This window comes from Aythya ferina (genome assembly GCF_964211825.1).
Source record: "Aythya ferina genome assembly, chromosome: 2".
Classification (NCBI taxonomy): domain Eukaryota; kingdom Metazoa; phylum Chordata; class Aves; order Anseriformes; family Anatidae; genus Aythya; species Aythya ferina.
The window spans coordinates 94,149,535-94,221,623 of NC_140297.1; positions in this window are offsets into that span (position 1 = coordinate 94,149,535).

Below are 72,089 nucleotides of genomic sequence, written 5' to 3' on the forward strand. Positions count from 1 at the left end.
TTTCTTTTTTCTTCTCTATTCTTTTATTCTCTTATTTATTCTCTTGTTCTTTTTTTTTTTTTTCTTTCTTTCCTTTCTTTTTATTATAGAAGAGTTAGCATGTGATAGGGTGCCCTCTGCTTTCCATGCCTGTATTTTCCAAAGTACGATTACATTTTAAATTATGAGCTGGATATATTTGCAACTTAAATATACGTAACTGGAAGAAAGGCTTCACATAAAGGATTACAAATTTACTCCTAGTGCCTCAATTAAAATCCTTTTCATCATCAGAAAGTGGTTACCATCAGACAAAAAGGAAACAAAGAAAGAGATGGAATGGAGAGGAAAGCTTTTATGATAGAGACGGAACTGAAATATTCAATACATTTATATGTGTTATTAAAGACTAGACAGGAAGATCAAAGAAAAATCATTACATAAATAGCCCATCATGAAATGTTCTTATTTATAGGGTGGGAATTAAGGGGGGGAGGGGTGTGAGGAAGTTTTCTGTTTGTTTTTTCATTCCTTTTTAAGATTTAATGCACAGTGGAAAAAATTATAGATTGCTGGTTTCACTGCTGAAACATCAGGCATATACAGTTAATTTTAAATTAAAACATCATCACAGTCTTTGAACAAATATCAATATCATTACCTCTGTGTTCTCTTCTTAAAACTGTAATGACACTTGTTTACTTATGTTAAACCTCCACTTGTGGAAAATTACTGAATTTGTTGTGACACATAAACTGAATAGCAAGAGCAGTTTTTGTTAAAGAGACAAAGCAGACTCTTGGGACAACAGGGACAAAACTCCTTCTTATTTCTCAACATTCAAGTAAATATCTACTAGTCACTGTTCCATAGATGGCACTCATGCCTCTAAGCAAGAAACACAGATCCACGTGCAGGTGAGGAATATTAAAAATGAATACTTTGATCTGAAGAAAATTTCCTAAAAGACATCATCAATCATTTAAAAAATACTTTTTTTTTTTTTTTTTTTTTTTTTTTAATATTATATGTAGACAGATAGATTTAGGGCCTAAGAATGCAAAACAGCAACAAAAGGATATATATAATAGAGAAAGTTATGTTCAATGAACTACTTTTTGTGCCTTTGTTTGTAAGATTTCCTGTGATTTTCTGGAATAATGAGAAGGAAACTGTAAGGAAAGGGTTGAAAGCAGTAAGAGAAGTTTCAGTTGACCCATAAGTTAGAATAGAGTTTGTTGTAATTTCTGCTGGTCAATCAAATTGTTCTTAGGTGTGTTGTCTTGAAAGAGTTCTGTTCAGCTTGACACAAACCAAACTGCAATTCCCAAAATGTTCCTAAAATATGCACTGAATATACCTTTTGCAAGACATGTTTAAACCAAATTACAAAGAATGCATTTAATAGTTCAGCAAAACCTGAAAGTTACTTTTAACTTGAAAGCAAATACAAGAAAATTTGTAAACTGAAAACCATCTTCATAGGATATTCAAATAAAAACCTGCCCAGTATCTGTCATCTGTCATCTCTAATGATAAAAATATCTCTAGTGGAGTTTGACTGAACTAATTATCTGTATAATTAAAGTTATAAAAATATGGAACATCTTGATTGATGAGGAAGTCATGAAATTTTCTCAATAGGCTGCTCTGCAAATCCAGAAAATCAGGAGTGCTCTTTGGACTATTCCTGCTCAAACCACAAACTCTTAAGTGTTACACCTCAGTAACCCTAGTACGAAGGAATCATACTCCTTATGTCTCAAATATCCTGTCATAGTTGCTATAGAAATAAATTTGTCTTGGGTCTCCTCTGAAGTGATCAAGCTAGAAAAGACCTCTACAAAGGTGAACCTTTGAGTCTTAAGGTACACGGCGCTATTTGACTGTGTTTCAAACATGATCATGAGGAGTGGAGATCCTCCCTGATAGAAGCATTATCAGGGGACTGAAGAGAATGTAAGATGTATTTAGGAATCTGAGTTACTCACATCACTTCATGTGGTGTAAATTTAGATATGAGAAATAGAAGTGGTTTCTGCAACATAAAGGGGAAAAAGTGAGTCTAGTATTCCTATTGACTTCAAAAGAAACTAGGCTTCATTCGCCAACTTTCAATTAGGCCCATAAATATAAAATTAAATATGCTTAAGAAGACAGAGTGAACCAAAAAAATTAAAGGATTAACACTCACAGTTGCAAAACCCACAAAGGCATCAAAAGACTGTCTCAGTTTTCAGTCTCAGCAGTAACATTAGTAGATGCTGGGTAAATGAAGAAGAAACTAAAGCAAGTACAGCTGGCTCTTTCCTTCAAAATATTTCTAAGGACCAGTGAGTCAAGAACTTCATGAGACAGAATTATATACCTTTGGTTTTGAAGCCATACATCCTTTTGGCATCTGCAACATGCAGTGGCAATGCGTGTTGCATTCCTTGCATTATTGCATATGCTATTTTATACAAAATAACAATGCACTCTTTGGAAAGGAATGTTCATTTTTGCTTTTGAGTCTTCTCACCGATGGTGCATTGTGAACCCCCTAGTTCATCTGTTTATTAGAAACTGTAAACAACTTTTCCCTACTTGTGTTACTGGCATTTTTGAATATTTTATATATCCACTGATTTTCTGTCTGGCTTTTTTTTTTTTTTTTTTTTTTTTTGTCCCCTTCATATTGCAGAACCCGATTATTCAATCTGATTATTCAACCATATGGAGGTAATTCTGAATTTCTGATCATCCTTATCTGTACTTGTTCTGAGACATAATTATTCAGAATGAGTGGCTGACATTGTGGCCAATGCTAAAGATACAAGTTCTTTGTGGTTTTAAGCATAAAGCAGAGGTGTAATGCTTGTTGTTTTGTTCTCTATTCTTTTGCAAATAATTCCTTATGTTCTACTTGTCCTTTTGTCTGTTACTGAGCACTGAGCTCATGTTCTTGAGAATGATCCCTGAAGACTCCATGATTACTTTTCTATATTGAAATAGATAATTGAAAGCCCATCACTATGCATATGTATAGGTAGAATCATATTCCTCCTCATCTTATTTATTTTGCATTTTTTTCAAGACTGAATTTTGTCTTCCATTTTATTTTTTCCTTACTTGGTATTGCTACTGCTGTCTCCACATACTCAACCAACTATGGTTTTAACATTCTGAATAGTACCATTATACTACTAAACATTTTCGTTTAATTTATGAAGATATTGAAAGGTTTGCTATAACAATCAGTCAGGATGGAAGAAAACATTGAAAAATGTGACATATTGAAAATATTGACAAGTAGTTATGGTAAATGCCTCCCACAAATCTATAATGCTACCGTTTACAAGTGTCTATTCATGTTATGTTGGCCTTCCTCAGTCTTTCTGAGGTTTTCAAAGGTGATTTTTCAATTCCTCCTACTGGTTAGGTTTCTAAATCATTGTAGGATTCTTCTTAGGAAAAAAAAAAATCATGCAGTGGGGAAAAAAAACAAAACACTTTTTGCTTCCACAGGTATTGATGTTAAATCCTGTTACTTACCCTGGAACAAAAAAATAACATTCTGTGGAAGAAACAGAAGTCAATACCAGAATTTATCATCAAATAGGGGTGAATTTGCCAGGAAACAAGGCGAGTCTGATTGACTAGCAGAATGACTGTTGTGGACTGGAATGATCACTATGAAGTTTGGATGGCAAAAATGTTTAAAAGAAGTTAAAAGATGGTCCCTGGAGCTTCTTTGACCACTCTTTTCTTTCCCAGACCTTCCTGTTTGACAGACACCTAAAGTCTCTGCTGAAAGCAAGGGGAAAAAATCCTAATCTGGAAACTCAGTTCATACTGAAATTAAATTTTAAGGAAAAAACAAATATCAAAGACCAGAATTTGGAGAGTTAGTAATGCTGCTACACTGCTTGTTCATAAGTGCTCAAACATGCAAGTGAATTGTGTAAACATTTATAACTCTCCTTTCTGAAATGAAATGTTCATCATGTATTTTCAGTGAAGACAAATATTTTCTGTATTTCTGCTTCATGTTTTACAGCACAAGTTAATGAGTTAGCTGGCACTTTGATGTTCAACGTGTTATGTTTCATTGTAGTTCAGAATCTCAGTTCCTGGTCATCTATGTCATTTTGTGAATTTATCAGAGGATATGTCTTGTGAGGCCTGCACATGGGCTTCCTCCATATTTTCCTCCACATATTTTCCACACCAAGTATATTTTAGAGTGTTTCCTCTTCAGCTTCTGTAAGGCAGTGAAATGTAGTACCACCTGAGCTAACTTAAATCAGGGACATTGGTTCTAGGTAAAACATGGGCTCAGCTATCATGCTGAGGAGCAAATGCTGAGCTGTATCAGGGCTGGAGGAGTGATGCTGGTACCTTTTCCATCTCCCTCCCAACTAGCTTGGCTATAGCAGCAATCCGCCTGTCATGGGTTTTTCTGCAATACAGGCAAAATCTCCTCTATGCTGTCCTAAAATGAATTACCTTCTGCTGGGACAATGGGAAACGACCATGACAGGGAATCTCGATGGTGACATTCTTATTCAGTTATTTCTGATGTTAAACGAGCAGTGCTGCAATGCTCTAAAAATATTATCTTCTGGAGATGTTGGCTCCTGTTTTCCTTGCTCTGTTAAATTCTTCCTAGAGGTTTTTACCAACAGATTTTACATGCCTGTCGGTCCTAATAGATCTTGCCTGTTGGTCCTGATTGACATCTTTTTATACATTTAAATCTATTGAATGTAAATTCTTTATTCTAAAGTTATAGTCTTTGAAATACTAATCTCATTTTGGCACACAAAATAGACTCCTCAAGTTCACTCCTACTGTGTCAGCAACGTGTCCCACCAGAACACAGCTGGCCTGTTCTTCCCTATTCACCCCAAGGAAAGCATTCTAAAATTTAAGTCTTTTTAATTTCAAAATGGATTTGGGGGAATCAAACTGAAAATTTACTTTCAGAAATTCTACTTCCATTGCCTCATGTATGTTACAATTTGAGAGGCTCTAGTATCCTCTGTTAACAATTGACCACTTCTTATCTGAAATATTTTTGTAATGCATCTGAGAAAAAAGGTACATCTGTGGACCATGATCCTTAGAGTAAAATGAAGGTTTAAAGTATATTTCTCTTCATTTCCTTCCATCTTCAGCCAATATTTCAGATATTTCTTCTTCTTATCCAGAGGCAAAGCAGGCAGTTAGAGAAAATCAAGTTTTAACCCCAGCCCTCAATACCTATTCAGGCAAATAACCAAAACAGAGAACCTTCCTAAAAACAGCTGCATGACTTCCAGGTGGATCATGTTATTTCTGTTGGGCAGATGGACATCTTTTTATTTCAAATATTTTGTTGTATACGAAATCAAGATTACTAACTTTTGTCTACCTGTGTACTAATGAGTACTATTGTCTGAGATGATAAAAAATGCTTGAGGGAATCTTCTGATTAAATGCTGAGTGCTATATTCCATGAAATCATAGAATCATAGAATCATAGAATATCCTGAGTTGGAAGGGACCCTTAAGGATCATCAAGTCCAACTCTTGACATCGCACAGGTCTACCCAAAAGTTCAGACCATGTGCCTAAGTTCACAGTCCAATCTCTTCTTAAATTCAGACAGGCTCGGTGCAGTGACCACTTCCCTGGGGAGCCTGTTCCAGTGTGCAACCACCCTCTCTGTGAAGAACCCCCTCCTGATGTCCAGCCTAAATTTCCCCTGCCTCAGCTTAACCCCGTTCCCGCGGGTCCTGTCACTAGTGTTAATGGAGAAAAGGTCTCCTGCCTCTCGACACCCCCTTACGAGGAAGTTGTAGACTGTGATGAGGTCTCCCCTCAGCCTCCTCTTCTCCAGGCTGAACAGGCCCAGTGACCTCAGCCGTTCCTCGTACGTCTTCCCCTCCCGGCCTTTCACCATCTTCGTAGCCCTCCTCTGGACACTTTCCAACAGTTTCATGTCCTTTTTATACTGTGGTGCCCAGAACTGCACACAGTACTCGAGGTGAGGCCGCACCAGCGCAGAGTAGAGCGGGAAATGAAAAGAGAAAGGTTCTTTCATTTTAAGAAGTCCACATAAAGTATAGATAAGGGTCACAGTCAGTCTAAACTCCTTTCCATTTACTAAACTTTTGGTGTTTTATCTTCTAAAACAAAAATTAAAGGTATTCCCTGAATGAATTTTTCTTTAAAATGTAAATGGTATTTCGGTCTAGTCCCAAAAGTGAAAGTCAGTGGTGCTTCTAGTTTCTGTAGATTTTTGGCCTGAGCTCCCTATTTTTGTTTTGTCAAGCTATACCCCCATAACTTAAAGCTTTTACCCATAAAGGACTGTAGAAAATGGTTTGAAAATCGGCTTGAAGATTAAAAAGTTGGCAGGAGTCTTCTGACATGTGAAAATTATTAAAAAGGACTGATGAACTGCACAGCGAGGGATTGTGGCCAGGTCATTCTCAAACCAGTAATGAAGTCACAGTCCAATTAAGTTCACCTCCTTTTACACCTAAATGGCTGGAGCTATTCAGAGTAGCTTAACATGTATTTGTTTTTTATTTTTTATTTTTTTAAGAAAGTGAGCTTCCACCGTAGATTGTTCTTTTACTCTCTACTGTGTCTATGGGGTTGTTGTCATGTTCTTAATGGTGGTCCAACCCACTTTTTGCAGAACACCAGTATGACTTTACTTAGAAATATAGGTGCTGAAAGCTATTTGGACTAGACTGTCAAAAAAAACTTTGTTTTAAAGACTTCAGTCTTGTACATGCAGAATATTAGGGGAGAAGAGCACACTGAAGTGGAAAAGGGAACACGGAAAACAAGAATTAAACAAATATTTGATCCCATGAAAATTTAAACCAGCATAGATAATATTTAGGGGAATATTTACATTTTAGAAAAAAATAGCAAAAACTCAAAAGGCATTCATTTAAATAACCATCCTTTCAAGAGGTTAGATCAGCATATGCTGACAAGAGGCTTGTGTTGTGGTTTTTGTAGTACTCTTAGCCTAATTAACAAATGCGTTTCTGGCACAAGCGAGCCTGGAACAATTGCCAGTCAGAACATTCAGAGTGAAGCCACCAGGGAACACTGGATAGCAATAAAAAGCCATAGCTGCTTATTTTTAATTCTTTGGAGGGCCAATTCAAACAGCAAATGTAATTACAATTCTGTAAATAGAACACCCAAAAGCACTCCTTCTGGCATTAGTATGCATATCTTTGATATTTGTTTAACAAATGATCAAGTAGCCCTTTTCCTATGTTGCTTCTTATTTAAGGGTTTTGCAAATTTGAAAAGCAATGCTGAAAATACCATATAGCTGTGTGGATTTTCAATCTTAAGTGCATTGAAAATTCATTGATTTGGCTATTTTAAGAGCCTGAATGTTACTTTTGACTTTCAGGTACAAGAGGTAGATTTGCAAATGCCTTTTGTGTTGGTACTTCTTTATCTGAAGACCAAAGGCTTATTATTATTATGTTGGAACATTCTAAAGCCAAAATTATTTCAAAGGGAAATGATAACACTTGGATGTCTAAATGCTAAAATAAATCATCTCTGTTCCTTCTTTACTTTTACTTATTGCAAAATAAAAATAAATAAATAAAATATAATAAATAAATAAATAAGTAAGTAAGAGTCAGAAAGAAAACTTTGCAGTCCCTCTGAGGTGGCATACTTTCCCATTACTTGGCAAATAGTGTCTCAGCAGGATGTTATCCTACTTTGTAGCATTTTGTGCAGCAGGCAGGCTTTCTGTTGTAGAATAGTGCAAGTGGCTAAGGCACAGCAAGATGTGATCATAAATTAATAATGTTCAATGGACTGTGACTGAGAGAGCTGCTATTGGTGTTTCAGGGCGGGATAATCCCTAGACTCGGGTTACTTTCAAAAATGGCAGCCATTCATTTCATGTGCAAGTGGAAAAAACCTGAAGTCTTGAGGGGAACAGAAAGTTGTTAGACACATGAAGGCAAGTACTGGAGGGAGAAAAAAGGAAAAAAAATTATGAGGCTCAAACATGGTAAACTATCCTGCCATATGTATGTGAGTTCTTGATGACATAGTAACTTTAACAACACGATTTCTGTAGTGAAGATTGATATCATCATATTTTTCAAATTCTTGCAAAGGTATGTTTTTCTTGCCTTTCCTCTGGCTTTGAGACATATTTGACATTATTTATTTATTTATTTATTTATTTTTACATCAGCCAAATAGGTGGTTAAAGAACAGTATCAGCTCTCATCAAGATGAAAAAAAGGGAAATGCATCTGTCTGTCTGCCCCAGTTTCATAGTTTTGGTTTGTTTAGGAAACAGAAGCCACCTATTTGGCTACCAAAATTCACATTTATCAGCTTTTAAGATTTCATTATTGCTGAACAGCCTGTGCTTCATATCAGCTTTGAAAGACACTGCTACATTCTCAATACTTAAAACCATATCAAATTATTTATGCAGCAGGCACAAATATTTACTCTGTCCTTCTACTATTAAAATAAATAAATGTCAGTTTTACTGCTGGAATGTATTTATGTTTCTGAGTTTTTGATTGAGAGGAAAGCTCTGCAATATTTCTATTTTGATTTAGCTTTAAGAGTACCTATTCTTCAAAAATGATGAAGCAGGTAAAAAAGGAGGCTGGCTGCTGGTTTATCCTTTACTATCTGGTGTGCTTTACTTCTCCTTGAGTCTTCACAAGAGGAGGAAGGAGAGTTCCTTCATGAGAAGAAAGTCTGCTCTGCCAAGGATGATTTGAAAATGCCAAGTGGAACAAGGTGAGAGGTTGGCATCACAGGATGCACCATTCATTTTCTCAGAAAAGCCAGCTCCAGAGCATTTACTTCCTCAGCCTGTACCCTGATGACATGTTGTATATGACGGCTCTGTTCAATTATTTTTATGTGTTACAAATCAATATACACCAAACTGATGCAAATTAAAAAATAACCTTAAAAAGATTATTTATAAGTCAAATAACTGCAATGAACTGATTTACAGTGTGGCCTCTGAAAGTGTTGTCCAAGCACTATGGAATAGGCAATGAACTAATGTGTGAGAACAACTGCTTGGGAGAAAGAGCTTTTTAATTTGTCTTTGCTGCCAAAGTCAATATATCTTGTACTCATGTCCTGAGACAGGCAGCAAACTGGGTGCTTGCAGCATGAAAACCGGTAGGGAGGCTTCCAAACAGAACAGGAGGCCTGAATGCAACACAGACCAAGTTCACAGCCCAAAGGCTCAAAGATGACACATGGTAAGAGGCCTCCCTAGAGATTAGTCCCTAGTATTATTGTGGTGTCTTCTGACTTTGGACTCATCTTCCCCTTGTGTATCACAACTGGAAACGGAGGTGGTGGTCAGAGACTATCAATCAATGGACCACTGGTGAAAGCTGTCACCTAGTGTATGAAAAGCAGACAATCAATTTGGTCTTGAAAGCATTTGAGCTCACATGTTCCAGCTCTCATATATATGATTTAACTACCCTAAAGGAGATACTCTAGAGGTTTGATTTGTTTATTTTAACATTTCCCATCTGTTCCACTTTGCATAAAGTAATAAATCCTTACGGGGTATAATTCTACAGAACAGTGGTTACAGAAGATATCGTTCTAGTACCTGCTTCAATGACTGATGTATAGTACTTTCATTTATTGGTGGATGTTAACAGCTAAGTGTCTCCACTCATTCTCTCAAATTTTGCTATTTATATCAGGATCTTACATCATCCAGAAGTTTGTTTGGGTTTGACCACAGCACTGAGTGAAGTAAGCACACAACCATGGGTTTGTAAGAGCTAGAACTAGATTTTGTCAGAACACAAAGTAAAACACTGAAAAATTGGTAATAAAAGCATAAGGAAATGAAGATGGGTGGGCACAAAAGAGTAACCACATGAAACTTATGAAGAAATCTCTCCCTCCATCTGTCATATCTTTCCAGAACATCTCCTCTTCTTAGTGTTTGGTCTGATTCTATCAGTTCAATGGAGTTCAAAATTGTAACCAAAACTGTTCCTTTTCCTTTAGTCCTTATGAAAAGTCTTCCCTGCCCTTCCATCACCTCTAAGGTTTAGGCATGCATCAGTCATGATTCTTCTCTCTTTCTCTATGTCCCCCTTAAAAATTCTGTTCCTTGCTTTCAATTTCAGAAGTTTCGTTTTACCCAGAATGCTGCAAATAGGTAGATTTGCCCTCTTCTGCACAGAAGTGACCTTTAAAATTTGCTGAAGAGAACATTCAGTGTACTGCAGACAAATAATCAGCTGCCATGTCTTATTGTTGCTTCAGTGTTTTTTGTTTGTTTGTTTGTTTGTTTTTTCTTTATTTTGGTTATGAAGTGAATATCTCTTCAGAATGTAAAACTACTTTTTTTTTTTTTCTTTTTTTTTCTCCCCAAGGCCTGAAATCTGGCCACAGGTCTGGTTACTACTCTTTTTCAGCTTAAACTGATTTACTGGATCTGGGTCTCTAAATTTCTTCTTTTGTTTATCATGTTCACCACAGGAGAAAAAGAGTGCTCTGTCCTGTTGGCCTTTTTCAAGCAGCACTAGGACTGTTAGACACACCTGAAGTTCCTGCTTCTGCTTCTAGTAGCCCAGATGCATGCTCTGAGACCATGGATTCCAGCACAAATCTCAAATGCCGGCTCAGAAACAGCTGAATCTGAGTTTAGTGCTACAAGTCCTGCCTGACCAACCTCATCTCCTTCTATGACTGGATGACCTGCCAAGTGGATGAGGGAAAGCCTGTTGACGCAGTCCACTTACACTTCAGTAAGGCCTTTGACATGGTTTCCCATAGAATTCTCCTAGAGAAGCTGGCAGCCCATGGCTTGGACAGGTACACTCTTTACTGGGTTAAAAACTGGCTGGACAGCCTGGCCCAGAAAGTAGTGGAGAATGGAGTGAAATCCAACTGGTGACTGGTCACCAGTGGTGTTCCCGAGTGGTGGGTGTTGGGGCCCATCCATTATAATATTGTTATTGATGAATTGGATAAGGGAATTGAGTGCACCCTCAGAAAGTTTGCAGATGACACCAAGTTGAAGGGAAGTGTTGATCTGCTAGAGGGTAGGAAGTCCCTACAGAGGGACCTGGACACAATTGGTCAATGGACAAAGGCCAATGGGATGAGGTGCTGAGATGCTAAGTGCCAGGTCCTGCACTTTGGCTAAAACAATCCCATGCAGCGCTACAGGCTTGGGGCAGAGTGGCTTGATGCTTGCCTGAACATGAGCCAGCAGTGTGCCCAGGCGGCCAAAAAGGACAACAGCATCCTGGCTTGTATCAGGAATAGTGTAACCAGCACAACCAGGGAGGTGATCCTCCCCCTGTACTCAGCTCTGGTGAGGCCGCACCTTGAGTACTGTGTTCAGTTTTGGGCCCCTCACTACAAGAAGGACAGCGAGGCCCTGGACCATGTCCAGAGAAGGCCTACGAAGCTGGTGAAGGGCCTGGAACACAAGTCTTATGAGGAGCACCTGAGGGACCTGGGGTTATTCACTCTGGAGAAGAGGAGGTTCAGGGAAGACCTTATTGTTCTCTACAGATACCTGAAAGGAAGGTATGGGGAGCTGGATATCGACCTATTCAGGTAACTAGTGATAGGACTAGAGTGAATGGCCTCAAGTTGCACCAGGGGAGGTTTAGGTTAGAAATTAGGAGACATTTCTTCTCAGAAAGAGTGGTTTGGGCATTGTAACGGATTGCCCAGGGAGGTGGTGGAGTCACCATCCCTGGGGGTGTTCAAGGAAAGACTGGACCTGGCCCTTAGAGACATGGTTTTGTGGGTGACATAGGTAATAGGGTGATGGTTGGACCAGATGATCTGGAAGATCTTTTCCAACCTTAATAATTCTATGGTTCTATGATACCAGTGTCTAATCTACTTTCTTCAAAGCCAGGCTGTTGGGATGCATATGGAAACTCAGTCGTGCTCAGATGTTCTATGTGAGTCTGTTTTAATTTTACAGGGCACAGTTATATTTTTAGATGTTTGTGAACAATCCCATAGGTCCACAGCACAGTATTTTATGCTGACCTTTTATTATTTTATTTTATTTTATTTTATTTTATTTTATTTTATTTTATTTTATTTTATTTTATTTTATTTTATTTTATTTTATATTTTTTAATTTTTTTGAGGAGAAATGTGACAAGTATGTGATGTAAGGTAATAAAACTCTTTTTACAGAAGAGCAGCCTAAGATGCAGCTATAACACTTTATACGTTTCCTCAGGATAAACTGTATGTATTTCTTTATATAGCCTTTGTGAAAGATCTCTTACTTGGGTTCATGGACTGATATACATACCATAAAATATACTGCTTCACATACAGCTCTGTGGGTTTCCAGGGAAGCACAGAGAAACTTGAGAAAAAGTGTACATGCCTTCCTTTTGGAAGCAGATCAGAAAATGCTACACTTCATTTTCAGCCTTTCTAAAATAAAAACTTAAACTATAGCCAGCAGGAAAATGAATAAGCAAACAAACAAACAATATACCATGAATAAAAAAATATAATTTTTCACTCCAAAGACTACATTCCTGGTTTAATTGTGAACATATTTGCGTCTGTCTTATATCAAACACTTTTCCCCTGGAAAACACTGAATACTTCAGCTATGTTCAGATAATGAAAATATCTAAGTATATTTAGGTTGATGGGTCCAGAAAAATTGAGTCTACTCTATTTTTTCTTGCTTTTCTTTTTATTAATTTAAAGTTCTGAATTGTATATAATTATATTTTTTTGAGAAGATGGAAGATTAATTTTCCTTCACCAAAAAGAAAACTTGAATCACAAAGAAGACTTTTTTTTAATTATTTTTAATTTAATTTTATTTATTTTATTTATTTTATTTTTTTTTATTACTCATATGCTTTGGGACATGCTTAAAATGTGTCAAAGTAAGTGATCTAATGTTTACATCATTCAACATATTCATAGGTTAATGACCAAGACTATATTTGAATTCCTTGTTGTATTGCTGAAGGCAAAATATAGTTTCTTTTTTTTTTCCCTCTGTGTTTTCCATTTAATATAATAAAAAATATAAGCTGTCTCTGCAAGAGTTGTTAGATTGTTTCAAAAATAATGATTATCATTTTTTTTCCTGTTTTATGAATGTTTGGGGGTTTGAAACTTTCGAGCTTTAGTTTCCATCTCTCCCCTCCCCTCCCCTCCCCTCCCCTCCCCTCCCCTCCCCTCCCCTCCCCTCCCCTCCCCTCCCCTCCCCTCCCCTCCCCTCCCCTCCCCTCCCCTCCCCTCCCCTCCCCTCCCCTCCCCTCCCCTCCCCTCCCCTCCCCTCCCCTCCCCTCCCCTCCCCTCCCCTCCCCTCCCCTCCCCTCCCCTCCCCTCCCCTCCCCTCCCCTCCCCTCCCCTCCCCTCCCCTCCCCTCCCCTCCCCTCCCCTCCCCTCCCCTCCCCTCCCCTCCCCTCCCCTCCCCTCCCCTCCCCTCCCCTCCCCTCCCCTCCCCTCCCCTCCCCTCCCCTCCCCTCCCCTCCCCTCTCCTCCCCTCTCCTCTCCTCTCCTCTCCTCTCCTCTCCTCTCCTCTCCTCTCCTCTCCTCTCCTCTCCTCTCCTCTCCTCTCCTCTCCTCTCCTCTCCTCTCCTCTCCTCTCCTCTCCTCTCCTCTCCTCTCCTCTCCTCTCCTCTCCTCTCCTCTCCTCTCCTCTCCTCTCCTCTCCTCTCCTCTCCTCTCCTCTCCTCTCCTCTCCTCTCCTCTCCTTTTTTTTAGTCCAGTTTAGGAAATCTTTGAATTCTAGTTCTCATGACCACTCAAAGCTCATAGCTCGTCTCTAGAGGCTGGAGACCTCCTTAACAGTGGAGACTGGTAAAGAATAGCAGGAGATTCTTTTATTTTGGACTTCTAGTCTTAGTGAGGCATCCAGGGTTTGATTTTGCAGTAGATGTCTGGGCTGATTTTGTCTTCTAAATGACCTAATGTAGACATTCTAATGATCTTAACGTCATGTTTATCACACATTTTGTTATCTATCCTAAGTCAACATAGTACAACTTGGACTGACTCTTTTTCTTCTGCTTTTTCAAGGCCAGATTTTGGTGTCTTTTTTTTTTTTTTTTTTTTTTTTTTTTTTTTTAAACCCGGTTTTAAAACAAACAATGTATTTAGTCCAGCCATCCTGCAATTTCCTCTCTCATAGACCAGTTCTTCCAGTTTGTGTAGAAACAAAGTCATCCTTAAAAAATATTTCATTACTTCCCACAATTCAAGCTCATAGCAACTTCTGTTCTGTTGTTGCAGGATAACATGTAGGTGATATTAAAGGAGCACAGAGAAAAACTCCCAAAAAAGCTTGTGGAGCATGAGAAATCTCACTTATCTTTCTCCCATCATAGAAACAAGAAAAGAAAAAGATGCAGAGGAGAGGATGGCATTTGGAACAACTCTTAAATCATGGATTCTGAAGTTATGATTTCCTTTATCTGTGCACATATATTAAAAAGAAGTGAGAAATCCTCTACTCAAGATGCAAAAATAAAATCTATATAGGATGTTACTACTCGGAGTGGCAGAATGAAAGCAATAGGGAGGAAAATGAGAAGAGGAGAAAAAAAAGTACATGCTAAAATTATATGAAGTTTATTTTTGTCTAACACCTATTAATCTGCTGGGATTTCACATGCTGATCCCCTAGGGCATAACATTCTAGTTATGCTGCTACTGTTACCAAGGCCAGCTAGCAAAAATAAAGGAAAAGTTAAACCATAGATCAGTCTCACAGCTACAGTACTTGGATAAACACAAAGAAAATGAAGGGTTGGAAGTGGTTTTTCTTGTACGTGCTGGTTAAATTGATTTATATCTGTCTGCCACTGAAACTCTGTTTTAAAACTAATGATTGCAGCTTCAAGTAGAATAGTTGATATTCTGACCCACATCCTAAGAGCCTCCTTCAGTCCTTAGCAAACAGAAATAAAAATGACCCCAGGAGCTAGCAGCCTCCACTGAGGTGCTGAATCAATGACATCTTCTTTGTCCAAATCTTTCTTTTTATATATATAAAATAAATAAATAAATAAGAATCCCCCCCCCCTTTTTTTTTTTTTTTAATAATGCTTGAGGCAAACTGTTCTACCCCTTCCCTTTCTGAATGTTGCTAGTGTGCCAGGTTCTTTCCAAGCTCCAGTAACAGGCCACTACAACATAACTGGCTCGGCTTGGCTGCCAATCTATAATGTTCTTGGCGATGATTAATCTGATAAATAATAAATATATCAATCTAGTCTTTTAGACAAGGACAAATTCTTACCAGCGGGGAGGCACGAGGCCTCTTTTACGGCTGCCTGTAGTGCTGGAATTAATTATTTAATGCTTAATTCTTCAGGAAATGAGAAAGTTTTGATTAATGTTGTCCAGTGTCATTTCTTGCTTGTTTGATATGTGTCAGATAATTTTTTGTTGGCAGTCGCTCTAAAGAAGCCAGAGGCTACTGTCACTGGGATCATACACTGAATTTCTAGAGATTAATTGAAGAGAAAACTTAGAGAAATGTACCATAAGTGCTTGCCCAAGATAGCCTTTTGCAGACTAAATTTAGCTTTCTATGATAATGCTAGCCTCCTATTGCTCTGGTGTAAAATATTTATTTTTAATGCTGTGAGAAAAGTTATTTTGATTGATGGGATTATTCCCCCCCCACCTTTTATCTTTTTTTTTTTTTTTTTTTTTTCTTAACTCCACTTATGTTAGCATGGTTTGGGGTCTCCTTAGGGCTTGTGTCTTCTTCTATTTGCCCCACTGTAATTCTGATGCTTTCATGGTGGCCAGTGTTATGGTTATTAGTTTATTACAGAAGAAGATGAATAGCGAGAGTCAGGCCATAAAATTAGAACTAAATAAACTAGGTATCAGCACTATTTACAGTCTGTGTCAGCTCTAGCTCTACAACAGAGTAACTGGAGGCTTGTTTCTCTTGTTTGTGCCAAGGTAATTCAACTAGCCTCACCAGAGTTGCTGATTATATATATTAGTATGAATAAGATAGACATCACTCCTGTATTCACCAGATACTTTGTGCAAGATGAGGTTTTCATTCAAATACCTAGATGTTAGGTGAAATTATTCTAGTTTCTACATAGCAACACAATGCTTTACAGTCTGGCCCTTAGTTTATCTGAAGAATATTTCTGTATATGTTGAATTTGTGGCATACCAAAGAAAACCAGACCATTTTTTTTCTTTTTAAAGTTGTGTTAGGATGAAACTGGGAGACCAACCCTCTAGAACAAGTTATATGTTTCACAAATACCAATCATCCTCTTTCATCTAAAACTGTCAGTGCAATGCAGTTAGTCTTGGATAGGACTCTCATCAAGACAGAAGAAATGTTGTGGCAGTAACAAGCACTAAATTGAAGGGCACCACCCAGCATATGGTACGGGACATTCACACGATTGTTTTCACTGTACCTCTGCAACCTCCAAAGCACTTTTTTCTTATGTTGATCTTTCCCATTCTTTAATTCAATTCCTTTGCTGTCTTCCTTTACTAGTAAATAAAGGCTGAATTTTCTCATCCTATTTTAATTCTGAAGTTTCTGTAAATGCTTGTGCATATTATATTTTTGAAGATTAAGTTGCTTAAATGACAGCATATTTCATCAGGTTTTCCTCTCACAAAAATGCAGGGATTCTTGTGGGTATTTCTCGAAAGTAAAACATTTTGGGGCTAGTTAGGCATGTTTGGCCAGCAGCTGTATACTGTTAGCTTGATTATGGGCCATCACAGAATGCTAGTGATAAAACTGTTGCTATAATCTAACTTCTATATTCCTATAATTTATTACCGAACCATGTTTTTAGTGTGATTTAAGAGTTTTCATTAGTGATGTTGGGGCTATTTCAAGAACCCACTTGTCCACCCAGGTGATGTCCCATTTAGATCTAAGGGGTAGGATGGAGGAGTAAAACATTTAAAACATACCCATAAATAATCTACATGATCTTTTCTAGATATGAATAAATATTGAACTAAAATATGTTGACCTAGGCACCTTCACAGCTTTTGTCCAAATGTGCAGATTTTTTTGTGTCTGGCTTGGGAGGGCAAGGAAATAAATAATCTTTAGGGATGTATTAACTGTCTAGAAATAAGAGGTTCCAATATGGATGTTTTTGGTCTTTTTATTACAGAAAAAGGTAACTGGTGTAAGGAAGTTCTAGTTATAGAGTAAAATATTTTAAAATCTTACTGGGTTTTGTTTATTTTATTTTTTGTTTGTTTATTTATTTTCAATGTCAGCTGTTTAAAGCTGCATGGAAGTCAGGAATCATGGAAATGTAAGGTAGTTTGCTAAGTATGTAATGGAATTGTAAGTATGTGATTAATCAGATACTTTTGAAAAATATATTTACCAACTCTTGTTTTCATATAGTAATCATGTACATGTGGACATACAGATGGGGGCTAGTCCCCACTGACAATTTCTGTCAGGATGGATACAATAAACAGATATATAAAACTTGCAAATGGATATAATTCATCACTCAATGTTAATTTCTCATATATGTAAGTACAGTCTGAGTAACTGCAACACAGGAAGTATCAGGAAATAAACCATCACATAAAAAATCTCTGCACTTTTCTGCCTAGTTCTTTGAATCTTGAGGAAATCTGATCTTTTCATTTCACTTGTCCTCAAAATGAAACAAAACAAAACAAAACCAAACCAGCTTGAACTAGTGAAAATACATTACTGAAAAACTATAAGAACTTTGACTAATTCATGGCTTACTAAAAAGAAACCCCCAAAATACTGAGCCTAAACACAAGGCAGAAGAAAAAGATTTTGCAGCGTGTGAATGCAACTTCAAAAATAGAATTTGTTTAGGGAATTTGTATTTTCTGCTTCTTTCTTGAGGAACCTATTTGCATTTTAAATAATTAAAATGTTAAAACTGAAAAATTTATAAATGAGAGCTGCAAAGAGAATCTTCCTTGGCAGACAATAGAAAAGAAATTATTACCCTGCTAGGTTTGCTTTAATGTCATATCTGTCACCCTCCCCAAGGTAGGTTCATTACCATACCAAGTGCACCTCCTGCCAGCCCCCACTCTGCACACACATACTCCTTTTCTTTCACTCCTTGCCACTTAAGGACTCTGGATCTCTAGGGGACTTTGATCTCATTGTACACACTAACCCAAACAGAACCTCTGCTGTTCTCAATAATTTTTTTCTTAAAAAAAAAAAAGGGTGGTGGGGGGGAAGACAGCATCGGGGGGAGGGGAGTGAATTTGTGTGAAGAGTGACAGAACGCTTTGTCCAGCGCAGCTTTGGCTGGTTGTAACAAGCGTCAGGACATTAGACGCAACAAAAGCTGGATTGGCAGTATCATCAATCACAGGCCTGACAGTCGACTTCAGTTTGTTTGTTCCACTCTGCATAATAAGTGATTGGATCAGGTTTAATTAGATATTGGGTAATCAATCATTGCCAACAAGGCAACCCAGCTTGGGATCTAGATGCTGCGAAAGGGAAAAAAAAAAAAAAGCAAATCTTATCCAGGGCGCATAAATACTCAAATGCATAAGCGCATAGGGTGAAGTTTCGGAGGAAAGGTATAAAGATGTCTGCAAGATGGCACATAATAGAATCATTCACATCTGTACTACTTGTTACCAGACATCTGCAGTTTGACATTTTACTTTCGCTGCATAATTACTTTTCAATATAATATAATATACTGACCTGAGGGAGAAAGACAAAGCAATTAAATTATGCATAAGATCCTTTCCTCCCCTTTCCTCCCCAAACCTTACCAAAAAGACAAAAAAAAAAAAAAAAAAAAAAAAAAAAAAGAGAGAGACAGAGAAACTGAGAATAAGAATTAACATTCTTATGGTTTTTTTTAAAGAAAAGGACAGAAATTTTTTCCTCCTGACTGCTATGATGATAAGTTCCACTGCATATCTTGTCAAATCAGCTACTCTGATTAAGATTAAAATAAAATATTCTTATTTTGCTCTCTCTACCTATAGATTAAGTCCCACACAATGAAGTAAGAGCAGTGATAGATGGAGCAAATTAATCCCATTAACATTAATTAATCCCATAAATTGAGGGAAGACAAAAAAATTCTGGTAGAAGACCCAAAGGGAAGTGTACTTGCATTTTTTATAAATACATAATGCTGATATAAATTAATGCAGGATAAAATGTATTCCTCATGAACAAGTATCTCATTATTAGAGGCCATTTCGATGTGTAGGCTAAGGTATACAGAAGGTAGATGGGAGCAGTACAATGCCTAACTCTAGTATGTGCTTCCACTTAACAGTGTGTGTGGTTCAAAGGCAGATGAGTTACATTTCTGTACAATATGTGGGAAGAAGTCTGTAAGAAAGTGGGTTCAGGGATGCTGGTAAATTGGAAGAAGAGTTATCTACACTCAGCGGCAGGAAATGCTGAGACTCAAAACCCATAAAGCATCAGTGGAACCAGGGCAAGTGTTGTATACACCTTCTAGTTCTGTTTTCAGTCTTCCTCTCTTCCACTGAGTATCAAGTAAGAATTGAGAAGCTGTAGCAAGACAGAGCGTCACAGGGCTGATGCACATACCACAATATCACATCTATTACCTCTTGGATGAAAGTTTCAGCTGAGACTGATTTAAGGGTTCTATTTTTTGTTTTTCTGACCTGCTACTAGTGTTCTGACAGTTCAGCACTGTCAGAAGGGAGGGGAGGGGAGGGGAGGGGAGGGGAGGGGAGGGGAGGGGAGGGGAGGGGAGGGGAGGGGAGGGGAGGGGAGGGGAGGGGAGGGGAGGGGAGGGGAGGGGAGGGGAGGGGAGGGGAGGGGAAAGGAGAGGAAAGGAGAGGAGAGGAGAGGAGAGGAGAGGAGAGGAGAGGAGAGGAGAGGAGAGGAGAGGAGAGGAGAGGAGAGGAGAGGAGAGGAGAGGAGAGGAGAGGAGAGGAGAGGAGAGGAGAGGAGAGGAGAGGAGAGGAGAGGAGAGGAGAGGAGAGGAGAGTAAAAGAGAAGAGAAGAGAAGAGAAGAGAAGAGAAGAGAAGAGAAGAGAAGAGAAGAGAAGAGAAGAGAAGAGAAGAGAAGAGAAGAGAAGAGAAGAGAAGAGAAGAGAAGAGAAGAGAAGAGAAGAGAAGAGAAGAGAAGAGAAGAGAAGAGAAGAGAAGAGAAGAGAAGAGAAGAGGAAAAGAAAAAAGAAAAGAAAAGAAAAGAAAAGAAAAGAAAAGAAAAGAAAAGAAAAGAAAAGAAAAGAAAAGAAAAGAAAAGAAAAGAAAAGAAAAGAAAAAGGAAAAGCTACGGTAAACAAGTTCCTCTGATCAGCTGCAATATACTACATTGAACAATATTTCATATTTGATGCACACTTTAACATGACACCAGTGTAGTGATAGGCTGAGCATTTTGTCCACTGGAGAAAGCTTTTATCTTGATTTGTTGTGTTATGTATTGCACATTTTATGATGTATCTGGATTAGCTGCCATGATTTTTAGACCTGGGAGTAGCCATCAAATTATTGGAGTCAGCCATCATGTCATTGTAAAGAGATAGTCACCCCTGATTCCTGCTCAGCCTCCTCAGCTGTAAATTGAGGATGGGTCAAGCTTTTTTCATCCACTGAGAATGCCGAATTTATTTTTGTGCAGTGACTAGTGAGACTGGACTCCTCTGTAACATTTACAATACAACTTTCTAGCAAACAAGGTCCCCTTAATCTGCTTCTCTCGATTCTCTACAAACTCTCTACAAGTTTGAGGCCAGAGCCATTATTTTTGTAGTCTGATCTTTTATTGCAGGATATTATATCTGATAGAGCTACTCCATAGTTAGATCATAATTTCCGGAAAATAGACAGCTTTGATTTGAAGATATGAAGAAATAAGAAGGTAATCATTTTGTTAATCAAGTGATTGTTCACTTATAATATTTACAAAACACTATGAATGTTTTCTTTTGTGTGACCTGTTTTCAAATTCCTCTGTAAAAGAGGTGACAAAAATATCTGAAATGCACCCTTGTTCATCCTCAGAACAAGGGTCTATGTAGTTTTTAGAAAGACCACAGAATTTGTTGGCATATAGGACACAATTGAGGAAGGGAGTTCTCAGGTTGCTGAACCTGCCCTGCCAAGCCATTGAGCACAGAGCTTGTCTGAGCTCCAGCATTAACAAAGTTTTGTAGGAAAGCTGTTTAGAATCTCTGCTTCCATGACTGGAAATATGGTTTGTTCATTCGTGGGATATGAATCTAGCTGAGGATGTGTACAGTACTTCAACTGGATGAAACTTCTAACAATTAGTTGTCTAAATACCTGAGAGTTTTCATGAAGTCACATAAATTATTACTATAAAAACATGAAAGGTCTATAATTTTGTTTATCACTGGCATTTCTGTTTCAGTATGAATTCCCAATCTCATATATATATAGACGTTCACTAATTCTCCTCAACACCCCAACTGACTCAAAATATTAAAGCAAAAATAGTTTTGAAACAAAGTGGTTTGTTGTTGTTGTTGTTGTTTGTTTTGTTGTTATTTTGTTTGTTTTCCCTCAAGATTTATTCTAGGCAGGTTTACATAAAAAAATAATAATAATAATTACAATATCTTAATGGACTTCCACTACTGCTCATGTGCAAACTACCTTTTCAACCCTAGAATCAATTTGGAAAATGTTTTCTGTGATTCAGAAAGCTACTACTGACTAAGAACAGGGAAAAAACATGTTGGGAGCCCCACTGCAAGCTCTTTGGAAGTCTTTGAGTATCACAACACAAAACTATTTGCCAAGCACTGCAGGAGCTGAAGATCCTGGGAATTTAGGCTGTAGATCCCCCATTACACTGCCATTCAGGCTTCTGAGGAGTCAAATGGATGAGCAGGCAAGAGATCTGACTGAATTGGGCTGTAACATCAGCTAATTCAAAATTTCTTTGCGAAATGCTTGCACTGTATCCAGTTTCAGAGTACAGCTAGTCAAAGGGAAACATTCTTCTGAAGAGCTTTTCAAAAGCTCTTTTTATTATCACCAGTATTACTACTAATTCAAAAACTACTATATCATTTGTGTCCCAGGGCTCAAATAAAGACCAGTGGCCCATTTTCCTGGGATCTTGGCAAATCTGCCAGGGAGCAGGCTGCCTCTTTCACTGTAACTTTGCCGGAGTTCATAGATAATTGAGTCTCTACTCCATCTGTTAACTGCTCAAATTCACAAGACTTCATTTTATTCAGAATTTCTATGACAAAATAGTCTGCTATCTCATCTTAGACTTTCTTTATTCCTTGATATTATATAGAGAAGGGTTCTTTTTCTCTTGTTGCTGCTCCACTCCAAGTAATCATACAATATGTGAAAGCAGCTTTACCCACAGTCTCCTCTGATGCTTGTTCCTTTTTACTGAAAAGGACTTTTGCAGCTCAGAGATGGCACTTTCAGTGACATTTTTCTGGCAGTAACTACTTTGAAAGCTTGGAAAAAGCATTCATGCAATATCTCCTTGAAGTAGATATTATTGTTTTAGTGAAAGAGACAATAGATGAAACAGAGTATGGACAAAACAGTAAATGCTTGTTAGAAAACAAAGATACAGTGGTGGAAAAATATTTTAATAATGTATTTACTAATTCAGCCAAGTTAAACATTAGTTTAAATTAAATTATAGAATTACTCTTTTTAGACAAAAAATAGTTTTTAAGTCATCAGTATCTCACAAGATGATTTTAAGACCATCTTGTAAATAAAATTGTGATGATTTCATAGTAGTTGTAAAGTGAGTCGAGGGAAGAGGGGAAGGGAATTAGCTTTTTTGTCAAGCTTTTGTAACTCTGGTCTGGCTTTCTTTAGCAAAGACCTCTTTTGAATCCTGTACTTAGTTTATTTTACTGTGAAACATTTGTGATCCTTGGCACACTACATTTTTATGATCCCCTTAAACACAATTTTCCTACTTGCAATATATGTATATATATCGCTTGTGTACAAATCCATAAAATAACCTGAATTAGCAGTATGTACACTTCCAAGAGATTCCCACTTTAAATATTTTCCCTTTGGGCCATATGGTCTAAAGATATCTCTGACCATCCTCAGAGCTGATTTTCTTTAATCCTGTATTAGCCTTGTTGACTTTCTTTACCTTTTCAAGTACTGCAAAGTCTCCTCACCATCTTCCCCCGATGCAGTAAGGGGGAAAGAACATAATACTCAAAATGATTTAAATTTTTACCAAAGCAATTCATAATCTCTGCATATCTTTCCTGGATATATAAACTTGCCTAAAATTTCATTGCCTTTCCAGGAGAATGCTTTATCTACAGCATCTTGACATTGTTAGAAAGATGATGACAGTTGTATCAATGTATTTATGTCGTCTCTAGTCATTTTATCTTGTTTTGAATGTTCTGGCATAAAACCCTGACTTTGCATCCAGTGGTCACTTACAAGTATAGTCACAGTTATTTTTTTTTAAGCAGACATTTAATAATTGTAATCACTGGTCACCACTATCAAGTTGTAGATGGTGTAGGTGTAATGCCCAGAAGTTACTTGTGCATTTCCAAAGATGATACTGAAACAAGGTCTCTGATAGCAGAAGTGTTGCTTGTTTGGGATCAAGGAAAAGCACATAATAAATAAAGTAATAAAGGGCTTAAAAATATTGAAGCTCTGTTGTATAATGCCTTGTGAATACCAGATATATTAAATGCACTTTTAAAGTATTTATACTCTTTTTTTTTTTTTTTTTTTTTTTTTTTTTTACTAATCTAAAATAGTAACAAGAGAATTAAAGATTGTTTCCATAAATCCTACTTCTAACACTGACTTGAAAAATACCATTAAATACAGCATTCATCTTCTCCCTGCAAGTACAGAATTGCTGAAAGACACTTAAATAAACAAGGCATTTAAATTATGTGGTTTCACCTTAAGAATGAAGACCCTCAGATCACGAAAAATCACTGGGGAAAAAAAAAAAAAAAGGAAAAAAAAACACACACACTTTTTCAGTGTATTCAAAATAACTAAGTCTACAGGGGTGGTGATGGCTTAAGCAATACTTATTTAATAGAAAATTCCAAATACCTACCAGAATCCTTCATATTGGTGAGCTCTTCCCAGTCGATTCCCTCTTAAAAATAACTATTATGCTTAAAAAAAAATATTACAAATACAGAACAAAAGTAATAGCATTTAAACAGTCACGAAATCATAGAATCATAGGGTCATAGAATGGCTTGGGTTGTGAGGGACCTCTAAAAACTATACAATTCAAACATCTCTGCCATAGCCAGGGACACCTTCCACCAGATCAGGATGCCCAAAACCCCATCCAACTTGGTCTTGAACAATTCCAGGAATGGGAAATAGACAGCTTCTCTGTGCAACTTGTTCCAGTGCTTCACTACCATCATAGTAAATAATTTTGTCTTTATATCTAATCTAAAGCTACCTTTATTTAGTTTAAAACCATTACCTTTTTTCCTGTCACTACATGCCCTTCTAAAATGTCCCTCTCTGGCATTCTTGTAGACCCCCTTTAGGTACTGGAAGAGTGCTATAAGGTCTTCTTGGAGCCCTCTCTTCTTCAGAAGAACAGGCCGAGCAACCCCAGCTCCCTCAGCCTGTCTTTGCAGAAGGCATGTTCCAGCCCACTGATCATCCTTATGTCCCTCTTCTGACTCACTACAACAGACTGTGCAATACTTGCTAGATCTGATTTAATAAAACTTAAGGTATGCCCATATATGCCAATACCCGAAGGAAAGGTTTAGCTTTGAGGAAGCTTCCAGTGTGAGATGTGGCAGTGTGGTGGTTTTATTCAGATGAACAGCTGAGCTCCACAACTGCTCTCTCACTCCCCCTTTTCAAAGGGAAAGGGGAGAAAATACAACAAAAAGTGCTCAAAGGTTAAGATAAGGACAAGGAGATCACTCAATAATTATTCTGATGGGCAAAACAGATTTAGTATAGGGAGGTTAGAGAAATTTATCACCTATTACTAACAAGCTAGAGAAGTGAGAAACAAAGAAAACAAACTAAACACAGCTTCTCCCCATCCACCCTCTTCCGCCTCCTCCCCCTGAGTGGCACGGGGGAATGGGGAATGGGGGCTGCAGTCAGTCTATAGCACTTGACATGCACAGCTCCTTCACAGTCATTCTTTCCACCTCTTCCAATGTGGGGTCCCTCCCGCAGGACACAGTCCTTCCTGAACTGATCCTGCAGGGGCTTCCCACAGGCATCAGCTCTTCAAGCACTGCTCCAATATGGATCCATACAACAGAGTCCATCCACCAGGAGCAAACTGCTCCAGCACAGGTCCCCCATGGCTGGGCGGCAGCTCCCCCCAGACCCCCTGCTCCTGTGGGGGCTCCTCTCCACGGGCTGCAGCTCCGGCCCGGGGCCTGCTCCTGCGGGGGCTCTCCATGGGCCGCAGCCTCCTCTAGGCCACATCCACCTGCTCCACCGGGAGCCCTCCACCCATGGGGGGGCTGCAGCATGGAGATCTGCTCCATGGGGGACCCATGGGCTGCAGGGGGACAGCCTGCTCCACCGGGGGCCTCTCCCTGCACAGCCCGCAGGGGAACTGCTGCTGCCTGCCTGGAATGCCTCTTGCCTTCCTTCTGCACTGACCTTGGCATCTGCAGAGCTGCTTCTCACTCCTCTCTCTCTCAACTGCTGTTGTGCAGCAGTTTTCTTTTCCCTTTTTAAAATATCCTCTTCCAGGGGCACAAACAACATCTCTCATTGTCTTGGCTCTAACTAGCAGAGGATCCCTTTTGGAGCCAGTTGAAAACCAGCTCTTACCTAACATGGGGCAGCTTCTGGATTCTTCTCATGGAAGCCACCCCTGCAGTCCTGCACTATCAAAACCACATAAGCCATATAAACTCACTACAGGCAGATATGCAAGGAATCTTTTCCATGATAGTCTGCTTGACAACATTACCTGCAACCTTATATATTGGCAACACCAGAGGAGGTTGGTGTGCTGAGAAACAGCACAGAAGGTGGAGTGGAGTGCAGACACTGTGGCCAGGCTCTGTGGTATCACCGCAGGGATGGAGAACTTGATGTGCTACGGAACTGATGGACTGCATGGCCAGCCCTGAGCTGAACTGATAACCAAATCATGTCCCCTGGGTGAACTTTGCTCATTATAATCTCATTATAATGCCAAAGCACACCTCCATCCTAAGGGCTACCCACCTTCAGGGTGCAACCACTCCTCACTGAGCATGCACTCTGAATTTCTCTAAGCCTATACTTTTAAAGCAAAAGCAAGAAAATTTTATACCAATAGTAACAAAGGTATGTATGACTAAAATCACTCCACCTAAAAGTAATAAAATAGTATTAAAATGGTTCAAGAGAGGAAAAATGTTAGAGAAGTTAGGAGGTCATTGCTGATTTCTGGGATCAGTCGATGGGCTGAACCTCTCTTCCCCTTCCCATATGGACAGCTGTTGGGTGGGATCTGAACCCCCAGTTATACTGAGTGCTTCCCTAGGAAACCTAACTTTCTCTATAGAGTTGTTTCATAAGTTAACTTATATGTAGTTGGTTATGTTAATCATATTCTTATATTACAAGTGCTTTGCAGACTGTGTATTTATCACCAGCAATACAAAAGAACTTGTACTTCTGTTGCTTCAAGAAACTACATCAGTCGTTAATCTACTAGACTGATGGTGTATTGCACTATTTATACATATGTGATTGTGATAATACAATATATTGAATGTGAGCGGACTTTAGTGCTGAATTGTGTATCTCTCAAAATCTAAGCCCAGCCACCCCCAGCCCCTAATATCTGAGGACAAGCAGGAATGAAAGGGTGTTTAGTCCTGCCAAACTTATTTCTCCTTTATGCAATATAGGTCCATGTGCTTCTTATTTTGGGGGGGCCCAGAGCTGCATGCAGTACTCTAGGTGGGGTCTCATGAGAGCAGATCAAAGGGGGGATAATCACCTCCCTCGACCTGTTGGTCACACTTTGTTTATGCAGCCCAGGATATGGATGGCATTCTGGGCTGCAAGAGCACATTGCTGACTCATGTTGAGCTTCCTGTCAACCAATAACTCCAAGTCCTTCTTCTCAGAGTTGCTCTAAGTCCATTCACCACACATCCTGTATTTGTGCTTGGCATTACCCCAACGCAGGTGCAGGACCTTCTACTTAGCCTTGTTGAACTTCATGAGGCTCACACAGGCCCACCTCTCAAGCCTGTCCAGGTCCCTATGGATGGCATCCCTTCCGTCCAGCATGTCGACAATAGCACACAGCTTGGTGTCGTCAGCAAAGTTGCTGAGGGTGCACTTGATCCCACTGTCCATGTCACCAACAAATATGCTGAACAGCATCAATCCCATTACTGACCCCGGAGGAATGCCACTTGTCATTGGTGTTCATTTGTACATTGTGCTATATAGACTGCAACTAACTCTTTGAGTGTGACCGTCCAGCCAATTCCTTACCCACTGAGTGGTCCATCCATCAAATCTATGTCTGTCCGGTTTAGAGACAAGGATATCATGTGGGACAGTGTCAAATGCTTTACACAAGTCCATGTAGATGTCAGTTGCTCCTCCTTTATCCACCAGTGTTGTAAACCCATTGTGAAAGGCCACCAGATTTGTCAGGCACAATTTTCTATTAGTGAAGTTATATTGGCTGTCAACAGTTACCTCTTTGTTTTCCGTGTGCCTTAGCATAGTTTCCAGGATCTGCTCCATGATCTTGCTGGGCACAGAGGTGAGACTGACTGGCTTGTTCCTCAGGTCTTCTTTTTTTCCCATTTGAAAATGGGGTTTATGGGGGTTATGTTTCCCCTCTTCTAGTCAACAAGAACTTCACCATACTGCCATGACTTCTCAAATATGATGGACAGAGGCTTCGCAACATCATCTGCCAGTTCTCTCAGGGCCTGTGGATGCAACTCATCAGGTTCTGCGGACTTGTTCACATTCAGGTTCCTTGGATGGTCTTGAACTTGATCTTTTCCTACAGTAAGAGGTTCTTTATTTTCCCAGTCCCCAGCTTTGCCTTCTGGGTTTTGGGCATTGTGGCTAGAACACTTCCTGGTGAAGACTGGGGTGAAAAAGTAATGTCCCTGGCCAGATTTAATTCTATCAGGGCTTTAGCTTTCTTAACCTGATTCCTGGCTGCTTAGAGAATTTCTCTATTCTTCTCAGGCTACTGGCCATTGCTTCCTCCCCCTTTTGCTTGACTTCCTCTTTGCTGGGATACATCGCTCTTGAGCTTGGAGGAGATGATCCTTAAATATTAACCAGATTTCTGTAGTGGGTTTACATGGCAAGGTTTTGGTAGCAGGGGGCCACAGGGGTGGTGTCTGTAAGAAGGATCTAGAAGCTGCCCCATGTTTGGTAAGGGCCCCACTGCTGACTAGAGCCGAGCGAATAAGCGATGTTGTTTTGCGCCTCTGTGAGAGCATATTTAAGTCAGGGGAAAAAAAACAATGCGCCACACAGCAGCTGGGAGTGTGAGAGGAGTGAGGAACAGCCTTGCAGGCGCTTAGGTCAGTGAAGAAGGAGGGGGAGAGGTGCTCCAGGCGCTGGAGCAGAAGTTCCCTGCGGCCTGTGATGAGGACCATGGTGAAGCAGGCTGTCCCCCTGCAGCCCATGGAGTACCACGGTGGAGCAGGGTTCCACGCTGCAGCCTGTGGAGGAGACCACGGTGGAGCAGGTGGCCCTGCACCGACGGAGGCTGCCGCCTGCGGAAGACCCCTGGTGGACCAGATTCCGGGCCGGACCTGTAGCCCGTGGAGAGGAGCCCACGCAGGAGCAGGTGACCTGGCAGGAGCTGCTGCCTGTGCGGGACCCAGGTTGGAGCAGTTTTGTCCTGAGGGATGGACCCCGTGGTACGGACCCATATCTGGAGCAGCTCTGGAAGAGCTGCTGCCTGTGGGAAGCCCACACCGGATCAGTTCATCAAGGGCTGTATCCCGTGGGTGGGACCCCACAGCACAGGGGACGAGAGTGACCGAGAAGGAGTGGCAGAGAAGTGCTGTAGACTGACCATAACCCCCATTCCCCTGTTACCCTGCGCCTCTCGGTGGGAGGAGGTGGAAGAGGGTGGATGGGGGGGAAGGTGCTTTTGGTTTCTTTCCTTTCTCACTTCTCTAGCTTGTTAGTAATAAGCAATATATCTTACTATCTCCCTATGCTGAGTCTATTTTGCCCATTGCAATAATTACTGTGTGATCTGCTTGTCCTTATCTCAAACTCTGAGCCCTTTTCATCTTATTTTCTCCCCGTTCCTCTTTGAGGAGGGGAGTGAGAGAGCGGCTGTGGTGGTGCTCGTCTGCCCACGCTAGTGGAACCACAACATTTTCTTATGTCTCTCTTCCCTCCAGGGCTTTATCCCATGGCACTCTACCAAGCAGATCCCTGAAGAGGCCACAATCTGCTCTCCTGAAATCCAAGGTAGTAAGCTTTCTTGCTGATCTAAGTATGTCAAACTCTACCATTTAATGGCCAGCACAACCAAGACTGCCCTTGAGCTTCACATTACTTTCACATTGTTTGGTAGAATGAGGTCCAGCATAGCACCTTTCCTTGTTGACTCTGTCACTTGGAGAAGAAATTTATCATCAATGTATTCCAGGAACCTCTTGGAATCTATGTCCTGCTGTGTTGGCCTTCCAACAGATACTGGGGTGGTTGAAGTCCCATGTGAGGACAAGGGCTTGTGAACATGAGGCTGCTTCTGTTTTCCTATAAAAAGGCCTCATCTGCTTGGTCTTTCTGATCAGGTGGCCTGTAGCAGACCCCCACTATAATCTCACCTGTCCCTGCCCTCCCTTTAACCCTGAACCATTAGCTCTTAGTGTGCTCCTTGTCCATTCCCAGGTGGAGCTCCATGCACCCCAACTGGTCTTTGACATAGAGGGCAACACCCCCTCCTCATCTCCCCTGCCTGTTTTTCCTAAAGAACCTATATCCTTCCATTCCAGTCACAGGAGCCGTCTCACCAAGTTTCCATGATGCCAGTAAGATCATACTGCACTGGGTCTGGCTGGGCTGGAGTTAACCATACAGTGCTGTGCTCTGCACTTGTACCTAGAACAGCACTGGTATCACACCAGTGTTGTGTCTACTGCTGAGCAATACTGGCACAGCATCAGGATTCCGTCCACCCCACACCCCCCCGCCCCAAGAACCAGCAGGCTGGGGGTGGGCAAAAAGTGAGGAAGGAACATTACCTGACCTAAACGAACCAAAGGAATACTCCATTCAATATGATGTCACACTCAGCAATAAAATGTGTAAAAAGGAAGAAGAGGAGAGGAGTGGGCTCTCTTTGTGAAAATGTCTGTCCTCCCAAACAACAGCTATGTGCACTGAGGTCCTGCTTCAAGGATGTAGTCAAGCATGGCTCGTTTATGGGAAGTAGAGAGTAATCTTTCCTGTGCACTTCCACACAGCCTTTGCTTTTTTATTTTATTTTATTTTATTTTATTTTATTTTATTTTATTTTATTTTATTTTATTTTATTTTATTTTATTTTATTTTATTTTATTTTATTTTATTTTATTTTAGTTATTTTATTTTATTTTATTTTATTTTATTTTATTTTATTTTATTTTATTTTATTTTATTTTATTTTATTTTATTTTATTTTATTTTATTCTCTTTTCTCCTTTCCCTTTTTCCTTTTAGTTAAATTGTTTAATTAATAATAATTTTCCTTAATAATTATTTTTTCCTTTCTTTATTTCAGCCCATGAGTTGTTTCTTTCCTTTTCTTCTTCCCCACCTCTTCTGAGGATCATAGAATCATAGAATATCCCGAGTTGGAAGGGACCCATAAAGATCATCAAGTTCAACTCCTGGCACCACACAGGTCTACCCAAAAGTTTAGACCATGTGACTAAGTACACAGTCCAATCACTGCTTAAATTCAGACAGGCTTGGTGCAGTGACTACATCCCTGGGGAGCCTGTTCCAGTGTGCAACCACCTTCTTGGTGAAGAACCTGTCCCTGATGTCAAGCCTAAACTTCCTCTGCCTCAGCTTAACACCATTCCCATGGGTCCTATCACTGGTGTTTACAGCGAATAGGTCACCTGTGTCTCCACTCCCCCTTGCGAGGAAGTTGTAGACTGCGATGAGGTCTCCCTTCATCCTCCTCTTCTCCAGGCTGAAGAGGCCAAGTGACCTCAGCCACTCCTCATGCGTCTTCCCCTCTAGGCCCTTCACCATTTTCTTTGCCCTCCTCTGGACACTCTCCAACAGTTTAATGTCCTTTTTGTACTGTTGTGTCCGGAACTGCACACAGTGCTCAAGGTGAGGCTGCACCAGTGCAGAGTAGAGTGGAACAATCAGCTCCCTCGACCGACTAGCAATGCCATGCTTGATGCATCCCAGGATATGATTGGCCCTCCTGGCTGCCAGGGCACACTGCTGGCTCATATTCAACTTGCTGTCAACCACAACCCCCAGATCCCTCTCTGCGGGGCTGCTCTCCAGCATTCATTGCCCAGTCTATATGTAAAGCCAGGGTTGCCCCGTCCTAGGTGCAGGACCCGGCACTTGCTCTTGTTAATCTTCATGCGGTTGGTGATAGCTCAGCTCTCCAATCTGTCCAGGTCTCTCTGCAAGGCCTTTCCACCCTCATCCAAGTCTACAACTTCTCCAAGTTTGGTGTCATAGGCAAATTTGCTCAGAACACCTTCTAGTCCAGGGGACTAGAGGATGGGGAGTGAGAGGGTGGTTGTGGTGGAGTTCAGCTGCCTAGCAAGGTAAAACCATGACATATAGTTCTGCAGGCATGCACGTCTCTAACTTCTTTTGTTTATTTCCCATGCTACCAGCATGTGCATAGAGTCACTGAATTTGGGACCCTGTACGTCAGTACTTGCTGGCTAGAGTGGCTGGAATTCCTTTGTGCTACTCTTCAGGATCCATCCTGCTGACCCATGACCTTTCTTCAGGCTCTGGATTTCTATTGCTGACTCTGGCATCAAACTGAGAGGAGTGGGATGGATTGGGGTTCTACTCCCCCAGCAACTCTAGTTTAAAGTCCTCTCTACCAGCTTGGCACGCCTGTGGCCAGAGATGCTCTTCCTCTTCTCTGACAGGTGGACCCATTAGCACCCCCGCAGACCAGGTTTCTCAAAGTGAATCCAATGGTCTAAGTAGCTGGTCCCCTGTCTGTGGCACCAGTCCTGTACCTTGGATTGCTTAGAATCATGGAACTATTAAGGTTGGAAGAGACCTTCAAGATCCAACCGTCTACTACTAATCCAAACATCCTACTACTAATGTCACCCACAAAACCATGTCCAGATTTTCCTTGAACACCCCCAGGGATGGTGACTCCACCACCTCCCTGGGCAATCCGTTACAATGCCCAAACCACTCTTTCTGAGAAGAAATGTCTCCTAATTTCTAACCTAAACCTCCCCTGGTGCAACTTGAGGCCATTCACTCTAGTCCTATCACTAGTTACCTGAATAGGTCAATATCCAGCTCCCCATACCTTCCTTTCAGGTATCTGTAGAGAACAATAAGGTCTTCCCTGAACCTCCTCTTCTCCAGAGTGAATAACCCCAGGTCCCTCAGGTGCTCCTCATAAGACTTGTGTTCCAGGCCCTTCACCAGCTTCGTAGGCCTTCTCTGGACATGGTCCAGGGCCTCGCTGTCCTTCTTGTAGTGAGGGGCCCAAAACTGAACACAGTACTCAAGGTACGGCCTCACCAGAGCTGAGTACAGGGGGAGGATCACCTCCCTGGTTGTGCTGGTTACACTATTCCTGATACAAGCCAGGATGCTGTTGTCCTTTTTGGCCACCTGGGCACACTGCTGGCTCATGTTCAGGCCAGCATAAATTCGTTAGTTCACCAGGTTTGATTGGCCCTTTCAAAGCCCTTCCCTTTGATTAGAAGGACTGATGAAAAAACTACCTGGGCTTCAGAGTCCGTTACTGACCCTCTCAGGGCACTGGGATTACTTCGTGATACTCCTCAGACTGCTCTGGGCTGTATCACTTGTGCCCACATGAAACAACAACAGTGGATAATAGTCACTACAAGACTTAGTAGTCTCTCAGTGACTTCCCTGATTTGAGTCCCCAGTAAGCAGCGCACATCTCTAGATAGGAAGTACAGCCCCATATGAAAGTCAGTCAGGAAGAGCAGCCCCATATAAAACATGAAGAACATGCTTTCATGTCGGCTGTTTTTTGTGTATGGGAAATTACATTTAGTGCTTATAAATGTTTTAAGAGCTTGACATATTTACCCTGATTTTGGTAAAGAATACTTCATAGGGCACATGATCTCATTGCTATCTCTCTCCCCTGTGTACTGAAGTTTTCTGGAAACCATTTCATGTTGTGAAAGAGGAAAGCAGGGCTCCAAGGTGGAGGTAAGGGAGCAGGAGAGAGATGTGAAAAAGAAGCTGGGTGAGATTTTGTTCTCTTGCCACTGAGCCAGCAGCCGGCATAGATGAGACAGTGTTACAAGTTTAGAACAGCTGCCAACTAATGTTTGATCAGGGATAAAATATGTCGAGGTGACAACATCTAGCTCCCCTGCATTTCAGGGACGATCATTAAAAATGCAGCAAGGCTCGTACAGGCCCAGAAGGTCCTATGTTCTCTCAAGATACGAGGGAGAGAGACAAGTTCGCAAGATGTCAAGAACAATATCCATTTGTGTTTACTATGCAAACCCGCTGAGTAACCTTTCTATGCATGTTTGTACTGAGGACCATTGAGGATTTAGGGGGAAAAAAGGGCAGCTTAGAATGTTCTGAGGGGAGAAGCAGCCAGGGAGGACAAATAAGCAGAGAGGCATGTATAAGGTAAGTGGAAAGATCCAACTGTATGAGAAAGAAAAAGAAAAAGAAAAAGAAAAAGAAAAAGAAAAAGAAAAAGAAAAAGAAAAAGAAAAAGAAAAAGAAAAAGAGGAAAGGAAAGGAAAGGAAAGGAAAGGAAAGGAAAGGAAAGGAAAGGAAAGGAAAGGAAAGGAGAGGAGAGGAGAGGAGAGGAGAGGAGAGGAGAGGAGAGGAGAGGAGAGGAGAGGAGAGGAGAGGAGAGGAGAGGAGAGGAGAGGAGAGGAGAGGGGAGGGGAGGGGAGGGGAGGGGAGGGGAGGGGAGGGGAGGGGAGGGGAGGGGAGGGGAGGGGAGGGGAGGGGAGGGGAGGGGAGGGGAGGGGAGGGGAGGGGAGGGGAGGGGAGGGGAGGGGAGGGGAGGGGAGGGGAGGGGAGGGGAGGGGAGGGGAGGGGAGGGGAGGGGAGGGGAGGGGAGGGGAGGGGAGGGGAGGGGAGGGGAGGGGAGGGGAGGGGAGGGGAGGGGAGGGGAGGGGAGAGATGGAAACTAAAGCTCGAAAGTTTCAAACCCCCAAACATTCATAAAACAGGAAAAAAAATGATAATCATTATTTTTGAAACAATCTAACAACTCTTGCAGAGACAGCTTATATTTTTTATTATATTAAATGGAAAACACAGAGGGAAAAAAAAAAGAAACTATATTTTGCCTTCAGCAATACAACAAGGAATTCAAATATAGTCTTGGTCATTAACCTATGAATATGTTGAATGATGTAAACATTAGATCACTTACTTTGACACATTTTAAGCATGTCCCAAAGCATATGAGTAATAAAAAAAAATAAAATAAATAAAATAAATAAAATTAAATTAAAAATAATTAAAAAAAAGTCTTCTTTGTGATTCAAGTTTTCTTTTTGGTGAAGGAAAATTAATCTTCCATCTTCTCAAAAAAATATAATTATATACAATTCAGAACTTTAAATTAATAAAAAGAAAAGCAAGAAAAAATAGAGTAGACTCAATTTTTCTGGACCCATCAACCTAAATATACTTAGATATTTTCATTATCTGAACATAGCTGAAGTATTCAGTGTTTTCCAGGGGAAAAGTGTTTGATATAAGACAGACGCAAATATGTTCACAATTAAACCAGGAATGTAGTCTTTGGAGTGAAAAATTATATTTTTTTATTCATGGTATATTGTTTGTTTGTTTGCTTATTCATTTTCCTGCTGGCTATAGTTTAAGTTTTTATTTTAGAAAGGCTGAAAATGAAGTGTAGCATTTTCTGATCTGCTTCCAAAAGGAAGGCATGTACACTTTTTCTCAAGTTTCTCTGTGCTTCCCTGGAAACCCACAGAGCTGTATGTGAAGCAGTATATTTTATGGTATGTATATCAGTCCATGAACCCAAGTAAGAGATCTTTCACAAAGGCTATATAAAGAAATACATACAGTTTATCCTGAGGAAACGTATAAAGTGTTATAGCTGCATCTTAGGCTGCTCTTCTGTAAAAAGAGTTTTATTACCTTACATCACATACTTGTCACATTTCTCCTCAAAAAAATTAAAAAATATAAAATAAAATAAAATAAAATAAAATAAAATAAAATAAAATAAAATAAAATAAAATAAAATAAAATAAAATAAAATAAAATAAAATAAAATAATAAAAGGTCAGCATAAAATACTGTGCTGTGGACCTATGGGATTGTTCACAAACATCTAAAAATATAACTGTGCCCTGTAAAATTAAAACAGACTCACATAGAACATCTGAGCACGACTGAGTTTCCATATGCATCCCAACAGCCTGGCTTTGAAGAAAGTAGATTAGACACTGGTATCATAGAACCATAGAATTATTAAGGTTGGAAAAGATCTTCCAGATCATCTGGTCCAACCATCACCCTATTACCTATGTCACCCACAAAACCATGTCTCTAAGGGCCAGGTCCAGTCTTTCCTTGAACACCCCCAGGGATGGTGACTCCACCACCTCCCTGGGCAATCCGTTACAATGCCCAAACCACTCTTTCTGAGAAGAAATGTCTCCTAATTTCTAACCTAAACCTCCCCTGGTGCAACTTGAGGCCATTCACTCTAGTCCTATCACTAGTTACCTGAATAGGTCGATATCCAGCTCCCCATACCTTCCTTTCAGGTATCTGTAGAGAACAATAAGGTCTTCCCTGAACCTCCTCTTCTCCAGAGTGAATAACCCCAGGTCCCTCAGGTGCTCCTCATAAGACTTGTGTTCCAGGCCCTTCACCAGCTTCGTAGGCCTTCTCTGGACATGGTCCAGGGCCTCGCTGTCCTTCTTGTAGTGAGGGCCCAAAACTGAACACAGTACTCAAGGTGCGGCCTCACCAGAGCTGAGTACAGGGGGAGGATCACCTCCCTGGTTGTGCTGGTTACACTATTCCTGATACAAGCCAGGATGCTGTTGTCCTTTTTGGCCACCTGGGCACACTGCTGGCTCATGTTCAGGCCAGCATAAATTCGTTAGTTCACCAGGTTTGATTGGCCCTTTCAAAGCCCTTCCCTTTGATTAGAAGGACTGATGAAAAAACTACCTGGGCTTCAGAGTCCGTTACTGACCCTCTCAGGGCACTGGGATTACTTCGTGATACTCCTCAGACTGCTCTGGGCTGTATCACTTGTGCCCACATGAAACAACAACAGTGGATAATAGTCACTACAAGACTTAGTAGTCTCTCAGTGACTTCCCTGATTTGAGTCCCCAGTAAGCAGCGCACATCTCTAGATAGGAAGTACAGCCCCATATGAAAGTCAGTCAGGAAGAGCAGCCCCATATAAAACATGAAGAACATGCTTTCATGTCGGCTGTTTTTTGTGTATGGGAAATTACATTTAGTGCTTATAAATGTTTTAAGAGCTTGACATATTTACCCTGATTTTGGTAAAGAATACTTCATAGGGCACATGATCTCATTGCTATCTCTCTCCCCTGTGTACTGAAGTTTTCTGGAAACCATTTCATGTTGTGAAAGAGGAAAGCAGGGCTCCAAGGTGGAGGTAAGGGAGCAGGAGAGAGATGTGAAAAAGAAGCTGGGTGAGATTTTGTTCTCTTGCCACTGAGCCAGCAGCCGGCATAGATGAGACAGTGTTACAAGTTTAGAACAGCTGCCAACTAATGTTTGATCAGGGATAAAATATGTCGAGGTGACAACATCTAGCTCCCCTGCATTTCAGGGACGATCATTAAAAATGCAGCAAGGCTCGTACAGGCCCAGAAGGTCCTATGTTCTCTCAAGATACGAGGGAGAGAGACAAGTTCGCAAGATGTCAAGAACAATATCCATTTGTGTTTACTATGCAAACCCGCTGAGTAACCTTTCTATGCATGTTTGTACTGAGGACCATTGAGGATTTAGGGGGAAAAAAGGGCAGCTTAGAATGTTCTGAGGGGAGAAGCAGCCAGGGAGGACAAATAAGCAGAGAGGCATGTATAAGGTAAGTGGAAAGATCCAACTGTATGAGAAAGAAAAAGAAAAAGAAAAAGAAAAAGAAAAAGAAAAAGAAAAAGAAAAAGAAAAAGAAAAAGAAAAAGAAAAAGAAAAAGAGGAAAGGAAAGGAAAGGAAAGGAAAGGAAAGGAAAGGAAAGGAAAGGAAAGGAAAGGAAAGGAAAGGAAAGGAAAGGAAAGGAAAGGAAAGGAAAGGAAAGGAAAGGAAAGGAAAGGAAAGGAAAGGAAAGGAAAGGAAAGGAAAGGAGAGGAGAGGAGAGGAGAGGAGAGGAGAGGAGAGGAGAGGAGAGGAGAGGAGAGGAGAGGAGAGGAGAGGAGAGGAGAGGAGAGGAGAGGAGAGGAGAGGAGAGGAGAGGAGAGGAGAGGAGAGGAGAGGAGAGGAGAGGAGAGGAGAGGAGAGGAGAGGAGAGGAGAGGAGAGGAGAGAGAAAGAGAAGAGAAGAGAAGAGAAGAGAAGAGAAGAGAAGAGAAGAGAAGAGAAGAGAAGAGAAGAGAAGAGAAGAGAAGAGAAGAGAAGAGAAGAGAAGAGAAGAGAAGAGAAGAGAAGAGAAGAGAAGAGAAGAGAAGAAAAGAAAAGAAAAGAAAAGAAAAGAAAAGAAAAGAAAAGAAAAGAAAAGAAAAGAAAAGAAAAGAAAAGAAAAGAAAAGAAAAGAAAAGAAAAGAAAAGAAAAGAAAAGAAAAGGAAAAAGAAAAAGGAAAAGAAAAAGAAAAAGAAAAAGGAAAAGAAAAAGGAAAAGAAAAGATTTTTAATAATATATTGATGTAAGCAGCTTGCGCATGTCAAACATATTCTCTGCACAAAAAGTCAGCTGTCGGAAGGAGGCTCATCAATCTGGCAAAGTGCACTCAGGTAGAATGCCACTCGGGGCTCCCGTCCTTTGAGCCCCACTGCTTGGGGAGAGGGATTGCTCCAGCTGACGGGCTCATAAATGCTCATTAAAGAGTCTTTGCATTGGTTTGCAGAAAAAAACAGCTGTTTTTCAAGAACACTGGTAATTTATTTCTCAGTGATATTATGGAAGGCTGTTGTGGATAATTGAACTGTAGGAAGTTTTGCTGTTAAAATGGCACAGACAGTTAGACAAATTCACTCAATCAGCACTTTTTTTTTTTTCCTTCCCCTAATACAGCAACCATAGCAAATTCAAAGATTGTCAGTTTGGGATTGTTCACTGTCATTCTTGAGGAAGCATCTTATGATTTGCTTCCCAAATTTCCCACATTATCTCATCTTTTTGTCTTCTCTAAAGTCTAGTGAGAAAATGAAATATCTTTATTTATTTATTTATTTTTGCTACAGAAATTATTTATCATTTCTGTAGCAAAAATAGTCAAAGTTTAGGAGTGCTATTTTAGGAGTGTCACTATAATGTCACCATTTTAGGAGTGCTATGCAATGTTGTCAAACAACCACAAAAGGCAGTACTAACATTTAGTTCAACTAAGAAACATGTTTTGTAGCTTTAAGTATCATTAAAAGTCGCATGTCTTATTAATTGTGGGATCAGTCTCCTTCCTCCTAAGGCTACAGGTGAGAGCCCTAGCTATTTCTTGCACTGAAGAAAGAACATGAATTAATGACATATTTTTTTCCTTATTGTTTTAAATGCTTTAGAATTTGAGATCTTTTCTTTGGTTTTAATGTAGTAGAGCTTGTAGTAGTGATTAGTAAGAAGAGCTGTATGTGGTGGGTGAACAACCTGTTAGACGAAGAACCTTTTTTCAAAAATTAGATGCTACTTATTTATTTTTATTTTTTAATTAACTGATTTAAAACTAAACATTTTAATGGATTAAAAACTGAGTGGCTAGCTTAGTAAACTAGTTCAATAAAGATTGCCAGTTTGCATGAGTAATTTGCCATCCCCATATTAATGAAAGAAACATGTTTACACCTGGCTTTTAAAAAAGAACAGTGTCAATGAAAGTGTGTTTCTGTTTTAATATGATCATTGTAAGAAGAAGGGTAAACCAGTATGAGGGATCATACAGTTTTTGGTTCTTAGAAGAAATAAGAAATATCTTCAACTTGAGTTCAGTGAAATTCCACTGGTTCATGCTGGGGTTGAAGACTAAAGTCTTGAAAAGTCTGTATCAGGGGAGATTTCCAAAAAAGAATAAACATGGAGGGAATAAATAAATAAATAAATCAGCCAGTATATTATATACCATGGTGATTTCCTGCTCTGAAATCAGCAAGGGGATCCCTTAACCTTTTGGCATCTTACTACAAAGTGATTGCATAAACTGGTGTTTTCTAAGACTCTATCCACAAACTATGATACTGTGTATAGATAGGTGACAAATAAGAAGAGAGTATGAATGCTTTACTTCTGCTTAAATTAGTTTTTGCTGGTTTGTTGTTGCTGGTGGTGTTTTTTTAGTTTTGATATGGTTGTTCAAGAAGTGGCATGAAACTAAATATATCTTGTTTAAAATACTGAGAATACCCATGTCATATTTTGTGTTGGTTTAGCTGAATCTTCTTGTAGACCAACAAAACTCCTACTTGTCAAAAGAACATAAATAAAATATTTTACTGCCTGCACATGAAACTCTGAAGAGTTCAATAAAGAAACCATTTTTCAAAACCTTTTTTTCACTCAGAAAATGAAGAATCTGTGAAAGATCTAAGACAACTGTAGTACATTAAAGAAACATGCTGGATATTGCAATGCCACATACCCTTGCCACTATGATCCAGTGTTTCATAAAGAAAATGACCATGACAGTGATATCAATAAAAATAAAATAGTTATAAATATTAATAATAATTTAAGAAATGTAAAAAAAAAAAAAAAAAGTATTGAAAACTCTCAGCAAGTTCTGTTAATCCTAGAGGTAAATCATGATGAATTTCCTCAGGACTTGCTTCTCACTTGCTTCTGCTATTTTTCTCATAGAGAAAAAGGTAAAAATCTAATATATCCTAAGGAAAAAAAAAAACAAAAAAAAAACCAACAAACAACAGCAATAACAACAAAAACAGGTTAAGGCAAATAATAAAGATAAATCTTAATAAAGAAGCTGCTGTACATTTAGACAAAACCTGAAGAATGAGTCAGCAGTCAATATTCCTTTATACTGAAACATGAAGGTACTAGCTCCATTCTCCGAGTTATTTAGAATAAAGGAAACAGTACTGTGTTTTGAGGTAGCCACCGACAAGGCATCATGATTCTGCTTCGTTGTCTTGCCTTCTCTGAGGAGAAAGGGACAGAGATCAGTCAGTCAGATAAGTGGATCAGTCACCCATATGTAAAGTGTTTGTAGCTGCCACTTGCTGTGGGCAGGTTCTGGCAACTGCATAATAAGAAATACCATGTAGAGTCATGGAGGCAGAGTGTAGACCTAAAGCAGCCTGTTGATTGAACTGTCTACCAGTTCTCTAATATCACCATAACAATCCTAACAGTAGCAATAAGACAGCAGATGAGGGTTAGTGCTATGTAGCAAATACACTGATGCTGTTAGGCTGTGCAAATCTAGCTCTCCCAAATTCTTTTGGCTTTCTGTGAATTTTGGAAATTATGAACTTTTTCCTTTTTTCCATCTTACTGATTGCTTTAACACATGTTGATCCACACAATGTTATTTTTGTGAATGCACTGCTTACTGTGTTCAGACCAAAGTAGATATTTTGATGAAGAAAATTACCAAAGCTCATGTAGTGAATACCCAAATGGAACAAACATTTATATGATTTATGTTTGTATTTGTTATAATGGTTTCAGATTCAGAGGTCAAATCTCTGAAAATACTTTGTGACAGTAGTAGCTCCATAGCAAGCCAAGTGGCTAGGTTAGTAATATTGATAACAAACAGAATCTGTCTTATCCTTGAATATCTAAACATGAATATCTAAACCCCAGTGATAGCCAGGTCATTAAAGCTGCTGGATATCAAGACAAAAGAAAGTGCTTCCTAGAGATCTATTTCTCTACTATATCCACGTTTCTAAATAGCATTGTTATTATTATTAGATTAATTGGGGAAAAAAGGTATTAAATTACATCTAAAATACAAATATTTTTAAAAACAGGTCTTCACATTATTCCATTCTGTGCTAATTTGAAAGTGTGTGCTACTTTGAAAAGAAATCTAAACTTTTTATACTATAATAACAATAACATTTCTATTCGTATAGAAATCAGAAAAAAAAAAAAAAAGTTACAGAATCACAGAATAGCTGAGGCTGGTGGGGCCCTCTGGAGGTCATCTGGTTTAACCCCCTGCTCCAGCAGGGACACGCAGAGCAGGTTGCCCAAAACCATGCCCAGGTGGCTTCTGAAGATCTCCAAGGATGGAGTCTCTGCAGCCACTCTGGGCATACTGTTTCAGTGCTTGGTCATCCACACAGTGGGCTTCCTCATGTTCAGAGGCAACCTCTTGTGTTTGTGTATATTGTCTCTTATTTTGTCACTAGGAACCACTGAAAAGAGTCTGTATCTGTCCTCTTCACACCCTCCCTTCAGGTACTTATAGACATTGATGGTAGCTCTTCTTGGCCTTCTCTACTCTAGGCTGGACTGCCTGTGCTCTCTCAGCCTTTCCCCGTAGGAGAGATGGTCTAATTCCTTAATCATATTTGTGGTCCTTCATTTGACTCTCTCAAGTATATCCATGTTTCTCACGTACTGGGTGTAATACTCCAGGTGTGGCCTCACCAGCATTGAGTAAAGGAAAAGAATCACTTCCCTCTACTGACTGGCATGTCAATGATTTTCCTAATGCAGCCCAGGATACCACTAGCCTTCTTTATGGTAAGGGCACATTGCCAGGCTCATGTCCAACTTGGTGTCTGCCAGCTCCTTTTCTGCCAAACTACTTTCCGTCTGGGTTGGTCCCAGCATGTACTGGTGAATGGGGTTATCCTACCCAGGTACAGGACTCATCACTTCTTGTTGAACTTCATGAGGTTCCTGTCATCCCATTTCTCCAGCCTGTTGAGGTCCCTCTGGATGGCATCATGATCCTCTGATATATCAGCTGCTCCTCTGAGTTTTGTGTTATTTGCAGACTTTCCGAGAATATACTCTGCCCCATTATCCAGATTAGTAATGAAGATGTGAAACAGGACTGGACCCGGTATTGACTCCTGGAGTATAGCATTAGTTAGCAGCCTCCAACTAGACTTTGTGCCACTTATCAACCCAGTCTGGACTCCACCATTCAGACAGTTTTCAGTCCACCTCACTGTCTGCTCATCCAGCCCATATATCAACAGCTTGTCTATAAGAATTTTATGGGAGGGTGTCAAAAGCCTCACTGAAGTCCAATTAGAAAATATGCACTGTTCTTCCTTCAGCATGTACCAGACCAGTCACTTTATCATAGGAGTTTATAAAATTTGTCAAGCATCACTTCCTCAAGTCAAATAAACCTGCAAAATATGACTTCCCCTGGTCAAATAAACCTGCAAAATATTTAACTTTTCATAAAAGGAAAATTGCTTGGAATTTTTGCCAGGGCCTCACTTCTAGTTAGTTCACAAACAACAGGTCAGACATAGATATCATAAAAAGATACAACTTAATTTCAAACACAAGTAGAAAAAGTAGAAAATTATTATAAAATTTAGAAAATTAACCTTACAAACCTTTCCAAGTGATAAGACTTCAAAAAACTTCAGCAACTTCAGTAACCAAACTGTTGTGTTCCATTTCAACAAAATTGTTGTTTTTCTTGTGTCCTTTTGTCATGCTTGCAAGTGAAGAAAATGTAGCAAATGGTTGTTTATATTTTTCTTCCTTCCTTCCTTCCTTCCTTCCTTCCTTCCTTCCTTCCTTCCTTCCTTCCTTCCTTCCTTCCTTCCTTCCTTCCTTCCTTCCTTCCTTCCTTCCTTCCTTCCTTCCTTCCTTCCTTCCTTCCTTCCTTCCTTCCTTCCTCCCTCCCTCCCTCCCTCCCTCCCTCCCTCCCTCCCTCCCTCCCTCCCTCCCTCCCTCCCTCCCTCCCTCCCTCCCTCCCTTCCTTCCTTCCTTCCTTCCTTCCTTCCTTCCTTCCTTCCTTCCTTTCTTCCTTCCTTCCTTCCTTCCTCTCTCTTTCTCTCTTTCTCTCTCCCTCCCTCCCTCCCTCCCTCCCTCTTTCCCTCCTTCCCCCTCCCTCTTTCTCTCTCTCTCTTTCTAGTGAACATGTTCTTCCAGTTATTTGAAATATTTCATAATCCAAGTTTTGGAATGTGACATTAGTTCTATGATAAACAATTTTAAAGATGATGACAAAAGTGTGACATCACTAAAAATAATTAACATGAACAGTAAGTTATTACAATAAGCCTGTATTTCCACATGAACATACTAGCAACTAACAATGGGAATAAAATACTCTGTTTATTAAGTCTGGAACATACCTTCAAACTTGTATGTGGAAATATAAACATTAGTCACATCACTGCGTTAATGCAAAAATAATTGTTTTCTTTCTCCTGACCATCTGTCAGAGATCGGGTGTGTTTTTTCTTGGTTTGAATTTTTGCTTATCTCCTACATACTTTTCTTTCTTGTTAAGATTCCCATAATTCTGCCTTCACTGCACTCTATTTTTTCTTCTTTTGCTGGCCAAATCAAGCTGGCCAAATCAAGCCAAAATTTTGGATACATGAAATGAACAATCCTAGACCTGACATATTTCTTAGATTAAGTAGGAGAGTTAAAAAGCAAACATTTCATTTCTGCTGGTGACATTAAGAACCTTAAAAAACACTAAATGTCTAAAGAATGTGAAATAGTGACAAATTAGATAGAAATTGAAGTAAGGCTGACAATTCTTATAAGATTTTCACCAGTGTTTGCTAAAAGTCCCACTTCCTAGACACTGCTGATAGTGTCAGAATATATGCATCTGTTTATAAAAATTAAAAGAATATTAAAGCACTTTTTCTCATGGATGAAAAATAATCCCATTACAACATGTCATTTGAAGGCACCAAATTTTCAAATAAATACAGAAATTGAAACTGAAGAATGCTATAATATGTATACATATATTTAAACTTCATATATTAACTACTCTCAGAATTTAAGATACCTTGAGTCTTAGTCTATTTAATTTGGAGTGGGTACTACAGCATTGTCCACTAACAGTTATCTCAGGATTCCCAATCATGATTGTTGCTCCTTACTTACTCTCCTATTCATATTTGCAGCAGTCTTTTCAGTCTTTTTATTATTTTATTTTGTTTTATTTTAAATTTGAAACCACCTTGAACTTCTCCTGCATCACTTCTCAGTTTTTAACATTGTTGAGAAAGCCTACCTTCAGCCATGTAACAGGTGATTAGAATCTTAGCCGTCAGCATTAATATTTGAATGTCTAAAATTCAATATGAGCAGCTGTTTAACAGTTAGTTTTGACTTCTTTCACTGATGAATATGACCTACAGTTGATGTCAGTGGAGTTAACATGGAAAAGGATATATAAGTTTGGTCTATAGGTCCATAACACACCAACAGTTGTTTTCCTGGCTTCCAGCTCCCTTCACTGTGAAAACCAATTTTAGCATTTAGGATGGGTTCAGCTGAGTCATGTGATGCAGTTAGTGACTGAAATGAATTCCAGTGAGGTTGGCAGGAATAGAGATAACTTCCAACCCTTTTCCAGATCCTTTCCAATACCCTAGAAACTGCTGGACTGGCCGCAGGTCAGACTGAAATCAGAGGACTTGTTTTCTTTCAGTTTTATTTTTGTTATTTGTCACTGTTTTATTTTTAACCTCATCTTTCAAGTGGGCTGTGATTTTTAATTAACTTGTGCTAGAGCAGTATGTTCATGACAAATTTGGAGAACTTGAAGTTCTTTAAAGGGGAGCTTCATCATCATCTGGGGTTTTCAACGCTCACTTGTCTCTACTAATTAGAAGTGCTTATAAATTAATTATAAGTATGCTTTACAAACCAGTAGGAGAAAAACTGTGTGCTATGCTGGATATGATTAAGATATAAGAGCAAAGAATTTGAGAGCAAACACAGAAAGAATTTTTTCTTTCTGTGTGGCTTGTCTTCTGAGTGGCTTGTGTTTTAGATTTTTTCTTGTGAAAATCATTTTCTTTTGTAAGACATTTTATAGAGTTTTTAAGACTTTCATAAGCTTTTTGTTGAAAAAGATATATGCTTCATCTGGAAGTGGAGCCATAACTTTTTAAAAACAGAATTACAATGAAAGCCTAAAATAATAATAATAACAACAAATTAAAAAGATGAGAAAATATATTCTAATATGTGAATACATATACCCCTTACATTCAACCTAAAGAAAAAATAAAATCAGAAAGTCAATATGTACACTCAGGAAGAAACATCTCTCCCTCTGTGGAAACCATTTCTGTTTTACTGTAGTGGGACAAAATAGTGCTATACATGTATTGTAGTATAGGATTTGATAACTTTTCATCTCCATCTCAGTACTGTTTCTTTAGCAATCTGTCATAGAGCTGGAATTGCAACATCAAATGTTTTACACCAGTTCCTCATTTCATCTTTATTTATCTACTTGAAGAGTGGAGTGCTTAATACACTTGGAATTCTTCCTTTTATCCTCTTAATATAATAACAGTTGCTTACAAATCCTATCTCAGTTTTAAATGAAACTGTGGGAAAGCTGTGAACAGAAGGCAAAAAGACTAGACAAGGAAGCAATAGACATAGAAAGAATAGACAAGGAAACAAAAAACAATACAGGAAGCATATTTATGTGTACAATCTTAATGCTGAGTTGAGGTTATCTCTCATAAAAGTGGTAGTGTAGAACTAGAAATGTGCGAGTTAAAATATCTTGTAAAATAAATGATCTGTTATGTCATCTTCTCTCTTGGTTTTGTGTTGTTTGTTTGTTTGTTTTTAGAATGCTTGCAACAAAATGGGACAAATCAGTGGGTTTTTGCTTCTTTACAAAACTCTGCTTTTCATTTATGAGACTCATTGATCACTGCATTGTTAAAGCATCACCATCATCTCTGAACTAGCCTGCCTCCTTTCCATGTTATCTTTTCAGTGGCTTCTCCACCTGATTCTTAGCTTGCCACCTGCAGACCTGTTGTGTCAAAGGACACAAGGTCATTGATGTTGCCTAAATCTGCTCTGCCTGACCCTGAGTAAACAATAACCAAGTCCCATGAAGAGAACTAGAGTACATCACAGCAGCTGTATCACTGACTTCCTTAGTGAAAAGAATTTATCTTTGCCCAGCTACCTTGTATTCTGAGAATGCCAACAAAAGCCACATATTCCCCACCTCTACTATCCTTTTTCTCTGTTGGGAGTTTGAGTATTTTGTCACATTTAGAACTGAATGTCAGAAATAACCTTTTCCTCCCACTAAGAAGGATAGCTTGACACAGAAAATTAACCTGAAATCTTCTATCTGAAGAAGGGATTTTTTAGATGAGAAAGGGATGGTTGGAAAATACTTTGTGCCTTTTTTTTTTTTTTTATTAATTTATTTTATTTTATTTTATTTTATTTTATTTTATTTTATTTTATTTTATATATTTTTTTAATTTATTTTGTTTCCTATTTTCTGCACATGAGTTTTAAAATGTTTGATGCATCACTGAGACCTCTAAACTTTAAAACTTGAAATGTGTTTAACAGTTAGTTATTGTACGCAATCATATTGTATCATATACCTCCAACTCCCTGGTCCAATCTGGTCCACTAAAATGAAAGAAAAACAGAAAGTCAATCTGTGCTCTGCAAGAAGATGTGAAGCACAGACACAGTGCAATGGCTTTTGCCAAATCATTTGCTTCATCATGGATACATTACAATCTGTAATGAAGTAAAGAAAATAAGACTGTAAGATATGATCACAATTTTCAAGTGTTGCTTTCTGGGGAAGGCCAAATAGATGTACAAGACCTCATAGACTGATATGGACTGTGTTTGGCAGAAATTCACATGAAACTTGGTACGTATTCAGGGAATTGCTGAAAATTTTACTTTTTATTTTATTTTAGTTTTCAAATTAACATTTTTAGCAAATGTTGGATATTGATGGAAATGTCCACATATCAGTGAAGATGCTCTTCAGGCAACACTTTCCAGTTGTCCGTAATGATCTGTAGCAATTGGTATTGCTTTAATCTTTATTTTCTATGCTGTCTCCAAGCCCTGTTCATGATCTGATATCTCTTTCAAATATACGCTTGCTGCATAATCTATGCCTATGGTTGTGATTTTTTTTATATGGTAGTGATATATTATTATGTATATATTTTTTTTCATTATGCTCTTGAGACCTTTTGAATTCTTAAGATCACTTTTTTTTTTTTTTGTTTATATCTATCTTTCTAGATGCCTTTTTTTCTAGTTGCTTTTTTTTTTTTTCCATTTTTAGGAAGAAATTGTTTTCTCACTTGTGAATAGATATGGTACACATTGAAAGCCACTGCTTACTTACCTTTTTCCTAACAGTGCTAAATTTTGTACTAATATTGCAGTATATATGACAATATTCACATTGTATAATTTGTATTTCAATTGAAAGTGTTTTTGTATTTTTTTCTGAATATGGTGTGGTTGGAAGAACACTCTATAAGGCAAATTTCAAATGCCAGTATTAATTGAGTTGCATTGAGTTGCTGGTGGGTGCTATTAGAGATTTTAATAAGTTTCCCTGATACTTTTTGTAGATTTTTTTTTCCATGGGAGCATTGTCTCTTACTTCTTAAAACTATTGTGTTATTCTGCCTTGGCTTTATAATCTTTTTTTTTTTTTTTTTTTTTTTTTTTCATTGCTCCACATTTAGTACTTTCTTCCGTGACTCTAAGTTGTATACATGCTTCCAGTTACCGTTACTGTTCAAAGACCTGAGATTTACTCTTCTGTTTAAAGAATTTCCTTTTATCTTATGCTGTATTGATGTTATTGTAATCTCTTTTCAGAGAATGCAGTGTTTTGTCCTAGCTCTTCCATGACCGTTTTAAGTTATTGCTGCATATTCCCTACTTCCTCATTGTTTTCACTATTTTTCATTTTCACAATGAACTTGAGCTGACTTAATCTGTCTCTTAGGGAAAGAATCTTCTCTGAATTTTCTTCATGTGTGAACACTGCTAATGTTTTCTGAGACAACAGGAAATGAAATTGGTGACTTGTACTACCATCACTTTACAGACCTTTTCTGTTCCAGCTGATACTAATTTTCACTTTGCCATAGGTTTCTATATGAATTAAGTACTGATTGAAGTCTATTATGGACTGTCTGAATTTAATATAATCTACTTTTTAATTACAGAACATTAATCTACTCTGTTAGCCATCTTTATGATGATGTTTTGAATACTTTTAACAATGACTTTTTTTTCTTCTTCTTCTTCTTTCATTGTATAATGAAAAAACTGTTAAAATGTTGAGAGTTGATATTTTCCTTCAGTTTTCTAGAGTGTTTTATGAAGATTTGTGTTTGAGTTTATGTTTTTTTTTTCTTGCTTTTAGTTTTATGTGAGACAGAATATGAGGTTTATTTGTTTTGTCCAAGTACTTTGTTTTTAATTTCTTCAGTTTCTGAGTAGTTGATAGTATGCACCTACAGGGATACCATACTTGCATATGTACATCCAACAGATAAATATGCATTATATTACCTATTACTCTTCCCTAACAAATAGTACCAAATATTTTTAATTTATTTATTTGGAATCTTACTTTTAAAACACTTCCCCCCCCCCCTCACTTTTTGCTCAGCACAATAATATAAATGCAAAAGCCAGATGAAAATTAAAAGACTATAAAATTTTGCATCTTCACTTGGAGTTATCATATGGATGCAACACTCAATGATTTTGAGTATTTAGCTTTTGTAATATGAAATAAACCAAATATCAGTTCTGTTTGTGCTTATTGTTCATGTGCATATGAACAATATATACATGTATATAAATTCATGTATGTGCATGTATATAAATTCCCTTTTACTATGTCTTTTCTTGGGCATCAGGCACTTTCATCCATGAAATTTAAGTATAACATTATTTCTGAAGTCGTTTCTAATTATAAGGTTCAACAGAAACCTGCAATTTTGTAATTCTATTCTTGATTTATAATTTCAGAAAACCCTAGGTGCAAACCTACATTCCAAATATCCTCATTTAAAAATAGAAGACTGTAATTATATGATCATTTCATTTCAAATCTGCAGGGGACAGTAACTCAATATAAAGCATGAAAAAATTAATGAGAAGCTTAATTATAATAATATCATTAAATCCTAATAGGAGAAAAAGTCTGTCTTTATTTTAGCTTAGACATCTAACATAATTTTATTACAGAATGGCAGCACTATCTTCTGAATTTTAAGAGAAACTAATAATGTAACTGAAAAAGCTGATAATTTAGTCATGTAGTGTTTTTGTTTTTTTTTTTTTTTTTTTTTTTCCCCTTTTCCCTTTTAAATATAAGGAAAAAAAAGAAAAAACAAACAAACAAGAAAAAAAAACACAACTCTTCACTGTACATCAGCTTGCAGAAAACATTTAATACCATATAACTAAGATCTACCATAGATTTTCCAATTATATTTAGCACTTCATTAGACTTTTGGCAGCTATTGCATAATTTTTTCACATAAATGTAATTGCTCTTTTACAATTCAGGGGCTAAATGCCTTCATTCAGAATGGCTCAAGACAGGAACTTTGAGATGGATTACTTTCTACTTTAAAGAGCAATATACAAATGATATCAGCCAAACTTCAGTTACCATGGTTACAGAATGCAGGCTGGCACAATTTTATTTATGGTATATTAATATTTAGCAGATATAGGAATTTTTTCCTTTTTTTTTTTTTTTTTTTTTTTTTTTTCACATTTACAACCAGATATTTTACAGGAGTTATTTATAAAGAGCACAACATTCCTGAACACACAGGTCTGCTGGTGACAAATGTTTAAATGTGGAGTGCATTAGTGTGGCATCAGACATTGTCAATAATGCATGCTCACTACCATTTAATTATTTTGAAAACATCTGTTGAAGTAAAATATGTTCCAGAGGGGAATAAGGAAGTCAAGTGCATTAGTGACTGTGTTAACCATATTTCACTCTGTAACATAGTAACCCTAAAGGGAAGACCAGGATTCAAGGACATCAGAAGAATGCTGAAAAGTCATCTTCACTTCCAGTCTTTGTAGTTAAGAATGAAAGTGTTTTGTCTAAATCTTTTGTGGGAGATTGGCTTCCCAATAATTTTTAAAATGGTGCTAAAACATCATATAAGAACATCTATCAACAATCCTTTATTTTTCCCATAGTACATCTGAGTGTATGCCATATATCCTTTGAGATAGTAAACAAATATTGATATACTGTGATGTAATTGTACTAGTAAAGAAGATTTTATTCTTGTCTTTTGTTAAAAAAGACTTGGTTAGCTTCCCCTCCCTAGTCCTTCTGTCTTCCTCTCGTTTATTATTTGTTTTTAATTTCACTGTAAAAAAAAAAAAAATGTTTTATTTCCCTTTCAGCTTTGCTTTTGCTATCTTATTCCAAATGCTAGAAAAAAAAAAAAAAAATCAATAACAACAACAAAATCCTTCCATGGATTTTTTCAGAACTTGTAAATAAGTTTGTGTATGAGTATTTAAAAACTATCCAACTGTTAACATTTCATCATACTAAATTTCATAGATGATTTAGAGGGAAATGCAGGATGCTTATTGAGAAGATAACATATTCCAATCAATTCTTTTTATACATTTTTTACAAACTTTACCATCTTTGTCAAGTTAACTTGATGGGTCATAGTTAGCAACACAAGGTGCTACTAGACTTCTCAGGGTGTGTTAATAACTTGATATACCACAGGCAGTATAAGGTAGCAGTCTTATATTATGATTGTGAATTTAGAAAACAGACAATATTCTGCCTCAATGGTTAGTTCTAACCACTACACAGAAGGGAGGGGATCCACATAGTGAAGACAACTGCCTATTATGTCACACTACAAAGAAAGTTTCTCTGGAAGTCCTTGAACCTTGTTAGTGGAGATAGACCCTTCAAAAACAATGTAGAGGGTCCAAGCAAGGTATTCACAGGGGAGTTAACAGCAACATTTGGCAGGGAACAGTCAGATCCCCTGAAGGGATCTGTGTATGGCTGAAAATGTTATCAAAGTGGAAGAGAAAGCCAAACTGGAACAGAAATAAAAGGAAGTTCTGTGAAGAACAGGTGATAGTACGGTCATGGAGAGAAACTGCCAGGATGGGAGAAAGTATGAAGTTTCAGGGAGGAGGAAAATTCAAGCTGAAGCCAGCAAAGAAAAAGAAAAGGAGAGCACTAAAGTTCACCAGTCTGCAGTCTGATGTACACTTGAGAAGGCAGGCAGAAGCAGAGTTCTGCATTAGGCAATCAGCAATGAACACAACTCATGATCCTTGGCCCCCCCAGGCTCAAGGAGGATGGGACAGATTCTTACAGCAGTGTTTGAGCCCTTTTAAGATGTGATACATTTTCTGAAAGGTACCCATGTCTATCTATTGACTGTAGGGGAAACACAGCTGATGTGATTCCTAACTGAGAACCCATCATTAAATGTTCAAAGTTTGGTAAGATGAATCCAGACTGGGAGTATATGGGGTTAATGGTCCTATATCTTTATCTCAGCAGGCAACCTCTACTTGTATTAATGGTGGAAACACTCTGAAAGCCATTAGAAGGATTCTGGGGAGCTCTACTGCTTCATGGTCCCTTTCATCAGACTCTTTAGTATGACAAATAGCTTGAGGCTGCCTACCAGCTAGTTATTTTTAAAGGTGTATGAAAGTGGCTAGAAACATCTGTTCAAATGCACCATTTTGAAATTTCTTTTCCATAATGAAAATAAATAAATTAAGCTGAAAATATGTAAGTACATTTCCATCAGTACATTACTTCTAGTTCTAATTTGTCCATATAAACTCTATCTCCAGCCAAGAAAAGAACACTAAGAAGAAAACTTAGCTTTCTGTGTACCTAATCTGGACTGCACAGGTGATTATCATTCTTTCTAAGTTAGTAATGGAAAATATCACTTAACTCTTTTAGTAGGTTTCTGAAAATGTGGGAAGTAGCTTGTGAGTAGAATCTTTACATTCTCTCTATTCCCCTCTGCAGGTAGGAGATGGATTTTTCACTGCAACCTTCTAACAATGTTAAATTAGTTAATCCTACAAAAAAAAAAAAAAAAATATTTATTCCAAGGAAAAGAAGTACATACATAGATAGTAACAGGGTCTCCTGGGATGGCATAACCACAAATTTAGTGCATTGAACAAAGTCCTTGTTTGTGCTGAAAGACTATTTCTAGGGAAAAGCTTTTACAACATGTAATCACAGAGTTGGTAAAGAAATTACTGTTTTATTTGGGTGGTAATGGAGATAATAAAATAATGTTAGCAGTACTGCAATTCTTGAGTCCCTGAACTTGGCACTTCTCGCTCTCTTTTTATTTATTTATTTATTTATTTATTTATTTTGTTTGTTTGTTTGTTTGTTTGTTTGTTTTGTTTCAAATCTCTGCACATTTTTTCCAGAAATCAAATCCATTAAACTTTTTGTCATACACACTATAAATGTTGTAGTCACAAAAATACAGGAAGCAGCTCTTTATTTTCAGCTGTTTGCTAGGCTTTATTTTTGTTATTTCAGCTTCTGAGGTTTTCTGGTGTCATTTGAAAAATGACAGTTTAGGAATAGTTACAATACAGAACTGGCAGCATATAGTGTTTTTTCCTAATACTTCTTATTGAAAACATACTATTTCTTATTTAGTTCCAAATTTGAGTTCCTTTAAATGGAACAGTTAGAGAATACAAAAAAGTTTCTGTCAATGAGTTCTTTCCATGCACAGTTCGTTTAAAAAATAAAAGTCTGCATATTTAACATAATTTAACATCTCTACAGCCTGAGCAATTATCCTAATAGCAGGGAACCAAGGCCTACTGGTAAGTTTTATCCTCCCTTTTCAGGCTTGTTTCATTGATATTGGTATCTAGATGCATACCACAGGGTGAAACTAGGCTTTATTAAAGGAGGGTCAGCATTCTGTTAATCTAATTTAATCTAATTAAGGGGAGTAGAGGAGCATTAATTGATTTGTTGGGAGGGTTCTGACTCCAGCCAACCTGATCTTGCTGTTTACACTCTCTTCATTTAGAAGATTGAAGCAACAACTGCTTGAGCAGTAGTGATATATAGTAGTATATAGTATATAGTAGTGACAAATGCCTTTATCAACAGACTCATGATGTAAAACATCACAATTTTCAATAATCATCAATGAGCCACTTTTAATGTAACAGTGACAACTCTGTAAATACCAGTCTTCAACACCAAGAAATTAAACTGTTTCATTATAATGGAGCAGGCTGCTTACAGAAAGGAGAATGACATCTTATGGAAATGTAGTCTTACCAGGACAATCTTGAAACAAATGATAAAAAGTTTATTTCTGGAGTTGCCTGGATATTTCTTCATTTAACAATATCTTTGCAGTTCTGATTTTAAAGGGAGGTATTTGGAGGGTGTGTTCCTTTGTTTCATAATTTGTTTTTCCCACATTTTCCTATGTACTTGTACCCTTCCTTTATATGCAATGAAAAAAATAAAAGAACAAAGGGGAATTTAGTTACAGACTGGAGAGGGGGAAAAAAAATAAAATAAAAAATTCCTGTAGTCCTTGTGCATAAAAAATATAGACACTCATTTTTATGGATTCAAGCCAAAGATTGATGGAGTTGGCATTTAAGAAGGTGCAGTCTCTGATGGAAAATGTGATTGAAGTTTTCCCACAGTGGGAGCTTATAGAGGGTTCCCTTCTGTGTGGATTCTCTCCACGTGAGCCTTTTCTTCAGTGGGGAATAAAATAAATGTCTACCAGGGCATTTATTTTGACAGGACTTGTAGGAGTTATTGTCTCCAACAATTCTACTTCCCTGTCATATTTGGGTGACTCTAGTCAATGAATGAGAAATTACTGGAGGAAAGAAAGATGTACATATTCATGTGCAATAGTAAGATTTTTGAGGGGAGAGATGTAAGGAAACCAAGCTAAAAACTCAAATATTTACCAAAAAAAATAAATTTTGAAAAAGTGAATACACCTAGAGAATTTATGAAGCAAATAAATTTGACTGCATTTTCATGTTCTTCAATCCAAGATCAGAATAAATTGTTTTCAAAAGATTCCATTCAAAAAATTTAAAATACATTTTCTTACAACTTGAAAACTGTAAAAAACAAAACAAAAGTGTCAGGCCTTTATTTGATCAATTCTGCATCCTAGATAGTTGTGTGCTCTTGATTAAACTGATACCACTTGACTGCAATTAATCAAACAAATACAAATTCATATTTCTTACACATTTTTTTTGGTGTAATGGCAGTTATTTGGGCATCTGGAAAACGTGCCTGAGATTTAGCTTTGCATAATACATCAATACATCACATTCGTGTTTCTCACAGAGATCCTAAGGGAAGGAAATAAACCTGAAAGAACTAGAACCTTTCCTGGGGAGGCTCCAAGTCTATTAACATGAGGGACAGCTGTCTGTGTCAAAGCTAAGGGAATGGTTTCTAAGCACTATATAAAACCACCTCATTTGCTGTGCAGTGGGTCATCAAAGTCCCCAAATAGGTCCCCGAAGTTCCGTATAATTATATAGCCATAGCGGAGGAGCCCACATCCACACGGACCGAGAAGGAAAAGACTTACATGTATTTCTTTGGGTATATGACACTGCTGACAAGAATTTTCCTGGTTTCTGGCTTTAGGTTGACTCTGTGGAATTTTGTATTCCGTATATCCCTAGACAAAGAGATGTGGGGTACAGAAAATTAGACACTTGTTGAATATGATCATAGTCACTCTCACTGAGTCCTGGCAAAATAACCCATCTTTTATGAAGATTCTCAGCAGTCAGAGAGCTTGGGAACCCAAATTGCAGGCACCACCCTTCCTCCAGGACCTGGACTACTTAGAAGTGAAAGAAAGAACTAGGTTTTGATTTACATGGTGGGTAGCAAAGAGTCCTGCTGGAATGTTGCTACACTTCGGGTGACCTGGTAAGAATGGAGAGATAGCTAGCAAATGTCTATATGGAAACCACAAACAGTCTAGGGAAAATGCCACAAGATGAGACTTTCTGACTCAGCAGCAACTAGACTGCCTCTTTTTGCCCATCCACTCTTAATGCGCGCAGTGGCCCATCCTTGGTAAAGTTCAGCTGAGAGCATCCACTGAGTACATTATCAGACTCTATGGTTAACACATACTCTTGTCACATAGATGCTCTGGGTCTCAGCTCTTTGAATTCATCTCCAGCCACATGAGAACAGAGTTGGAAAAGATTATGTGCAACTAGAAATGCTGCCCCTTCATGAGAAAATTTAATCTGCCCCTCTTGTCACAGGGTATGAAGAAGTTGCTTTAATTCTTTTCCAGCTCCCTTACAGAATCACTTGATCTGGAATTTTGATCACATCAATCAGTCTCAACAACAACTATAATTAAATATTAAAAATCCATGCCAGAAATAAGACATTTTAGGAATAAATGTAATAATCTGCTTAGATATCTATTAAGAAAATAAAATTATTTACCTTCAGTTCATATCCTCCAAAGATCCACTTCCACTTTCATTGAATCAACAGCTTCCTAAATATTTTCCATGTGAAAAAGTTCAGGTGATTTTTATTTTTTATTATTATTATTTATTTTTTTTAAATCGAATTTCTGAATAATTTTGGGAAAATTTAAAATATAGCTGTATGAATACCACATTTTTAAGCACTTGTTTCAATTCTTTTGAAATTTCAAAAGCAGGTCAGTTTTTATTCAGACGCTGAATCTTTTAAAGTCTGCTGTAATATAAAGCAACATTTGCTTTTCATGTTTAAGTTATGAGAATGTCACTGCCAAATAAACTGGCTAAAAATTCATACTTTTTGATTTTTCAATCTTGAGATACTTTTTATTTCTGTTTTCATAAACTGTTTTCATATGTAAAGGAAGGCAACAAGTTAAAACTCACAGCTGAAAACCTGCTTTCCTGCTGAAAACGACAGTTTGTCATGTTAAACACATTTGAATTTAAGGCTCAGGCTGAGACACTTGGGCTGCAGGTACCCTAGTTAACTAGTGCAGTTTAAATTCTCACGTCCTTTGTATGTCTGCTACTACAGTACTCTAAATGAAATCCATGAAGAGAGCACTTGAAAAAAACAAACAAACAAAAAACAACAACAAAACAACAACAATCCATGAAAAAGGAGCTCATTTTGAAGATCCTTCCACACTTTTTTTTTTTTTTTTTTTTTTTTTCCTACAAGCCATTCTTTCTTCAATAATTCAACAGGAGCAAGAACCTGAAGATCTTACAGCATATTTGATGTGCCAGCAAACAGACTGGAGATTGTTTCATTTCAATTAGCCCCTTTGTTGCCAACAAAAGACTGACAAACACACTGAGAGAGGGACAGGCATATGGCACTTTTGCTTTCCACTTTGCTTTTTATTTGATGATAGTTCTCTTATCGCAGCCTCTCACCAATTCCCCCTCCTGGTGCCCGCTTCCTCCTTTGCGTACTTTATCTGCTATTGTTCTCCATGTATCGTCTTACTTGGGATCAAGTGATTCTCTCCAGCACAAAAATAAGACGACGTATCCTTTTCCAGCCTCTTCTGATCTCCCAGGCTAATTGGCTCAGGTGTAAACCAAGCCAGCAGGGCTGCAACTTTGATGTGACACTTTAGAGCAGAGTACCTGGTAACATCCCTGTTTGTGTGTCAAACACCAGCCGGCCCTGCCTGCTGCTCAAATCCAGCTAATAAAAACGCTAGTAATCACGTTGTATTACAAGGCTCAAATTCATGCTGTTACTTTATTGCAAGGTTGTCATTAATTTTGCAGGGTGAACCTGGAATCTGATCTGACCTGTTTTTAATAAGTGTGGGTCTGTGTGCAAGTGTGTAAGTGAGTGACAGAAAGGTGACTGCCAGCTGTTTCTTCTTTGCATATGGTGTTACCCTTTGCTTTGATCAATAATGCTGTTTCACTTTAAAAAGAAGCTCATTCTACAAGGATGCAGAATAGGGGCCTTCCTACCTCCCTTGTCCCTGTGGTTTATTTGTAAAGCACACACAATTCAGGAAAGGTCATACAACAGTAAGTAATATCTTACTTCTTGGATATTGTTCACCTCCTTTGCTCTGTAGAGATGGACTGGTCACTGCATAGACATCTTATTACTACTGCTTGTAATGGCATTTGGTAGAAATACAAACCTAGGTAAACCCTGGGAAAAAATAAAAAATTGTAAAAATAGGTCATGACTAAAATAATAAGTCTTCTGAGTCACCAACACTCTTTTTAACTCCAGTCCAGTACAAATTTAATTATATTTGCATACAGAATATGTAAAAATTTACATATATATATGCATATGCATCTTTGACTTTTAAAATATTAATTATATATTTTAATTATTTTTTGGTGTAGGGAAAATGTTAACTCTCCTCAAACTCTTTGTAACTATGGCCATAAATGCCTTCAATATTTAACAAATATGCTTTAAAGATTATTATCTGATCAACCAGGAGGAGACTGAATTTGTACTGGTGAGGTAGGGGTATAAAATAACCATAAGAACTTACTTTTGGATATAGAATTTCCACCAAATGACATGAACTTTGATGTTACTTCTTACATAGGAAAAGTTTTCCCCTCTAGACCCTTCACCATCTTTGTATCCCTCCTTTGGATACTCTCTAATAGTTTTATATCTTTCTTTTACTGTGGTGCCCAAGACTTCACACAGTACACAAGCTGCGGCTGCACCAGCACAGAATAGATCAGGACAATCACTTCTCTTGACTGGCTAGCAATGCTATTCTTGATGTACCCCAGGATACAGTTGGCCCTCCTGGCTGCCAAGGCACGCTGCTGGTTCATCTTCAGCTTGCTGTTGATCAAAACCCCCAGATCTCTTTCTGCAGGGCTGCTCTCCAGCATTTTGTCCCTCAGTTTGTACATATAACAAGGGTTACCTCTTCCCAGGTTCAGAATCTGGCATTTGTTAAACTTCATATTGGTGATTGCCCAGATATCTAATTTGTCCAGATCTCTCTGCAAGGCCTCACCACCCTTGACAGAGTCAACAGCTCCATCCAATTTAGGTTGTTTGTGAACTTCCTCAAAAAAAAAAAATTAAGTTCTTCATCCAAATTGTTTATGAAAACATTGAAGAGGTCCTAAAATGGAGCCCTGAGGAACTCCACTAGTGTGGAGTGTCACTATCCTGATGTAATCCGTTTAAAAGAACTCTTTGGGTCTGATCCATCAGCCAATGTTTCACTCATCAGTATCAAAAGGTCTGCTGAAGCTTTTTGTCTATGGAAATAGGTTAAAAACTATAGTGATGAAATTTGCAGTAGCAAACTGAAAAAACAAAACAAAACAAAAAAAACACCTCAGATATTATCAGTAAAAAGAAAGAGAAGGTGATGTAAAGAAAATGATGTAAAAAGTGCAGGAGTGAAAAAGTGAAATTCAGTGAAAGTGAAAGAGTAAATCTCACCTAATCCAAAAGTAATCCAAAATAATAAAACAAATAGATAGTGGAAAGTAGAAACCTAACAAGACTTAGGTTTCTAACAAGACACACAGACTTTACAAGCCTGTGAGAAGCTCTTTTACTCTTTTTGTGACCTGTCCTTGCTAACACTTTCAATAGGGCAAGGGTGGGGAATGCTGGTGGCATCACACAGCCACCAGCATTCCCCACTGGTATCTCATAAAACAGGTGAAGGAGTAGCTTATAGCAGTTTTACTGTCTCCCAGATGCGACAGCAGCACACTCACATCAGATGATGGTTGGTTGTGTCTCTCTTCTATTCTGTTCCAGTCTATGACCCTAGTAACATAGCAGCAAAACTAAATTTGTGCTCACAGTGAAGGGTGACATGGTCATTGGGTGGGAGGCAGAATTTCCCTTGGGAAGACACTAGATATTGTCTTTATCTAGTGAAAGAATTGTTATTTAGTTTAATAACTTTATATATATATAAATTTAATACTTCACTTTCAGTTTTGAAAACAGTGGTAGAAGTTGAATTAGAGGTAGAAATCATATAATTGAACTGAAATGATTTATTCATCTCAGTCATTTCAATTGCTGTTTAAAAATATCTAAAATATGACAATTATGACTGCATTTTGCACCTTATTGCTTTGTTTATATTTTTACTTTTTATTTGATTTTTCTTAAGTCTTAAAAGTTAATACTTAAAAGTTCTATATTTCCCTTGGATTTGCAAGTAATCATAATGGTAATTTAAATAAAGAACTAATTTAGATTCTTATTGACATGATCCTGAGCTTGCATTTTTTTCTGATGTTCTTTGAAGATTTACCTTTGTGCACTCTTGACATTTCCAGAGAGGCAATGGCAAAGTGTCCCTTGGAAGAGTTTCAAAACCTAGCCTTTGGATTTAAATTATTACTGAGGATAGGAAAGCCTACAGAGGAAGAAATTATTTTAACTGTACACCCTTATTCCTGAAAAGTACTAATTAACAAACTGAAATGAAATTAAATCAATGTTTGTCTGGTGCAAAAGGAATAGGCTTAAAGAATATGTGAGACATTATAATATATGTGTGTTTTATTAAAATAATTATGGACCAGCTCCTACCCATTACTTGGGCATTTTGTTCTGTAATGAGGCTCACTGGCTAAAGTGAGGGCCAGGTACTTGTTTTAAGAAAGTCTAGAATCTGAAAGTGGGGAATCCGAACATCTGTGCAGCTGTCCATCCTTTGCCTCATTGCTGTAGTCTTCTCTAATGTAACAGCTTCTTAATTATCAGTATCTGTCACTTCCACATGCAATGTTGCTGTCAAACTTGTGGACATGTTCTCACACAGTGGAGCAATGCATAATCTGCTTTGCTAATAATGACGGTGTCAGTTTATCATTCTGAAAAAGTAAAATTCTTCAAGTGGAATATCCCAGGAGTTGGACTCAATGATCCTGGTGGGTCCCTTCCAACTCAGATATTCTGTGATTCTATTAATATTCATACCTGTATAAAGAGTTACAGTAACAAGCACCATCATGGCTACTGTCCTATTCACTAACATCCAAAAGAGGAAGAAATCCAAGCACTTACCCAAACTGGATCTGCTCTCCCAGCAACATCAGCAGAAAATGTTTTTTGAATGTAGCTGAAGATAACTGATGTATTATCTGTGGAATATTTTATAAAAGCTTTTGTTCTTATAAGGAGGAAAGACTTCCTTTCTTATGTTTCCCTTCCTTGCCCAGCTAAGTTTATTTAAAAATCCTCATAAAATATTTTGGGAGAACCTTTCAACATAAATTCTGTTTAGATTAGGACAAATATCATTCAGTTATTTGATTTCTTTGGCAGAAAAGCATGAAAGATGACCAAATTTGCAGAAACTGTAATGTTTTAGAGTATTGATTTAACTAAAAAAGAGTTATTATATTTTATTTATTTTTTATACTGTACTTATTTCTTTCCAAACATACAAATACAAAAACATTGTCCTCATATAATTTTCAGACTCTTTCAGTATATGTCTTTGGATAAAGTTTCACATCACAATTTTCAATATTTGTCAGGAGAGCTGGGAGATATGTCATTGAGAAGGAAGTTCCAAAACACCTTACCAAACACACACAAATGTATAAACACTACCACAGAAGACTGCACAGTATGAGTTTAGTGAGGCTACTCTTCTTATCTTTCTAGAGGAGGTTTGTGAGAAGAGTTTGGCAAACCTGTAAGTTGCTGCCTAACATACATCTACCATAAAAAAAAAAATAGCAACTATTCTCCTCCTCCAACAAATGTTCAGCCCTACCCATTATTTAAAAGCATGGTTTATTATATCATTTGCATTAATTCATTATTTATTTATTTACTTATTTTAATGAAAAACCTGCCTCACTGCTCTCTCTGTAGTAAGCAGCAGAAACAAAAGTCAACCCTGCCTATTTTTTCTGGTTAACTTAAATCTATAAAGGAGAGTGAATGGATGCTTCATTCACTAGTTCAGAATTTACCTGTACAAGCTGGAATTGTAAATTTTTCAGAGCCAATTTGTTTGTGTAAGATTATCTGTTCTTTCAGGGTTCTCTTGATATATATATATATATATATATATATTATTTTTTTTCCCTGAAAATTAGAAGTTTCATTTTGAATTCTACTTCCTACCATAGCCCTGGTAGCACACTGTAGTACTTTCTTACCTTTTTCTTATCTGTTGGACTTTTATCCCTTTCTTTTAGCTATTTTATGAATTCCCTTTTACCCTTAGAAATAACACAGCAGTATTCTGTGTAATCTCCACAAATGTTTTTTTTTTTTTTTTTTTTTATTTTTGATTTCTTGCTCTGAATGTTAACCAGATGACTAAGAAGTCAGACTGGTGATCACAACTATGGATGCTGAGGTTACAGAACAGTCTTCCACCATTCTGGGATGAGCAGTCATTCTGCACATTTTGTTTCCCATTTGTGTTACAGTCCTTTAAACAACTCAGTTAAGTGTAACCCCGGGAGGGAGGGAGACATTGCTTTTTCCCTTACAGAACAAATGAGCATGTTGAGGCAGAAAGGCTTGGAGACTTCAGGGTGTGGTGGAAATAGCATAAACATGAGAGTGTTCAGCTCCTACAGAGACATTGAGAGACCAAAGGAAAGAGCAAGGATCAAACAGGCATGCTTTTAAGGGGATGACAATAATGAAGAAGGGCCCAGAGGGGACAAAGGCAGAGCTTTCTGTAACTCAGAAAGTCTCTGAATTACCTACCTAGAAGAAAGACACAGACACAATGGGCAGGGAGACAGCTGATTGTAGAAATCATTTCAATTTTCATTCTGTCTTCCCCAGATGCTTTAATTACACTCAAAGAATGTTTATTACAATTATTATAAAGATTATTATTAAACATTGTTAATAAAAGTTTGGGAAGTTTTTTGGTCTCTTTTGGGAACTGCCTTTCAGAAATTATGTAGGTAGGATCCACCTCAAGATTTCAGTCTATACAGTGTCACAGAAACACATCAGTTTAATTAATTATGGGTGGTAAACATGTATCCTATCTAGGATCAATTCAGATCTGTTTCTTCTAAAAACATTATTACATTTTTGTGTGTTTTGTCTTCTGCAGTTCTAAAATATGAAGGTCATTTGTGAGCTACATTTCTGATCTCCCTCCCAAACATCATGAAGAATCATGAAAAAATCAAAAAAAGGAGGGAGGTGAGCTTGACCGGGGACAAGCAGAATAACTACTGTTTGTACTTGAGTGCAATCACAGTGTGTTCTATATGCAGTTGTATGTCTTTTAAGACATAGCCATATCAATCATAGCCATAAGACATATCTCTTGTCAATTTATTAGATATCTCTTCCCTGTTCATATATCTTGAAGACCAAGTCATCCGTGCTTGGCATTTTTCCTAAGTTTATGGTATTTTTTAATTTATTATTATTATTATTATTACTACTGGTAATAGAAAAGTTCTATCTTTCTGTTACTTATGTAACTATCTTTCCTCTTGTGAGTTCTTTGAACCCTTTAATGAGTTTAACAATGTTATGCATTGGCTATCCTGTTCCATTACTATTATTATTTTGGTTTTGAGGACGTAATTCTGCCACTGACACTATGAACTTTATAATATTTTTATTTTTATAAATTGTTTAAAATTATCAGTGTCAACACTAAGTGCATTGAATAAAAATTACGATGTGTCTTTGCAACACAAAATCTGATTAAGATCCAGGTCTCTTTCTGTTTGTTTGATTTTTTTTTTTTTTTAACATATCATTCTTATATAGACTCATGCATTCTAGCCCTCAAACTTTCATATTTGATGCCCAACAAATCTCAAATTATTTATATTATTTTTCTCTCACCTCCATAATTTCTTTCATCTCCATAATTCATAATTCATCATGAATTTGAAAAAATCTTTAAATTTCTATTGTTTCCATTATCTTTAAGTGTCTATTGTTTCCATTTACTATTTTGCATAATATGTGGAAATTTATCCCATCCCTTTGTAAAAATAAAGATTTTTTAGCTGATGCTTACCCAGATGGTGAGCTGGGTGAAGCTATGACACAGTACTACGTTTGTCAGAAATCCTGGGAATTTTCCAAGGCCCATAGTTTTCTTTTCTTTTAATATCTTCTTTCTTTTGGGCCTTTGACTTCTTATTTTATATTCTACTCTTGTGTCTCATTGATTCAGCTTGTACTGTGATTAGTTTTCTGCATGTCTTATTGTTTTTTTTTTTTGAGATATTTATTCCTTTTTATTTCTTCTTTACATTTAAGAGGTCAGTTTGTATTTCCTGCTTTAAGAAAGTCCTGAATATCATCCATTTTATCCTCTACCCTAAAGCATCCTATGGCAGATTGTGGAACATTTGTCCCTTCTGTTCTTCAGAGCAGTTTCTTATTTGTGGTTCTTATTGTTAAAAAAAAAAAAAAAAAGAAAAAAGAAAAAAGAAAAAAAAAAAAAGGATTCAAAGGTTTATAGACACATTAGTGCTTTATGTTCTAAGAGCATGTTTCTTTGTCTTTTTGTACTCATACCCTCTGCTTGCTTTGAAATCTCCTTTTGTTTCCTGCTGCCCTCAGATCTTTCATTTAAAACACAAATCTGCCACTACTTGCTGGGTTTTAGTCATATTTTTGACTGTGTTAAGTTCCTCTAAGTAGACTGAAATATTATGAAATCTTATCTCTTTCGCAATTTATTCAGCAGCTTCTCACTTTCTATGTAGTATACATTGTTTCCCACTCTGATATCTGGCTGTAGATGGCTCTGTATCCATTTCTATATTTAAGTGTATTCATTTCTTTTATACTTACTCTGATTAGATTTGTTTTTAAATGAAGGCTGATTTATATATATATAAATAAAATATATGTATTTTTAAAGATACTCCTTTACTCCTTCCTGTAGGTCAGCTGGTTGTTCGTGATGTCCCTTTCTGGGAGCTGAGAATTCTCTGTGAATGCTTCATCTTTATATGAGTTCTTATTTTGTTTTAGTTTTCAGCACATTTCATTTTTCTACCACTTTTCCTGCAGATCAACTAACACTCCACCTGTCTTAAGGCCCTGAAGTTCACTCTGGCCTGTCTGTTTGTTTTTGTTTGTATGTTTGTTTTGCTTTTTTTTTTTTTTTCTCCCCTCCAGTTCATATATCTAACAACATGAAACTCTTTAAGCCTCTAATTCTGCTAGATCTTTACTTTCATGTGTGATTAGGTTGAACACATTGCTATCAGTGAAAGCTATCTCTTCAGAAAATAGTGAAACAGTTGGTTTCATTTCGTTAGTAAATTTTCAGTATTTTTCCATTCCATACAAACAAGCATTTTGTTGAGTAATGTAACCATTACTGATCACTGGCATAATATTTTCTTGAACTATTCAAACTAAAATACATCTTTTCTTGTTCTGATACAATTAATTAAGGATGTATTAACATAAACATTTTTTTTTTCTCCTTTTTTTTTTTTTCTCTATATGTATATTTTCTCTATATGTATATTATATTGTACTCATTAAGGTTGATTTCCGTTTTCTCCTTCATTGTTCCAGATCACTCTACTAGATTAACTTGTTCCAAATATTAAAGTTCCAAGATCATTGTGAGGATAAATCTAAAATAACTTTGTGGTATCATGCTTCTCTCATTTTCTAGTTCATTACAACATGAATGAGCAATGCTGATCTTGAGGAGGTACTTCTTGATTGAGGAGATACATCTTGATTTCAGTCTTTTCCCACCACAACACTAACTGTTTTTTCCACCTATTCTTATCAGTGTTGCTATTTGCTGCAACACTATTCACTGTCTTTAGTAACAGGAGCTTTCTCAAAGTCTTTGAGAAAGTTCTAACAGGCAGGCAGTTCTTTATCGACTGCTTTGTTGATATTTTCAAGCAATTTCAATGCCTTTTTGTACCCCTACTTGTACCTCTCCTCATACACACATGTTCTGTATTAAGCTATGCCATACTTCATTCAGCTACTTCCTAACCTTGGTTTCATGCAATTACCTTCATAAATAGACCATTTCTGTTCTCTTCATGCAGGGCTCCTCTTTTGTTTTTACCTGGCCTCCCCTGATCTGATCTCAGTGAGGTCAAGAGCTGTTCTGAAATCCCATTAAACCCAGCCAAGATTATACCACATCTGGGCATCTGTACTGAGATTGTTGCTGTCTTCAAATACTGCATTATTGGTTGTTTCAGTAAAGCACCACAGAAAATCATGTATATTAAGGAGTCTAGGAAACCTGAAGATCATACTGGCTAAGATACACCATTTGGAAAGGTTCATGAATGTAATTTTTTTTCCACATCTTGATTTATTTTTATTTCTTTCCCCACAAACATATTAAAATAGAATGATTTTTGAAAGCATAGCTCAAAGTAAAATATTAGAGTAATTAAGATGTTTTAACAAATTTCAGAACCAATTATAAATTCTTTGGGTTTAAAATATTTAAGGATAATTTTTTTAAAAATTAACAAAATTCTTCAAGAATATAAATAAAGAGTGTGGACACTCAGACAACTGCAATTGTCTTTCAGTGAGACCATAAAATTGTTGATATTAAGATACGTTACATTATTTTCTTTCTTTTCCTTTTTATTTATTTTCTTTTTGAATGGTCCTCTCACTTAAATGAAACCAATACAGTCACTCATTTTCTATTTATTTATTTATTTATTTATTTATTTATTTATTTTTAATTTCCAGTGGGAGTTAAGTTCTGATATTGCCTTACCATATGAGAAACTGAAAGATCACATTGAATACACTTCTAAGAATAGAGAGAAAAATAACTCTCTGTTTCAGAATCTTTCACTAGCAGGAAAAATGCATTAAATCTGCTCACTGCTTGCAGTCAATGTTGTTTGTTTGTCTTTGCTTTTTTTGTTGTTGTTGTTTGTTTGTTTGTTTGTTTTTTGTTTTGAGATTCTGGTGCAACAGCAGTTCATTTGGATCAGCAATTCACTAAGCCTTATCCAATACTATCTAGGAACAGAATTTAAGAGAGTAAAAGAGAACAAAATGTGAAGTAACTGTTGCCCATTTTTACTTACAGCTTCCAGAGGAACGTTGAGCAGCTAGCTTTAATAGCTCTTGACAAACCTCTTTTCATATGAAGTTGCCTAATTACAATTTAACTCCCATACATTTTTGAAATGTAAAACATCCTTTAGCAGTAAGCTTCAGGTTTATGGGGGAGAGGTGATTTTTTTTTTTTTTTAAGCTATGTATACTTGAACGTGTACTTGAAGGACATGGACAAGATGTGTTTCTGAATAGAAAAGAAGGAAAGGATTTTACTTAAACAGAGAAATGCAAATACAAACTTATCTTCAAAATTTAAAAAGAAATATAAAATTTACCTTTTAGAAACCATAGATCTGAGAGAAATAGGTTACTACTAAGTAAAAAAGAGCTGAGAGGAACTGTTCGAATAAACACATCTTGATTCCTCCTTCCACTGCTTTTTTTCTTTTCTTTTGTTTCTTCATCAGAAAAGCTATGATAAAAATAATAAAAAAATAAAGTATTTTTACATCGCTACTTATCATTTATTTCACTGTGGTTGGAACAACATTTTTTTTTTCCCAGTTTCATATAACTGCATCTGAGGATAAAACAATCAACTTTGTTTTGTCTTGGCTACAGAAATTATTGCTACATTATTGCTACATTATTGCTACAGAAATTTATTGCTACAGAAATATCATGTTCATGGAGAAATTCCTTGAGTTTCCTGTTTCATTCCTGTTTCATTTGGCCTCACTCTAGTATAGAAGTCTTTGGGTCAGTGGGTGTGGTTGATTTGTGGAGTCGTTTGTGCAGATCCTATAACATCTCCTTTCCTAAAATATTTCCCATAATGAACAGAAGATATATTTTGCCAAAATGCCTATTTTGCTAAAATGCCTCTTATGCCTAAAACAGATGTATTTCACAAAGGGTTGTTTTTTAACAGGTTTTAGTCACCAATTAATTCTTTTTCTGTCTGCTCACTATGACCTGTGATTTGCATGTCATACACAATCCTTCCTGAAAAGAAATCTCCTACTATTTTTTTTTTATTATTATGTTATTTATTATTATTTATTTTATTTTATTTTATTTTATTTATTTATTTTTTTTTTATTTTATTATTTTATTTTATTTATTTATTTATTTATTTTTTTTAATGCACAATGAAACACAATAGAGTTTGTACTATGCAAAGGGAAGGAATGGCAGGGCAGGATTAAAAAAAATTGTCCTGATTCATGCATTATTTTCATAAATAGGTCCCTAAATAGAGTTATTTGTCAACAATAAAAAATTGTTACCAGATTTTTAAGAAAAAAAAAAACAACACTGAAGTGTCCTTAACTTCCCAAAGAAAAAGAAAGAGGTCAAGCAGTTACAGTTACAGAAGTTACAGAAAGTTACAAAGTTACACAATTACAGAAGAAAGTGCTTATAACTTTACAAGTGTTACTTGTAAATTGAGCCAGTCACATTAGAGATGGAAGGGACCTTGAGCTGGGTTTGTTAACATAGAGGTGGAGCTAACAGCTTGTACAGACAGCTAACAGGAAAGCACTAACACTGTTATACTTCACAGAGATGGTCAGAAGCACCAAGAAACTTGAGTCCAAAGACAGGCCTGCAAGCCAGCCCATCACTTTAGGAACACCTTCCTCTTCTCTCCAGCTGTAAATGGAGAAACTCTAATGTCCTATCTTCCAGTCTCATCTTGCAGTCACTGCCTCTGACTTTTCAGCAGGAACCCCAAACAGTTTTTTTTGCTTTCCAGGGTTCATGTTAAAAGTCTCTTTGTTAACCTCCTACCTATGCGTACTGTCTGTTTGCCCTCAACTCCTCAGAAAGGTAACAAAGGAACACATGATAAGGAATCAGAAATAAGAATGGCAGAGACTGAAGGAAGCCTGCATTATTTCCTGGCCATTTTTGGTTCAGATATATGGTCTCTCCCACAGTGCACTGAAGAGTCCAGTGCATTATCACAGAGGAGGAAGGCGGACATAATTTGGTGGCTTGCTACTTCAAAGAAGTGTTGGCAAATTATAAATCTTCTATAGTACTTTAATGAATGTCAAGAGATCCATCTGCCTCTTTGTCTTCCCCTCAGCTGTACACCAAATAGCCTATAGTTGGTATGAAAAACCACTGGCACAAGCTCTCTCTGACTGAATTTTGAACAGTAATGAGGAGTACTATTGTTTGATTTGAGCCTCCCTGACAGAAGATGGAGATAAGAAAAGATGAGTGAAGTATATTTAATAAGAAAAAGAAGAGCATATTGCAAATAAGGTAGGAAAACAATTACCTACTCAAGTGCACAAGATTTGAATAAAGGACTGGAAAAAATATAATGGGTGACAAAAATAAGGAACTTGCAATCTCCGCAAACTTACGAAAAAGCTGAACATCAAGAAGATGAATCCACCAGAACTTCTGCAGTAGACCACCTCTAAGTTCTCAAAACTTCCTGAACACCAGCCTGCCAATATCTTGTTTTCAGAGTTGGTTAAGGTCTACCATAAGGTTGTAGAAGACAGACTGTTTCACTTTGCCTTCTCAATTATCCTCTGTCTAGATTTATACAAGTATTCTAAGTATTTTTGTCCCATAGAACTTTTAATATATTATAACTTTATTTTTAGCAGAAAACATGCAGATGTGAAAACCATAGAATCACAGAATGGTTCAGGTTGGAAGTGATAAAGATCAACCTATTCCAGCTCCTCTTCCATAGGCAAGGACACCTTCCAGGTGTTCACCAGGTTGTTCAAAGCCCCCATGCAAGCCTTGAACACTTCCAGGGGTGGGGGATCCACAACTTATCTGGACAACCTTATCCAATGTCTCACCATCCAGTAAAGATTTTCTTCCTAATATCTAATCTAAACCTACCATTTTTTAGATTAAACTAAATTATTATTATTACTAATTATTATTATTATATAATAATTAATTATTATATATTAATTAATTAAAATAATTATTAATATATTTATATAGTTAATATTAATATATTTTATATATTTATAAACAATATATATTATATATATTATATTTTTATATATTTATATTTATATACTTATATATTTAATATATTTAATAATTAAATAATAATTAATTATTAATATTATATATTATTATATTATAAATTACTAAATTATTATTACTATTATTCCTTGTCCTGTCCCTATACTCTCTGACAAAGAGTCCCTCCCCAGCTTTCCTGTGGGCCCTCTTTAGGTACTGGAAGACTGCAGTGAGATCTCCCTGGAGCCTTCTTCAGGCTGAACAACCTCAACCTGTCTTCATAGGAGAGTTGTTCCAGCCCTTTGATCAAATTTGTGGCCTTTCTCTGGACTTGTTCTAAGGAATGTCCTTGTTTGAAGGAATGTCCTTGTCCTTCTTGTGCTGAATACAGTACTCCAGGTGGGATCTTATGAGAGCAAACAGAGGCAGAATCAACTCCCCTGACTTGCTGACCACACTTCTTTTGATGCATCCCAGTTAGCTTTCTGGGCTGCAAGCACACATTACTGTCTCATGTTGAACTTCACATCAACCAACACCCTTGGGTCATCCTCAGAGCTGTTCTGAATCCATTCTCTGCCCAATCTGTGTTTGTGCTTGGCTTTCCCTATCCCAAGGACCCAGGACCTTGCACTTGGCTTTGTTGAACCTCATGAGTTTTGCCAGGTCCCTCTGAATGGTATTCCTTCCCTCCAGCATGTTGACTATACCACACAGATTGGTGTAATTGACAAACTTGTTGGGAGTGTACTTGATCCCACTGTCCATGTCACTGACAAAGATGTGAAACAGCGCCAGTCCCAATACTGACTTCTAAGGAACACCATTCATTACTGATGTCCACTTGTACATGTGGACATACTTGTACTGATCTCCCCTGTCCACAAGTGCTATAATCCCATTGTAGAAACCACCAGGTTTGTCAGGCTTGAACTGCCTTTAGTGAAGCCATGTTGGCTGTCATGTCACCCCCTTATTTTCCATGTGCCTTAGCACAGTTTCCAGGAATATCTGCTCCATGATCTTGCTGGGCGCAGAGGTGAGACTCACTGGCCTGTAGTTCCCAGGGTCTTCTTTTTTTCCCTTTTTAAAAAGGGGGTTATGTTTCCCCTCTTCCAGTCAGCAATAACTGCACTGCACTGCCACAATGTCTCAGGTATAATGGACTTGGTCTTACCAACTACCAGTTCCCACAAGGCTTGTATCATCAAAAAAAGATAATAATAAAAATAAATTAAAAAAAAAAAAAAAAAAAAAGAGAGAGAGAGAAAGAATGCACTAATGGAAAAGATGAGTCAGCACAAGAAAAAAAAGTCAGCATGATGTTTCAACTAGCTGTAGTCTTCCACTTGTTCTATTTGTTGGGTCTTTGCTGTACCAATGGGAGACAGACACTTGTCTACAGCCATCTTGTCTGTGTGAATAAGCACCTGGGCTGTGCTGCACAATACTGACATACCTAATCTGCTGCCAAGTAACAGCACCAGAAGTGCTGTGGCAGTATCATCAAGAAGATCTTGTCTTGGTGTTGCACCACTTTGCTGTTTTTCTGATTCCAGAATGTGAGCCTACAAAGCTGATGTTTACTACTTGTATTTTCTTTCTTTATCTCTGTTAATAAGGAAACCTTGGCCACACTCTTATGTTTCTCAATTACCTCATGTGTACTCTGATAGTTCTGGGGAAATGTGGAAGCCTTCTAATTCTGATTTACTAAAATAATTAATATTTTTGTTTATGTTTTTAAATCATTGCCTTTATAATTAACTGTTCACCATCCTCGTTTTCTTGCTAAAGCTAACATGCTGTTGTTTGTTTACTCATCTTCATGGTCTCAGTATATGTCTCTGTTGTATGTATTCTCAGGAAAACATCTGCTGGTGTTAGAAATACCTTGCTCACTAAATCCAATAATCTGGTAGGTTGATTTTTCCTGTCTTTACTGTAAGGGGTTGTCATAATCAACTGGGATTGTAGTAATGGCATCTTTCTGTATCACAGAAATAATTTGAACAGGTGCAACGTGCCAATTAAAACATAAACAAACACAAAATGCTTAGATCCACTCCAGCAGTTTTTTTTTTTTTTTTTTTTTTTTTTTTCTCAATCCCAAAGTCAATTTGCAATTAATTTAATACTAAAGCAGAAATGACAGATGATCTAATTTTTAATGTGGTACAAGTTTAGAAAGACATTAGAGTACCATTCTGGAGAACTGTTGCACATAATTGCTCAGGTGTTCAGAACACATTTCATTCCCCCTGCTGTGCAAGGACTTCTGTTCCTGGGTTTTCTTTCAATGGTTCCCCCAGAAGTGGGATTAAAAGTAGAAACTTAATGATAATGAATTGAATTGTTCACATCTAAAGGGGGCTGATTGGCAGGATGCCGGAGACAAAGAGATCTCTGACGATGGTTAAAAAAAAAAAAAGTAATTGGATTACACAAAGAAAATAAGATAAACATTCATTAAAATTACAGTAACAGACTGTGATTAATGAACATATACAAGTGCAAGCAGTGCATATTCTTTAGGCCTTGCAAGGCCTACATTCAGTGGTATAATTAATAATTTTTAATTTTTTAGTAAGTAATTGTTATGCACTTTCCAGTTCGAAAGACCAGAGCTTGTTTTCCCCAACCTGATTTTATCTGTGACTACTATGGAGTCATCAAAGGTA